Here is a 51,969-nt window from a genome sequence, read left to right on the forward strand (position 1 = left end):
GTATGTAAAATTCTAGTATTTACAACGAAATCTTAAGACGTTCTAAGTTGAAATCGATTTTTTTAAACATAAGATGTACAATCAAACGACAAAAATACAACATCAAGAAATTAATGGAAAAAAAAGACAACAAGCAAAAAAAAAAAAACAATGAAGCAAAAAAAAACAATGAAAAGTTTATTATGTTACCTCACATTAAGCTTCTTAAGAAGATCATAATCTCAACCAAAGAGAACAATGTATTCAAAAACATTTCAAAACATTTCAACAAAAGTATTGAAGGTATAAGTTAGCAATGGATACAAACCAACTTACACATAAACATAAATTAAAAAAAATAAATACAATGTTCCTTCAAATAAATACAAATTCAGAAAAGAAAGAAAAATGAATACATAATAACACAAAAAAGAAAATCATAATATTCTATTCCCATTTGATTACAACAAACATTATATGTATGCATGTAAAGATAACCCATTCATCCATTTATCCACCAAATCATCTAAACTGAAATTCATCCCCATTTCAACCTAGTTGTCCTTTAAAAAGGACAATAGGTATAATGCTTCAAATACATTGAACTAAGTTTTACATATCTATATATATATATATGATCTTGTTTTAAATTATTCATTGTATATTTAATTTTGTTTGAAATTATTCATTATAAATTTATTTTTGTTTAAATTTACATCATAAATATCTAAAATCATTTAAAAGGTTATAAAACTGTTAATTATGTTGAAAATATGCATAAATTTCTCTTATACGTGGTATATATATATTTATTTTTCTAAATTCTACTGCGGGTAAAGTTTTCCCCTTCGTCTTGAGATGACTTCTTCAACTCAATTCTTAAACGACGATGCATTTACTATTTTCTATTTTCAGACAATGACGTTTTAGAATAAGACGTCGACGATGTTGTTACTCATTCGTCTTCTCCATATTTAGATATCGTGTGTTTGTTTTGTGCTCCCAAAATCATCTCTAAGTGATAAAGAATATTGATGTTGAAGCAGAGCAATATATTCAATAGTTATATAGTTAAAATGTAAACAATATGTAAGAAATTACGAGATATAAAATATGATACCATAATACAAAATTCGTAATATGGTTGAATCGATTGGTTATACAAAGACTTACACCAAAATAGTAGATATCCCCTTAGTGAGAATGAATTTAATTTTATTTGAAGACAAAATCAGTTTATTAATCAAAAACAAATTTTAATCCAAATCTTAAAATCAAAGTCTAAAAAAATGTGGCCACAAGGGATTAAACAAATAGTCCGCAAACACACTTAACCATTTAACCAGACGTAGAACTTGCCACCTGACAAACTCAAACTCAGGACCTCACAAGAAGGCTGGGGATATTCACATATTGTTGTCACTAACTAGAAAAGGGGATTAAAAAAATGTGGTCACAAGGGGTTAAGCACATAATTCACAAACACACTTAATCATTTAATCAGACACAAAACTTTTTATCTGAAGGGCTCGAATTCAGGACCTCTCAATGTTAAACCTTATGCGGTCAATCATAAAAATACAGTCTAGTTAAACCTTATGTGGTAGAACCTTTTGTATGACTTGAAAGATTCAAATTATTTAAAACAGTGAATAATTTTAAACAAAAAGAAGGTAAAAGAAACAATTTTAAACAAAATCATGTATAAAAAATATTTAAAACTTTAATTAAATGTATATAAAATTTTATACATATCACCCTTGTTTAACTATGAAATCTAATAGAAAAAACCTGATTTGGAAAAAACCAATGAGATAGGGTTTTGGTACTGTGTTTACTTTCTTGCCAAAATAGGAAAACAAACCAGGCCCAAATGTACTGGAAGGAGTGTTTGGTTGTCCCAAATCTTAGGTACATCAAATGTTCAAGTATCATTATTAATCATGATTAGTGAGAAAAAGGCAGGCCATCTTATCTTATATATATTAGTAAACACAAAAAAAGGGTCTAAAAGAGAAAGACAAAGGTCCAGCTTTCTTTTTGTTTATGTGTTGTTTGAGACTTCATGAAATTTGTAAACAAAAATTAATCATGATTAGTTACATTAATTTCTCATCTCTTTTATTATTTAACATGTTTGAAAATTATTTTAAAGTTAATAAGTGGTTGAGCTTTGATAAAAATATTTAGATAATTATAGTTAATGGATTATTATTATTTAAATAAAGTTGAACTAGTGCTGGTAGCCATAATGGACTATGAGTTTGATATATAATAAATCAAATTTAAGTTACACATTTTTAAAAGTAACCATTTTTCAAAAAAGATTGAGTGACCACCACTAAAAACACATTATCATGGTAACTACTACTTGATTGTGAAAATATTTTTAAAATTTTGTTGATAACTATACATAAAATATGCGAACAATCAAAATATTTCATCATACACTGAAAGGTGAAATAGAGTGTCATTCGTTCAACAATTAACGAGAAACATGTCATCAAGAGAAAATCAAACTAATTGTAAAATTATATGTATAAGGAAAGAAAGTTAATGTAAGAAAATAAAATTGATGTAATAATTGTGGGATCCGAAATGTCACGTATATAAAAATAAACGATGAAATTGAAAAGTTTCCAAAAAGCGTAATATTATTACCTTAAGCAATTGTTGAAAATTCATGTACACAATTTCCCACTTTTCATAAGAGTAGATCTTTTACCTTATGCATTTGATTTTTCTACAACAATTACATAAATTTTGAGTAAAACATAATTAATCACCGAAGATGTTAAAACATTAACCTATTGTCATGATTCTCATTTAAAATGTAGATACTTTCCATAAGAATACACAAATCTCAAACCTAGTGTTGTCATAACAATTATCACTTTTTTTTTCAAAATAATTATATATTTTTCTAAGAATTTAATAAACAAATTAGACACTATTAATAATAAAAATAATAAAAATAAAAACTTATAAATATCATTAAGCAATATGAAAAACAAAATTACATCATAACATTAAATAATATATTTCGAGTCCACGTCAAATTTGCTCGACATTTAAATAAACTTTATATTCTATCATAATATACTTTTTTTTTTTTAAGTCCATGTATATTAAAAATGAAAAAAATCATTTAATAACAACGATAAATTATAACATTAAAAAAACAGTACTCAATAAGTTATCAAGCTCGTAAATTCTCGAGAAAAATTATAATTCCCCAATAGTCTACTGACTTTCTTGAACGAATCTCAGATAGTGTCATAATAATAGTATTATGAATGAATTGAACGACTACTTTCCTGAACTAGTGTCATAATAATAGTATTATGAATGATACGTATTGAACGACTACGATTATTAAAAGTTCGACGATTTCTCTCCAATCAGATAGTCCACCAACAAATAATTGGGATGGTAACCATAATATATAAGTTTGTCATATATGTCGTATCAATTTAAATTTTCCAATAACTACTCAAAGACTCGGACATCACTCAATGAATCTCAATAATAAATAATATATACATTTTTTATTATTATTATTATATCAAAACCTTATATCACCCTATAATATATTTTTGATTAGAGTTAAAATAGAAAAAACTATAGAAGGAATTATTATTATTATTATTTGAAGGGGAAAGAAAGAAGAAATGAAAAGAAAAAAAAGTGAAATTTTCCGTGTGATATATAAATTCTCACCTTCCTTAGATTTCGGTATGTCTCTCTCTCTCTCATCTGTTTGTGCGCAATGAAGACGATTTCTTGAGAAATTAATTTCACTCATATGCGCTCTCTTCTCCTCTCATCTCATCTTTCTCCGAATTAATCTCAAAGCAGCCTCGCCCTTCAATCTTCATTCATTCTCTTCATACCAACAACAACAACGACGCAAATTCTACCACTTTCACAGAACAACAAGAAGAAGAAGAAGGTATGTATTATTTCAATCTATATCTCACTGTCTTCCTTCGTCTTTCTGCTTACTTTTCATTCATTCATTCATCATCTTGACCTGTTTTAAGATTGGGTTTCCTTTTCTTTTTCATATTCTCCTCCTACTCCTCATCAATTTCGAATTTTTCATGTTTTAATTGCGCAATCTCGTTTAGACCTGTAATACCCACCTGCATATTTTTATTTATCAGGTGAAAAATGTATCAAACAATGAATCTGAGCCTGGTTAGGGCACTCTTTTTGTGCAATTCCACCTCTTTTCATCTTAAACTAGGATTTGGTCCTAATTTCTTCATCTTGAATAGGTCATCCATTAGCTAGAAAAAAAAAATGTTTCCTTTAGGTTCTGAATTGTTGTTGGTGGGCTCTATCTATCTGTTATGCACTGAAGGGGAACAAGACCAAGAAGAAGAAGGGAAGAAGCTTGTCACTGTGGTGTGAGAGAGTGAGATGACCGACATTCGGCAACAACAGTTGCAGCAACAGAAGCCTGATAGTGTCACCACTGATGCCCGCACAGAATTCGAGTGGGGATTGGAGGATTTGGTGCGAGGACACCTAGATGACTGTATGTCTTTTACATCTTGTAGCTCTCCACGTATTCCTGAGGATGCTGAGGATGATGAAGGTGATCAGCTTTTGCGAAGGAGAAGAAGGTCCGATATTGATGGTGATGATCTGGCTGAGTCTTCCGCTGCTCGAAGGCGCCATTCCAGGATCCTCAGCAGATGGGCTGCTAGACAGGCACAAGAGATGTTTACAACAATCGAGAGGAGAAACAGAGAAACCGAGTTAATGGCATTAGCGGGACTCCACACTGTTTCCATGCTCGATTCGTCCTTCTTGAGAGAGTCACAGCCCCCGGTACCTTCCTCCAGGAGGCAGGGTAGTAATGTTCAGGGGTTGAGCACCCGACCGTCGTCCATTTTGCAGATGTGGCGGGAGTTGGAAGATGAACATGTCTTGAATCACGCTCGAGAGAGAGTAAGGGAAAGATTGAGGCATCAGACGAGTGTTGGATCGCGCGCAACGAATATCTCGAGCACGACTATGTCTGAGAATCAGGAGACTGAAGAAATTCGAGGCGGTGCAGAAGATGTAAGTGGGAGCGAGGCTGATTTTATTTCTAGCCGCGAGCAGTCGCCTGATCTTGGTGATATCGAGAGGGAGAGGGTTAGGGTTAGGCAAATTGCGAGAGGATGGATGGAGAGTGGTGTCACGAATCGTTCATCAAATGTTTCCCAGAGAAGCAGTGGTCCTAGGGCAGAGTGGCTTGGTGAAACTGAACGTGAAAGGGTTAGAATTGTGAGGGAATGGGTGCAAATGACTAGTCAAGAGAGGGGATCTCGGGGTAGTAGGAGAGGGGAGCAGACTTCTAGACCAGGTTCGCAGGTTGAAAGAACTCGTGAAAGTATGGTTGTGGACCAGGATGACGGCCAGCCAGAGAATGCTCGAAGAGACAGGTTGAGATTAAGAGGAAGGCAAGCTTTAGTTGACTTGCTTGTTCGGATTGAGGGTGAAAGACAGAGGGAGCTCCAGGGCTTGTCGGAACATCGAGCTGTTTCTGAATTTGCTCATCGCAATCGCATTCAGGTAAATTCTTCACTAATTTTATGTTTCTATATTATTATTGAGTCAATTGGAGGAGCAAAAGATTATTGTATAATTTGCTGACGACGGTTGGTCATATTATCTTATTTTCACTATTTTTTTTATTTGTCCTTTTAGATTCATGTCTTTATTGTTCTTTTGTTGTATCATACATTCTTCTTGTTTGCATGTTACATCGTGCTTGGTTTGACAAAAATAGTTCTTAGTTCAATTGAAAATTCTCCTCCATTTTCTCCAGAATTTCTTCTGTAGAAAGGATTGGAAAGGTGCACACTAAGGTGAACAGTCATACTTTGTCATCATCCATGCAGAGAAAACATTTAAGCCATATACTAATATTATCAGATGCTTGTTTAAACATGGAAATCAGAAACACTTATATCCAGGATTTATTTTTCTGTTTATCAGGGTAAATGTGATCTTTACAGAATTATATTCATGAAAAGATGTCTATTCCCCAATGCCTAGGCTAGATATTGTAGATTCTGGTGTAATATTAATATAAAGATTGTCTAATTGTACTCGCATTCACAGAATCTCCAATTTTTTATCTGTCAAAGGCTGGTTATTTTAGAATTAATTTTGATGGGATATGAATAATCCCTGCAAATTATATGTGAATCACATAAAATTAGTGTGTGATTAGACACCTTACCTTTAATATAAAAAATGGTTTATTTGCATCCTTCAAAAATGATTGTTGAGAGTTTCTTTTTCTACTCCTATTGGGACATATATAGGATCTTGTTATGGTTGTGGACAGATTCTTTTATTTTCAAGTGTTTATTTTCAGATTAAAATTTTGAAACTGGAAATTCCAGATGTTAGGTCTAAAGTTCTCACAAAGTCTGTGTGAATATTTAAAATGTTACTTCTTCCTCGATTGTATGTTTGTCTTAAACTACATTGGTACTTATTTGCTTCTTTTCATAAAGGCCAAGTCCTATCAGTAGAAGAAATTGCTTCAAATGTAATTTCGTAACATTTGATATAACTGTCCCCTAGAAGGTCAACTATCTGTTGGCTTGCACCATTCTGTGAGAAGATGTAAAAGAAAACAAGGAAAAGAAGCACAAAATTTTTTCTCATCCAGAAAATTTCACCAATTTTCTTATTCATTTCCTCATTTATGCCTATTTTGAGCTTGATAACATTGCTGCTTTACAAGTCCTGAATTTCTAGGACTGATTTTGTTCTGCTTTTAATGGGTTGCTTCTCTTTCTTGCTTTACAAATTGTATTTTCTCAACAGTCACTTCTCAGAGGCCGGTTTTTACGAAATGAAATCCCTGTGGAGGGTGAGAGACAACGACACACAGTTTCCGGTTTGAGGTACATGATCTTCAGAGATAAGATCCGGTCTACCATTATTGTTGATTTAAATGCATCTGTTGTTGAATTCTTTTAGTAATATTTATTTTTCATTGGATGTGCATCACCTACATTCTATACATATATGTTTTATTTCCTCAACTGAAATACTTTATTGTTCCACTTTTTGTCTGTTATGGAAACCATAGTCTTGTCTTGCTTGTGACAAGTAGGTGAGCCCACTGCAGTTTACAGTGAAAGAAGCACACATACATATATTTCTGGTAAAATTGCATTATCCTTAAGTCGAACTTGGAACAGGATAACTAATTTTAAGCAGCAAATTTGGAGTCCACATGACGTACACGTGCTATAATTATAGATAATTCATTAGTAGATCCTCTGTTACGGAAGATGTTTCTCACTTGTAAAATTTAGGTTTCTTTCTGCTTGTGTTCTTGGGGCTGATAAATTAATTTTGGCATTTACATGATTCTTATCGGTAGAATTTGAACATGCTTTTTATCATACGTTTATTATTCACCCTTATATTTATTACATCGATAGACTCTGGGAGTACATTTGTAGATTTATCATCCATTTATAGTTTTCTGAGTATTTTGATGTACTTACATATACATGTTCTTTTGGTGACAAATCTTTCTTGTAGTAGAGAAGATTTCCGCTCAAGATTGGAAAATATTGTGAGAGGACAAGCAGCAGGAAGCCATTCTGATACTTCTGTCCCCAATGACGTCATCACTAGTTCTAGAACTGATGAGGCTCATGTGAATACAATAGAGGACAGTTACATTGGAGATAATGAGCTACCAACACAACCTGCAACTCAGGAAATTGAAACTGACATCCAACGAATATCAAATCCTTCAATAAATTCAGAGAGTAATAATTCAACTGGAGAAAATCCTAATTGGCAAGTGACTATCGATGAAAGAGAGGATCATCTTCAGGAGCATGGTACTGATGATGGGAGAAGAAACTGGATGGAGGCAACATATGATCAAATAAGTGAATGGAGAGATGAAACTGGAAATGAGGTTGTGGTTGTGGTTGAAGACCATCCAAGAGATCCACGAGAAATCAATGATGTTTGGAATGAGGAGGGTGCGAGTAGAGAACCCGTAGAAAATTGGACGAATTCTCCTTCAGATCGTCCGAGGCTCAGACGATTTGTTCCTGTTAGAAGAGTGAATAGATTCAACCCACCTGATGATGATAATGTGTATAGTATGGAACTCAGAGAACTTTTAAGCAGGTCTTTTTTTTTTCTTTTTTTCTTTTTTACTATTTTTCCCTCTTCTTTTTTGGTTTGTTATTAAAATGGATTCTTGTGTTTTGCAGGAGGAGTGTGTCGAATCTTCTTCGAAGTGGTTTCCGAGAGAGTCTGGATCATTTAATCCAATCCTACGTAGAAAGGCAAGCGCATGCACCCATTGACTGGGATTTGCATAGGAACTTGCCACCTGCTTCACCTGATCATGATGATGACCAAGATCAACAAAGGGAGGAGAATAATGAAGATCAGAATGATATTGTCCGACCTTCATTGGTGTTACCATCTCCGCCTGTACCCCCTCCACAGCCACTTTGGCATCAGGATTTGCATCACTCTACCTGGTCCCGCCACAGTATGCATCGATCCGAACTTGTAAGTTATATCATGTTAATCATCATTTAAGCAGTTTTCCTTTACTGTTTATTTTTTTGGCAATTTTGCTTGCTAGAAATTGCTGAAAATAAACCAAATTGAATACTAATTGAAATGGTACTTATATTTTTATATTTACAATTTCTGAAGCTGGATTTGGGTTCGGACAAGAAAACATCAATAATTCCTTGGAAACAATTTTTTGTGAAGTATTTCATCTAGATGTTGATTTAGATGAGATAATATTCTAGAACATAACTTAACGAGACATATATTCATAAAATTGTAGACGTTTTCTCGTTCAAACCTAGACTCAGATTTAGCTCCAAAAAGTGTTTCCAAATGGAGATGTCATATGTCACTTGCTTATTCTTTATTTATAAGACCTACAAATTTAAGTTGGATTTAAGATTAGAATATTGGTAATTTGACAACTATTTATTGCATTTTATTTTATTTTCATGTTGTTTAATAATATGGATTATTCTTGTTTACTAAATTTTAGATCTATTATTTTTAATGATTATACTACACCAACTACCATATGTCCATATGATTCTCCATCTGAATAAATTTCCAAAATTAAACCAATAACTCGCAATTGAAGATTTTTGAAATCCAATTGAGCTGTTTGGACAATTTTTTTACATAAAAAGTTGTCTTAACTGAACTATTTACACCACTAGGTCAGGCCATCCGCCGTAGCTGGTGATCTCAATCCCAATGGGAATCCTAGCTTATCTTGCTTGTTTTATAGACCTTGTCTACTTCGAGATGTAAATTGGATTTATTTTATAGAGTTGTGGAGTTTCTAGATTTCTCTAGTGGCTACTAAAAGAGAAACCGAAAAGTGAATGTGATTTCTGTATGACGTACTGAAACAGGAGTGGGATATGATTAATGATTTGAGGGCGGATATGGCAAGACTTCAACAAGGCATGAACCACATGCAACGAATGTTGGAATCCTGCATGGACATGCAACTAGAGCTCCAACGCTCGGTAAGGCAGGAAGTTTCTGCAGCTCTAAATCGCTCTTCTGGCGAACGAGGTTATTATTATTATTATTTGCATTTCCTCTATTTTGATTTTTAAATTTAGTTATATTACGGTAGTTTAGAAGAAATGAATAGTTATTAAATTCCAGGGGTAGCAGAAACATCAGAGGATGGATCGAAATGGGGACAGGTTCGAAAGGGAACTTGTTGTGTTTGTTGTGACAGCCTTATTGATTCTTTACTGTACAGGTAATGTATGAATTTGATCTCCAAATTTGTTGGCAATAGGAAAGTGATAATTGTTTTGGTCTAAGTAAGTTAGTTTTATTTATATATGCAGATGTGGGCACATGTGTACTTGCGCAAAATGTGCAAATGAGTTGATTCAGGGAGGAGGAAAGTGCCCGTTGTGCAGGGCACCTATTGTCGAGGTGATTCGAGCTTACTCAATACTATAATAATAATAAATAATAATAATAATACTATAATAATAATAATAATAACAATAATAATGATAATAGAGGAAGGAAAAGTGTTGTTGGAATGAGAAAAAGTGTATAAAAAGGAAGTAAATGGAGCTGTTTGATTCATTGCAGCCTATTAAAAAAGCACTTCAGTTGTAGTAGGATATGTTACTAGTCTTGCCACTCTTGTTGTTCTGGTTATATACGTGTCGTCGAACGAACAAACCCACGCCTCTGCTGGTGTATAATTTTGAATTGTCGAAGGGCATCTCCTTTTTTTGGTTACTGATTCATTTCATAAATAAAATTGTCGCCTCAATTTTCCTTATTTCTTTCTTTCTTTCTTATATTAGCCTCTTCATCTGGGTCTAAAAGAAAAGATCATTTGGTATAAAGGGTTGATGATTGTTAGAACATTGTTATTCTTCTTCTTCTTCCATGGAATATGACAGTTACAAACAGTTTAGTAGTCACAAAGGCAAAAAAAAGAAGAAAAAAAAAAGAAAAAGGGGATTCCTAAATAAAATAATGTATTGTTGCAACTCAAAAGCTGATTACAAATCATCTTCTCAACTGATTCCAAGTGGATAGCCCACTTTTTCCTTGTACACTTTTTTGCCTAGATTTGTTTCACTTCCTTGTTCTTTTTTAAGGAATAGTCATTTTATACATTTTATAATAATGCATTTGGATGGAACTAGGTTGGTTTTTCTTTAATTAAATTTAAATTTAGTTTTATTAAATCGGTTATATTTTATGGATACCCTAAATACTCACAGATTGTATGAATTGGATATTAGGTCAATTACATAAAAAGAGTAAAATATATTATTTGATTGTAATAATTTAATTATATATTTATATTTTATATTATATATTAATTATTTTGTATATATTAAATATATTATAATATTTAATCATCTAAATATATTAATTATTTTTTAATTTTAAATTATAATATATATATATATATATAATGATGCTTAATTTTGAAAGTGTCTCGATGCGTTGAGAGCTGTGGTTAATTTAGATATATTTGTAAGAATAAATTGATATTTGGGTCGGATTCTGGGTTGACCCGCACATAAACTTAAAACGGTTAAAAATAAAATTAAAAATTCTATAGGTATATTTCGTACTCGCAACTTAACAAAAATAAGTATATTCTTTAACCAACTAGGCTAATAACACTATTTATTTTAAATTCAATACCAAATTTGATAAACGCGGAACGTTGTAATAATATTTTTTTATCCGTATGCATCGCACGTGGATCTTCTTAGTTTTATAGAATTTATTTTAAAAATAAAATTATAATAAAAAATAAAATAAAAAAGCAACTGAATTAGTTTATTGAAATATGTAAAATTGTTTTTTAATATTACAATAATGTAAAATTATAAATTATAATTATGATAAAATTGCTTAAAAATTGAATTATCGATTCTTAATTCTTAATTTAAGACGGTTCGAACTGGTTTATAAAAATTATAATAAAAAATAAAATAAAAAAACAACCGAATTAGTTTATTGAAATATGTAAAATTGTTTTTTAATATTACAATAATGTAAAATTATAAATTATAATTATGATAAAATTGCTTAAAAATTGAATTATCGATTCTTAATTCTTAATTTAAGACGGTTCGAACTGGTTTATAAAATGACACGTTCAATTTCAATCTCATTGTCATTTGTGTTACTTTGTTTTCAAATCTTAGTAGGAGTTAATGACTTTTTTTCCTTTTCTCTTTTAGATGTCTTGGGTTCGAGATTATTGCAATAAGTTTCGCTCATCTGATTAACTGGTTGAGTGTGTTTGCTTTTTGTTCGTCCGGTTAATTTGGTAAGTATTTTTGCGGGCTATGTGATTAACTTGCGGAGATTAATCGCACTCCGAAAGAGAAACGAAACCCAACATTCTATAAAACTAAATAATAAATTTTTTTTACATATTTATAATGTTTATTGTTTAGCGTTTGGTATAAATTTTATATGGCATAAGTCGTATATAAGTATAATTAATATAAGTTGTATAGGTAATTGTTATTTTGTTTAAATTATAAATAAAAAATGTATAAGTTGTATATAATTAATAATTTTATGTTTGGTATAAATTATAAGAATATAATATAAAAAATTATAAAATTATCTTTTTAATTAATTAAAATAAAAATATGAATTTAAAATTATTTTTATATAATGAATATTTAATTATTATTATTTTTCTCTTAATTTAATTATTATTCTAGATTATTGCATTATAATTATTTAATATTAAATAATTAATATAATTTTAATTAAAATATAAAAAAAATATGATATAAACTGTAAACTATATTTATTTAATTTTAATATTATTAATAATTTTAATTAAATATTTATAATAAACAATATTATTTATAATCTAATTAAAATATAAAAAATTATAATAATAATTAATAAAACTATCATTATAAAATAAATATATATATTAATTATAATATTGGACTATTTAAAAAAATAATATAATATTAAAATTATATATAATAATATTATTATTAAATATAAATAAAATATATTTAATATATTATATAATAATAAATTGTATATAATATTAATTAAAGATATAATGAAAAATTAAAAATCAAGGTATATAAAAAAAAGTATTGAACTTAAAGTAATTACAATTTTATACTTAAATATTATATAATAGTAAAAACATAACCAACATTATATTAAAAACACTATATAATAATTTATACCAAACATTACTTATATCTCATACCAAACATTACTTAGAATATATATTAAATATTTTTTGCTTTTGCTTAAAATATAATAGAAGAAGACGGTTGGGGGTTGCTTTTGAAAATATTATTAAATTAATAATAATAATAATTTAACTTTAAAGAGATTTATTTGTTACTTTTAGAGTAGGCAACCTCACATCTTTCTTTTAACTTCACATGCCTTATGCCGTTCTATGCCTGTCTTAATCACCCTTTACACTTCAACTCTTTTCTTTCTTTAGTCAATATTATTAATATTAATAAATCCAAACTCTAAAATTTAAACAAACAAAACAATCTAATTTTGTTTTTTATTTTAATTCAACTAAAAAAATAATTAACCACCAAGGTATTACAGTGGTAAGAATCGACTTAAAAAATAAATAAAAAATACAAGTTCAATTTCAACCGAAAACTTTGAGTTAAAACGAGGTCTATAGTTGTGGAGTGTACAATAATTTTTCTGAATTAATAAAAAAAAAAGTGAATTTTGATTTTATATAATAGTCTATGTCCTAATGTTAAAACTGGGTCGATTTAAGTAAATTTTTATTTTTTTAAAGTTTATGTTAATATACAATTTCGATTTTATAAAAAAAAAAATAATTAAAAATATATAAATTATTTATTTCAAATAAATGAATTATTGTTTAGTATTAATTTATTTGTATTTAGTTGTATATAAAAAGAATATTTTGTAAAGTACATTATATCAAATTTTAGATTTTAAGAGTGAATGATTGATTAACTTAAAAAAAAAATCATCTTACAATATGTAAATATTAATGTTATTTTTTAAATGTAAGTGGTGAAATTAAGTGATAATAATCTTTCTTCTAATAAAAAAATTAATTAAACCCATATTTTCATTTTTTAATTCATTTTATGCCCATATAATTTAAATTATGATTGAATTCGAATTCCAAAGAATTGGAATCCTAATTACAGTTTTCAAAATTTTTTATTATTATTATGAATTTTTATTATTATTATGAATTTTTCCAATTTAATTTTCATTTATTTTTATGGTACTCTCTCTAATGTATTACTTATGTGAATAGAAAAGTAATATTATTATTGTTATTATTATACCGTGAAAATGAAGATAGGAATACGGACGTTGAAGCGTATAGGAAAGGTTTTCTTTTTCTTTAATTTGTTGATTCCTTTATTAGTCATCATAACATCACTTGTTTTTTTTTTTTAAATTATTCTTTAGCATAATAATTAATTTTATTAAAATCACAATACTTTAAGTGATTACCAAGTTAGTACTCATGAGAGTATATGATTATTGCAATTTGAATTTTTTAAAAGAAAACAAATTCAACTATACCATAGGTCATATTATCACTACAAATCAGTCAAATCGAACCGTTGAAGCTTGAGCTCAACTCGATTAAGTATTTATTAGCTCGATTCGAATTCGAGCTCAAACGAGCTTATAAATTTAAGTTCAATTCGACTATTTACCTATATATTCAACTCGACTCGACTCAAAAATTTGAACTAAAATGAAATTTTCAAATATTTGTAAAGAAAAAATGTTTATTTTAAAATTTTAGATTTTGATATTAAAATAAATAAAAATATATATTATTTATTATTAGACTCGAAAAAACTCGATAAGTCATAAACAAGTATTATACGAATAACCAAGTATTATACGAGTTCAAACTCGACTTGAATTTGGTTGAGTGAAACTAAAAGCCGTGTTTTTACAGCCCTAGGTCATATTGAGTTAATTTAAATATATTTTATTAGAGTAAAATTTATAGTAATGTTCTTTTTATTATTAAACTAGTCAATGCAATATGAGTTTGTTTTTGACTAATCATAATATATAGTTATTATTAATTCAGTCTTAATTCATAAGTCAAATAAGAATGTTCTTATTTAAAGTTTTTCTATTCAATACTAATAACTTGTCTCTAGTTATACCAATCTTTTTGTTGACTAATACCAAGGTTTTGAACTTTTTTTTCTCATTGATAAAATTTATTATACTTCTTTAATTAAACTTAAAATGTACAAATTAAAATAATATTACTCAACCAATGTAACCGCTATTATATTTATAACTTCTCAAGCTTCTTAAGCCCGTCTTAAATGAAAATCAAAAATAAATAAAAATCGAAAATAAAATTTATAACGATTTAGTCATAAACATAGTTAACTTAATTATCATTTTATATACAATATAAATCTTCAATGTCATAATTAATTATCAGTTATATCACCATGACTAGAGTGAGTTAGACTATTAATATTTTCATAACTTTTAATGATAAATATTATACGTCAAATTGAGATTTCTAATTGCGTTTAATTAGAATTCCGTAACTCTTTTCTCAAACCATATAATTTGAGGCTCTTTATAGTTAAAATTATATCAAATGAAATTTTATCTTATCGATTTCAAACAACGTTAACTTAGTGTTTAAGTGACATATATAAATAAATAAAAGATCCATATCACAAATTTAATTACCGAATTTTATCGAATTGAGAATTTTAACTATTCTTTACCCAACCTCGTTTTTGTATAACTTTATTAATAAAAAGCCTCAAATTATGAGATTTGAAAAAAAAATGAAATCTCAATCGACTCCATTTGAAATTCGGCTAAATATTATATATCTTGATATTTTCTTACAAAATACAAATAAAAATAAATAAATAAAATGATTTAAAGATATCCAACTTTAGGACCATACTTGTCCCATTCTATGCATATAATACCAAACAAAATTTATTTAGAAATTTAATTTATGGATAAATTTTGATCTAGAAAATTTCCAACCATGGATAAGAATGGATATTTATTTTATTTTATTATGTGACAATAGATAATAATTGGGAATAATAATATGACAAATATATTATTCAGAATAAATAAATATAATCACTTACAATTGAGATTTGTCCAGGCCGGCGGCTACTGTATGATTAATTTATTAATTTTTTGCAATTTGACAAAATAATATTTCCCTCCTCTTTCAATAAAATTCAAATTCAAACAGCCAATCTCTCTCACCTAACTGGAATTCCACCATCCATTTTATTTTTCAATCAAATACACGAAATCAATACGAGAGATCGATCGATCGATCAATCAAAACTTTAATCGATCTACAGATTAATCCAAGTTATATCACGTAATTCGATCGATCGATCGATCGGATCCTGATCAAGCAAACATATATGATTGATATCATTATATATGATCTAGCACAATCAATAACAAAAGAAGAAGAAAAAATCAATACGTATATATATATATATATGCCTATCCTTCTTCATCATCATCATCAACAGAGGAGTAAGAGGAGGAGGAGGATAGAATTATAGAAAGAGAGAGAGAGAGAGAGAACATAACTGATCGATGGATCGGCTTACGGAAATGAAGCGGCAGAGTGAGTGGAGAGAAAGAGTCAGTTGATCGATGAATAGTTAGATCGAATAATCTCATAGACAGGAACGTCTTCTTTTGACATCAGATTTGGAATTGAGCAATTGATCTGGTGCAGAGACGACAGTTTTGAAAAAGCAATCGATCTCATCACGAGCAACGGTTTCGAAGAAATCTAGCTCGCGAAGCTTACGCTTAGATGAAATTGTGACGGTATTGTGCTTCTTTGGAGCGGGAGGACAGACGAGGATTGGAGGAATTTTGTGTTGAGGTGAGGTCGGCGTTGTGCACTGGATTTCTGGAGGAATTTCTTCATGATTGAGTGTAATTGTATCAATTATTATGGCCGGAAGTCTGAGGCGCGGCTGATCTTGCCGGAATTGTAGGTCTGTCGACATATGAGATGAGATGAGATGGATCGAGAAGATAGAGAAGATGAATTAGGGAGAAAGAGACGGAATGCAGTGAAATTGGTATAATATATATCATATGATGGTATTTTTTTAGAGAGAGAAAGTAGGGACAAAGAGGAGTAAAAATGAAGTTGGAAGAGAGAGAGGCGTGCGTCCGACGGAAAGGAAGGTAAGAGAGATAAGATAAACTCACTTTGTATAATGACATTCTATTACCATTGTATTTCCTTTTTTTTGTTTTTTTTTGTAATATGTATTTCCATAAATTACATTACTTTTTTTTTTTATTATTATTGGTAATTTAGTTCCAAATTCGGTAGTTGATTAAGTGACATGAAGGTTTTATTTAAGTGTGTTTAAAATGGTTAAGACAAGGCTTATTTTGTATAACTTTAATAATAAGTACTTTAAAGGGTGAGTGGTTCGATTTGATCGATTTATTTACCGAAATGATGATCAAACTGTTGACGTCGGTTTATAAAATTTCAAACCGACGATTTGATCAGTTTATTCAATTGATAAATTTGTCAAAAATAGATTATATATATATATATATGGACTAATTATGATCTATAAGGGTTCGGATGAATTTTTTTTAAGGTAAAAATGTGAAATTACTCTTTAATTTCTTTAAAAAATTCAATATAATTCACTATTTGTTTATCTATTTATTAAAAAAAAATAGAGTAAAATTTACCTCTATTCACTTGTTTTATCCATTTTTTCCTCGTTACTTTTTTAAGCTACCTATTTTTTTTTCAAACTCACTACAACACTGAATCCTGGGTTCGTCCTTAATATAACAATCGATACATAATTAATAATATTCGTTAACATAATTTATGAATCGCCGTAATTTTTAAAACACAGATACATATAATATTAAGTTTTTTTTACTAAACATCACACTAAAATCGAACCAATAATTATGAAATTAAAATTGTCTACTACTGATATTATCTCATTATTAATAGTAATATCGGCCCGACATGAGATTATTTCGTAGATTACCGAGAGTCGGTACCGAACTATCCAAAACCGGATTGGATGATGGATACCGCTTCTCAATGCAATGATAAGTCACCTCCTATGAGGCCGAAGCGACTTTTTCTTAAGTGTCACTCTTGACGGATCCTAATATTACCTAATAGTTATAATATATTAATCATCACTATCGGTTTAAGGTTGGATTTTTTGTCCCGTCTTATTTAAATATTAGTTTTTAAATATTTGGTCGATTTGAACGGTTTGAGTGATTTTAGTGGTGTTGAACCGACAAACTGAACCGCTTGATCGGTTTGATAAAAAATAAACCGTGATGAATTCGGTTTAGTCGGTTTATTTGCAAACTTAATTAAGTAGCTTTGAGGTTCGGTAAAAGAAATTTAAAATTCTAATTAACCCTAATAAAAAGTCTCAATTCCACCATTCAACTTTTTTTTATCTAAGTGACTATGGTCTCAAATTTAAATTTAAATTTGAACTATGAATATTTTAGATTGCATTTTGTGTAGGATCACGTTGAAAAAAGAATTACAAAATAGATGCAAAATATATTTATCATGAATATTTTTTAAAATTTTGTTTCTATTTTGTTTTATAAATGCTTAATGACACAAAAATGACACATGTGAAAATAATAATAATAAATATTTGTTTTCTTTATAATCTAAAATTATTATTAGTTTATAATAATTTTGTATTTTCTCTAAAAAAAATGTTTATATTGTTGCATATATATGAGGTTATTCTATATTTGAGATTTTTTTTTTAAAATTCTAATGGGATGAAAAATATAAATTATTTGAGTTTTTAATTTGTTGAAATATTAAAAAAAAAGTCATTTAAAATTAAAATTATAAATGTAGTAAAAGATTTTCATTATAATATGAATAGAGAGATCTTTCAAGATAATCTAATACATTTTCATGTACTTAGAGACTCAATTGGATATATTTTTTTAATTGGCATCAGATTGAGACATACTTGAAATTAAGTATTGAATTTTATAAGTTATATTTGATTTCTTTGTATAAAAATAAATATATTTTTTTTAAAATTAAAATTTATTATGTGCAGTAAATTAACATGATCCTAAAATAATTTTTTTTTTATAATTAAAATAGTGTTTAGAATCATCATAAATATCTAGGACTTGTAGATATAAAAAAATCCACTTCCCTACCCGGATTGGTCAAGTATAAAAAGATACTATCATCTACTTTATAGACTAATGTCCAACATAGATAGGATATAATAATTTGCTTTATTTTTATTTGATAGGTTTGTCAAAATATTTGTCATTTTTTAAGTTAAATTTTTATAAATAAATTTATTTAAAACCATGAAAATGTATTAGATTATCTTGAAAAATCTCACTATTCATCATGTACATTCTTATATATAAGAAAAAACTGAAAAAATGAAACAAATTATAAAAAAACTAATAAAATTATTATCGATTTACTATTTTACAGTACAAAATTTTCTGATTCAGTTAAAGTTTTAAATATAAAAACCAAGAAACAATTCTAATTGATAAATTATATTTCTTTCCTTTACAAAAAAAAAAAAAGACACATATTTAGTTTTTTTATATATTTGATTGCTTTTTTAATTTTACTTTGATTTATTAATATTTTATCATTTTATTTTATAAATTTAATAAATATTTTATTTAAAAAATTAGTGATTTAAATATATGATTACTTAATTTATTATAATATTATTTATAAAAAAATTAATTAGAAAAAAATTTAAGCTATATTTTATTAATTTATATCATTATTATTATTTTTATTATTCAACGATTAAAATTGAACAACTGAATCAACCGATCTTATAACCAACCAAATAAAAATAGATATTTAATCATCAACTACCAATAGATGAACACCAACAATTGTGATGAATTTTTTGGAAAAAAAAATGACCAAACCAATTACTTACCCTAATTAAATTTAGAAGGGTAAATGCTTCTTTGTTTATTTAATAGAAATATTTGTTACTTTTTTTGTTTTTTATTTACCTCCATTTGTCAAATGTTATTTTTTTGGGTACTTTACAGAGATTTTTCTTTATTTATATATATACAAGATGGACAAAATTGATTAATGATTTAAAAATAATATAAAAATCTGATAAATCTTCTCTATTCTTAAAATAGCTTATCTTTGGAGACTAAAATAAACAAGAAAATACTCTCTCCCTCAGTGAATTTTCATAATTCTTTAAAAAATAAAAAATTATTGCAAACAAATGGATGGTTTGAATAAAATTATAAAAAATATCTTTAATATTAATATAAAAAAAATTATAAGGAATACAAGAGTATTCTGATAATAAAAAATGATTGATGATAAAAATTAATTTGTTTAGATTAAATAATAATAAAAACATTAAATTTTTTTTTGTAAGCATTTTTGTCTTTATATTTATCAAATGTTGGGTTTTATATGTATTTTTGTGACAAAATAAACACTCGTTTTTAATTATTTTTGTCTTCATGCATAACCTACTGTCATTTTATATTTTTTATATCATATGGTATGATTTAAAAAAATAACAAAAATAAATAAAATAAAATCTGAAATAAGACTTAGATCTTAATCTGATGGAGCAACATAGGATACCCAATGAAACCTTGCACAAGCCCAAATTCCTCACCTCAAATTATTATGTGATTTTAGGTCATGTTTGATTGATAAGTATGGAATCACTTTTAAGAATTAAATAAAGATAATTTATATTATTTTTATAAAAAGTAATGACTATTAATTTGATAATAATATTTCTTAAAGGAGGTTGATTATTATAAATTAATTTGGTGTTGTGGCATTTGGTTCCCAAACCAAACAGAACCTAACCACGTGAAACTGTTCTCTTCACATAATTATATTCTGTAAAGGTTAATCCAGCTTGGCTATTTAAGGACAATGAAACAACAAGGTTGTGAGAAAAGGTCAGTTTTTTCAGGATCTTTAAATCAAGCTTATGTATCACATTTCCCTAATTTATGTGAATCTTTAAAAGTTATTATAATTAATTTATAACCTTATATTAATTATCATTGTTGAATTACATTATTTATATTTCATAAATTAAATTTTGATATTTGATTAACCTGTATACCGACTTATGAATTACTCGTTAAAACTCGGTGGTTAAATGAATCTTTTATTTATTTAAAAATGTTCGGTAGATAATAAGTTAGCGGCGTTTTAAACCGATAATACAAAATCTCGTTTTGTAAAACATACCCTAGCTAAGGACTCTTATAGCCTCAATTTGTAAAGTTTAAATAAGGAGGTCTTGACCATTAAATAGATAATTTGGTTAATAAATTGAATATTGTCCCACCTATTTAAACTATTAATTAATACAAGTTTAATTAATTGACTAACATGTCTCTTTCTCATATTTAGTGTGTTCTAATAGGGAAGTACAAGCCCATTATTTTAATCTAATTGATCAATTATTTAACATGTCTATTGTATTTTGTCACAATTCTAAATTAATGACTATATCTTCTAAAATATTGTTAATTAAAATTGGGAGTGATTTGTTTGTTATAAGATAATTTGTTTAATGATGATTTATATATTATAATATGAGTTTTAGCTGTATTTTGTATAAATATATTGTTAGTTTTGAATATGATGGAGATTATTGTGTAATTTTTTGATTTATCTGATTTAAATTATTCTTTGAACCATCATTTTGTTTGTTTTTTAAATATATGATTTTTAAACAAATATAATTATTTGAATCATGAATTAATGGTGTAACAATTTGACCCAATATTAAGCAAAATTATTAACTTACTTTCTAAGAAAACTATCAATAACCTCAAATAACATTATAATCATGTTTATTTTTATCTCCTTTTATATATTATAAGGGAATTCAAAGTTAATAATAATAATAATAATTTATTATTAGCAATATAATATTATTTTTTAAAATAATCAAATTATTAACAAACTAAATGGGGACTTTATTTTTTGTCACTAAGAGCTATTGTGACATTGAGGTTGATTTTTTTATTATTAAAAATACATTTATCATATTTTTTATAACTATTTAATGATTCAATTTATTAATTAAAATATTTTTTATATAATTTAAATTTTAAATAAAAAATATTATAACAATTAAACCAACTGAAAATTTAAATAAACAAAATATAATATATATATATATATATATATAATAAGTTATAAAACATGAAATTTGACTAAATGGCCTTAAAAAGGCCCTTAAATGCGCGGGTGAAAGACCCATAAATTTATTTGTGCAAATGAGCACTTCAAAATATTCTGACGAAATTATTCCCGTCACGTAACGCGAAGAGCATAATCGTCTCGCGAAAGAAAAGCCTGTGAAAAGTCCAGAATGATCGTGCCCTTTGCGTGACGATCGTGCCCTTCGCGTTACGCGATAGGGGTAATTTCACAGGCTTTTTCTTTCGCGAGATGATCATTCCCTTCGCGTTACGCGGTGAGATAATTTCGTCAGAATATTTTAAAGTGATCATTTGCGCAATTAAATTTATACACGGGTCATTAGCGCATTTAAGATAATTATTATGGTCATTTCATCAAATTTCCCTATAAAACAAGTTAAAATGCGGTAAAAGGATGAGATACTCGAGTCTCGATTCGGCGTGGTTAAATTGATTGTCGTACTATATGCTTAATCCGTGGGGATTAGTCGTATTTTGGAAGAGAAGAAAAAAATATGGTTCTCAAATCTAAAAAAAATAATAATAATAATAATAATAATAAATGATGATGATATATTCTAATATTCTTATATAAGCTAACAGAACATTCTTAACCTCCTCATTAGGTTAACAATCACTTTATTCTTTGTAGATAATATAATATGGAGTGAGATCCTTAAGGATAAAAAAAGTAAAAGAGATTGAAGTCAAATGAAACATCTTAGATAAAAAAGAAAGAAAGAAAGAAAAAGTTAGATGCAACATTATTCATTGTTTATAATAAACTGCTTCTTAATGACACAAAGGGTTAGTTTGATTTGGCATTGCAGATTGAATATGATTAGGTTAATAAATTATTAAACTGATTTAAGTGAAAAAGTTAAATCATTGGGCTATACCAATTATTTTCTGATTTAAATGACTTATGCCATTTTTTTATGATTAAATTGATCATGTCTCAATTTAATAAATCCAATGAAAAAATGTAAGACAAGTTCGGATTTGTATTTTTTAAACAATTTGGGATAAAATACAGACAATTCAATTCGCTATAAACATAATGTTTAGATTGTCTTATCTTTGTTTTAATATTATGAATTAATAATTTAAACAATATTAATAATAAATAATTAAATATTATAATATTTCACATTAAAAATAAAACATTATACAATGAATAGGGATGAGAAATTGAAATGTTTTGGATTCCATGAATTTCATGTTATTCTGTCCATCCCTGTCTACCCACTGCAACATAAAATCCAAAATTTCAAATTTTAACAATTTTTTAATAATCTGTCATATCAAAAATATCCCTTTTCAATTAAAATATCTTCAATTTCATTTTTATTATTTTTATTAAATATTAATATTTTTAATAATATGATGGCTTTTGTTTTTTTTATTTATTTAAATTTAACTATAATCAAATATCTTTACTTTCTTGTCAATTAATTCATTAATAAAAATATAATTATTTTTAAAAAATACTATTTTATTATTATATATTATGAGTACATTTTAAATATTTGTATTATAAAAATATTCATCAAAAATCAACATTTTCCTATCCTTCACGTAGCTAACAATGCATTCCTAGAAATTTTAGGAACCAAATCGACTTATATAACACATAATAATTATTTTAAAAATGTTCTCTATATTCCAAATCTTGATTTTAATATTATAAATATTTGTCGTAATTTAAAATGTCTTATCAAACTCTATCCGAATAAATATGAATTTCAGAATACGAACACGAAAGAGATGAAAATGTTAAGTTGTGTCCGAGACTCTACGTCTTTCAACGTAACACACCTCTATAGAAAATATTTCACGTTATTCAACTATTTTTTCAAACAAACGTGCATAAATAATAATAGACTTGGACATCCTATTTTTTATATATTTTTTAGCTAAACTATCTTGAACCTATTTCAGTGAAACCACTACTTCTTTTTATTGGGACACTTGTTAATTTGTCAAACACACTCGATCATCTTACTCATGCCGTTTAAATTATTATCATTAATAGACACTTAGACAGTGACTAATGATGTTCCGTCCACACTAACACTTTAAATGGTACACGATAATTTGTGATCTTTACTCCGAACAAACTAACCTAACATGGTACTTCTTTTAGAAAAAATACAAAGTTGGTCAAATTTTAAAAAATTTCTTCATCAACATTTATTAAATAAATTCAAATTTATTTAAATAAACAAGAACAAGCTCTAAATGATTTATCTAAATAACCTAAATAAAAAAAAGTAAAAAAATCTAAACATCAATATTAAATTCTTAAAAGTGATTTTGGCTAATGGAGAAGGGAAAGTAGTAAAGAGAAGATGAAGAAGGTGAAGAAAGAAGACATGAAATCCACCGCAATCGGTTCGTTAATCGTCGGACGGATTTTCAATCCTTATTGATTAGTCTTCCATTCTATCTAGGGCTGTGAACTAAAGCTGATTTCCTTGCACAAATGCATACAGAATTCATGGAGATATGTGCATCTGCTCAAAACAGTGTGGCTGTGTAAGTTTCTGATTCTTCTTCTCAATATCTCTTCCCTTGGATTGTTGGATTCTTCCAAATTTGATTAGAAGAGCGATAGAATACTGTTCTTATTGGGATATATGAGTGACTAGTATAAATATCAACTAGTATGGAGAAGGATTTTGATGAGAAGCTCAAGCTTCAGACCAATTCTTCCGATGACGGCAACGTGCAACAGCAACCTAATAGAGTCGTGTTCAGAGCTCCACAAGAGAATTTCACCATCCATGACTTCGAATTGGGCAAGATCTATGGCGTCGGTTCTTATTCTAAGGTTGGATTTGTCACTTTTTTTTGTATATAGATTCGCCTTTTGCTCTCATTTGATTTGCTACTTGATTTTCATGATATTAGGGCTTTAAAGGATGACAAGTGATCTTAAGATGAAATCATTTAGAATTTGGATAATTGTAATTAGTTTAGATCATCATGTTTTAGATTTTGTTAGTGTAAGAGATTTAATTTAGAATTAGAATTCTAATAGATTTATACTAATTGTTAGTATGTAAGCTATTAGGATATCTTTTATAGTGGAAAGAGTATTGCCTAAGAAACCAAATGTTTCAGATTCGATTTTCACTAAGAACATCTTAAGTTGAAATGAAGGGCCATAACGGTGGGAGTCATGAGAGCTTCCTCTTGAGAATAAAGCATCTTAGCATATTTTTGTCATCCCAAATTCATCTTTGATTCCAAAGGCTCTTTCTAGTTCTTTTCCGGAGTCCTTACTTTTTTTTTTTGGTTTGAAAAAGGGTCGTCTTTATATTACAAGGATTTAATGGAATTATGAACGCGGGGTGCGATCATGTTTACAGGAATGAAAATTTATGAAAAGACATTGAGAAAGAAAAGTGTGTTATATTCTTATCAAATCAAAGTATAGTCCCATCCTGTGCAAACTCCTTTTTTTAACGTAATTGGAACAAAAAAGAAAGTCGTCGGTTGCAGACAAGTCTTCAAAGTCAAACACAAGCCATATGGTACTATTGAGAGATTGAATGCTAGAGTTGTAACAAAAGGGTTCTCACTGTCCTACAATGTTGATTATCAAGAGACTTTTGCCCCTTAAATTTCCCCCTTTTACTTTGATATTTTATGTGTGCTAAACATTTATGACTAGAAAAATCTTTGTTCTATGGAGAATTAGCTTGTATGCATCGTTTTACACTGTTCAGATCTCAGCCAATTTTATATGTATTTGCTCATGGAATTTGCGCAAATACCTAGTCACTGCACTTATTTTTGGTGTTCATATATTTACTTAGCTTGCATTAGATACGTCAGTTTTTAGTAAACTCACTGATTTTGTTTAGCCTATGTTTTAACCAGGTTGTGCGGGCTAAGAAAAAAGACACGGGAATGGTGTATGCATTAAAAGTCATGGACAAAAGGTTCATTGCTAAAGAAAAGAAAATAGCATATGTGAAGATGGAGCGAATTGTGTTAGACCAGTTGGATCATCCTGGGGTTATAAGGCTATTTTTCACTTTTCAAGATACCTTCTGCCTGTGTAAGTGGTGGATGTTTCCAAGAACAATCTCTTTGCTGCAGCTTTTTATAGATCCCTACGATCTATTTCTTCTTTTTTTAGTCTTTGCTTATGGGCCAATTCTAACTTGGACATCTTTGCATATATTGTGATTTTGTTCCATTTTCATGGTCATATATGAAGACATGGCACTCGAGTCTTGTGAAGGTGGAGAACTTTTTGATCAAATAATCAGGGTGAGCAAATATCAGTTGTCAAACAATTTCTGTACCTTCTTGTGCTTTTGTTATCTTTTTTTTTTTTTAAATAGTCATTCATCAGGACGCTATGATGCGTCAAAATGCAGCAATGACTAAAAAAAGTGCAGAAAAAGTTCAAGAAAAGCGCTGAAAGGGAAATACTCAAAGGAAAAAAAAACAAACCAATAGAATACAAATCACTGCCTAATATTTTTGTGGAGATCAAACATGTCTTCGTGGATCCTTTGTCAATGAAAGCAAGAAGGTTGATGAACGAGCTTTTCAACTGACCTCTCTCTCCCTATCATCAAACGATCTCCTATTATAAATCATTACAAATAGACAATTTGCTAATGGATGTAGCTACTAAGCTCCTAAAAACATAATAGTATTGTGCATGTTTTTTATATTGTAATACTTCACGATAAATTTTACTTAACATACAACATTCTATTAGTGAGTATAGTATGTCATGACATCTGAATCTCAGGATATGCTATTTGACTTCTCATGTTGGAAATAGTGCTCACATTTATTAACTACTAATCGTGCTGCTTATCATTTTCCAATTGCACAGAAGAGATGTTTATCAGAAGATGAAGCTCGTTTCTATGCGGCAGAAATTGTAGATGCTTTAGAATACATACATGGCATGGGATTGATACACAGAGATATTAAGGTAATCAATTCCTTGGATTTTCTTTTCACAATCTGGTATATTTGAGATGCTGACAGTTTCTTTATTGACAGCCAGAAAACCTTCTATTGACTACTGATGGGCATATTAAGATAGCCGATTTTGGTAGTGTGATGCCCATGAAAAATAGTCAAATTACTGTCCTCCCAAATGTTGCTTCCGGTAAGTGCGCTTATTCATATATATGAATATTAATCATATGCCATGGAACATGACTCCACTTGGCATGTTTATGCATTGTTTTCCAATACCAGATGACGAGGAATGCAACTTTGTTGGGACAGCTGATTATGTACCACCTGAATTCTTGGATTCTTCTCCAGCAACTTTTGGGTGAGGGAGTCTTCCCCTGGATATATCTACTTTGCTACTCTTGTATATAACCCCAAAAAAACAATGAGGATAGTTTACATATTAGATCAAATCCTTTTGCAACTCTAATGTGATTTAAGCACAATGATTCCTATCATTGTTTTAAAAATATAATTCCTTTGTATAATGGTTAAAGTGTTTTACTTATTTTTTTTTTATATTGATAACAGAAATGACCTTTGGGCACTGGGGTGCACTTTGTACCAGATGCTTTCAGGAACTTCACCCTTTAAAGCTGCAAGCGAATGGCTTATATTTCAAAGAATTACTGCAAGGGATATCAAATTCCCTGATTACTTCTCAGTTGAAGCGAGGGATCTCATAGACCAGTTGCTGGTATGATGAATTGCTACCACTTTAATTTATGTTAAAGCATTTGTAATACCAACCTCTAATCTTTCTGCTTCAACCCTATCAAGGAAGATCCCGTAACCAAATAAAATCACTTCTGGTTCTAATTAGTTTTTGTGCAGAAAAGCATTAAAACATATTAAATAAAATCAAAATAACTGCAAGAGTGGTATTTGATTTCGTTGATTAGGATTTGATTTTGTTTAGGTTTTAAGATGTTAATCTCTTCTTACATATTCATCTCCTTTTGTTGATTTTGATGACTTTTGTTGCCTTTGTTGATTTCTTGTTTTGTTGCTTTTGTTTTCCTGGTATATGTTTTTTGTCGCTATGCTCAAACGACATTGATTAACACGAAAAAGAAGTAATGATGATAGAAATGTAATCTATGATCATATTATGGTTAGTTATAGTTGTATTCCTGCTACTTCGCTATTAACTATATAACATGATGTAGCATGTGGATCCTAGTAAAAGACCAGGTGCTGGCGAAGATGGTTATGTTTCTCTCAAGAAACACCCATTCTTTTGTGGAATTGACTGGACGAACATAAGGACTCAAACCCCTCCAAATCTAGCTACAGATCAACAAGTATTCATCATTTCTTAACCTTCTTTCCATTAAACCAATCTGAATTTATGAATTTTCTTTTATGTTTTATGCCTTACATTTCCTAAGCATCTCTCTTTTTAGGCTCTTTCAAGTGACAGTGAAGATGGTCAAAGTTCTTGGAATCCATCACATGTTGGCGATGGCTTGGTCTTGCACATTGAAGAAAATGAAAGCCCTGCAGCACCTTCCGAGTACAGTAATATAACTCCCCTTGCTTCAATTGACTCATTTGATTCAAAATGGTAAGTATTTTGCCTTCCTCAGATTTTTTTATTATTTGATTGAAAGCTTCATGTTCTTCTATCACTACTTGTATCATATTTCTGTAAAATTCAGATGTTGATTGAATAGTAGTTTACATTAATTTGTTTCTTTTTGGAAAAACACCTTCTTTCTATATCACCAATTTTTGTTATAGTATCATTATTAGATTTTGTGTAATGTATCAAATACTTTCAACAGGAAAGAGATTTAGTCATTCCCCTTTGTGAACAAAATTGTACAATCATCCATTCATTTCGTGGATGGGCTATACATAAAATTGTTTTCTTAATTTATTATTTTGTTGAATTAATAGGCAACAGTTCTTGGAACCCGGGGAATCGGTTCTCATGTTCTCAACTGTGAAGAAAATTCAGAAACTAATGAACAAGAAAGTGCAACTTATCCTTACTAATAAGCCAAAGTTAGTCTATATGGATTCTTCAAATTTAGTGGCGAAAAAGGATATTCTCTGGTCTGACAATTCCAATGAGCTTAGCATACAAGTTGTGACTCCTTCACATTTCAAGATCTGCACTGTAAGTTTTTGCCTCTTTCTATCATGATAAGCACGCAAAAAGACAACTTTAACCCCGAAATTAATTAACTTGCATCATTATTATAAGAGGATACAATTTTCGATAAGTAATTTTTCGACAATAGTTTCACATTTTATCAAATAAAACTTACATATCAAGTGGTTTATCTTACAAATATTTAAAGCACTTAACTTTCAGTTTTATCAAAAACGCACTGATATACCATTCGACATACTAACTCTTAATCTATACTAAACGATTCAATTGCATTGATTTTTCTAAGAAATACACCGTTGTTGTTGTTGTATATAAACAGCCGAAGAAGATTTTTGCATTTGAGGATGCAAAACAGAGAGCTTTCGAATGGAAAAATGCAATTGAGGCTGCCCAAAATAGATGAATTCTCTATGTGTTATAGTGATCAGGTTTTATGATTATTCATTTTTTATGTAGAAGAAACCAGTCCTAAAAAAGCTGTCATAATTTATTATTTGAAAGGAAATTATTGATTCATGTTGCAATTTCTATGATACAAGATTCATGATTTTTGTTGGCATACATAAAAAAGGATTTGGAATTGCAATTTTTCATCTTCACTGTTGTTGTAATTAGAGTTACAGCTCTTGTATCTGAAACTAAATATGAATCCTAATATGTTATTTTATTTTTTTATGGTCAGTTCTCAGTTTTCACTAATTTTTCTATTTTTTTTCCTTCTGATATTCAATTTTAGCAGAATGTGAATAATATATTTCAGATGGGTCATATGCCATATTCATGAATCATTTAAATTTTTTACTATAAAAATCTTATCTCATAGGGTCATTTTTGTTAGAAGGTATTATTTGCAAGATAAATTTCAATACTTTGATCATATTACTAACAGTTGGCCAAATTGAAAATATTTTATGTACTTGACATGGAAATGTCAATACTGTATATTCAACTAAATAAGTTAGGTTGAAAATATTAGATTGGTAGCTCAAAGTGACGAGATTAGTTTTTAAGAGATTATACACTTGGAACGTATTAAATTGAAGGTCACATTTTGGTTCAATCTATAACGTTTTAAGTTTAAGTTGGGAGTGAAGATGGGTCACATTTTGATTCCATCTAGAACGTTTTAAGTGAAATTAGAAATCAACTAATTTTGTACATTAAAAAATAAAATATTGAATGAGTTATTTAATAAAATAAAATTTTTGTTTACAACTAAAATTTTAAATGAATCAATGTAATTAAGCTATAGACCAATATTTTTTTAAGTAGGGTTTTCATACAAAAGAAAATATTGAATAAAGGGAACTAAATAAAATAGAAAACTTAATAAACTTATATTTCTATATCAAATACAATTAATAAAAATATTAGCTCACAATTTTGTTTTGTTTGTTAATGTATCATAAAATATTAAAATAAATATAAAATAAGTTTAATTTTGCACTTTTTATAATTTGGTAATAAATTAAAATATTGTTAAAAAATAAATTATATCACGATAATTCTGATTAAATTAATAATTTGGTGATAAATTAAATATTATTTTTTTGAAAAGTAAAGAAATTGAGATTAAAAAAGGTATATTAAATATTTATAAAATAAAAAATTAAATTATAAGTTATTCATAAAAATAAATATATTTTTTTCAGAATTCAAAAAACAAAAAACGAGGGTTTAAGGGGGAGTTTGGGGGGAAGAAGAGGAAGAAGAAGAAGGGAAGCGGCGAGAATGGGTTCGAGTTACAGGTCGACGACAGAAGGAATCCATCATCGTATCTTTGAATTCTCAAGAACAGCTCTTATTCGGATCTTTGCTTCTCCTTATGCTACTGTAAGTAACATCTTCTTATCTGTTCAATTAGATCAATATTCGTTTGAATCTACTCCTACTCGTCGTCTTCATTGAAGGTCTGTGATTTGTTCTGCGGAACGGTGCCCGACGAGGCCAAATGGGATGCAGCTCAAATTGGACACTACATTGGCATTGGTACGTCTCTATCTCTATCTCTATATCTCTCTCTCACACGCACACACAAACACACACTTCTCATTATTACGTTCTGAATTGGCAGATGTTACTTCATCTGGAATAAGTCAAGTTCGTGAAGCATGGGAAAGTCGAAGGAAGACTTACACTTCCGAATTCCTTGAACTTGACCCTTGCATTGTAACCCATTTCTTTCTTTCTTTTCTTACTTCTTTCTATATGCTCAACTTGTTCTCTTTATTTGATCTTCCACTTCTTTTTCTACCCTGCAATACTTCCTTTTTATTGCTACACATGGGACCCTGAACTTGTTTAATTTCATTAATATGGTGTTCCTTTAATTGAATTCTATGTATTATTCTTGTCAGGAGGATATAGGACCATTGCTGCAAGGTAGGAGCAATGTTGCTGATATTGTTTGTTGCATGCAGCACTTGCAGGTACTCATCTATTCTCCACTTCTTATTATTTCTCTTAAGAAAATACACTATACCTGTTATCTTTCTTGCAGTTATGTTTTCAAACTGAAGAGAAAGGGAGAAAGCTAATGCAAAATGTAGCATCTTTGTTAAAACCAGGGGGTTATTTCATTGGCATCTGTCCTGACTCGTCCACCATATGGTATGGAATGATAAAAAGGATGTGTGTCGTTTTCATATCCACTTGATCTTGGGTTAACATTTTTGTTGCAAATTTTGGGAACATTTGATTGTTATCTTTCTAGTTTGGCTGTATTGAATGAAAAGCTATTTACATACCAAGTTTACCCACAGTGAAAATGCTCATTAGGATCTGCCTCATTTGGAAACACTTTTGTTTTAAATTCTTTCTCTCTGAATCAATTTCCTTTCCAACCATTTTTATATCTGTAAACATTTCCAGAAACAGAAACAAAACCAAAAGTGTTTCAAATGATGGTTTATCAACTTTACCATGGTATGTATGCTCATAGCATCAGTAATCTATTAATCACCCACTGTGGGTAGAAAATGTGTACAAACTCAGCTTCATCACGAGAGTTGTCATAGCTTGTTTAATGCATTATTTATCCAGTGCATAAAGAATTCTGATCCTGATTAGGTTATTAAACAATAAACACACTCTTTTTTTTTTTTTATGTTTGACTTCAGTTATTTCAGTAGGAACCTATTCTTCTGTATTGTTATTGTTTTTTCTCACACTTCTGAGAGGTGACTATCATTTTGATACTTTAGGGCAAAATACCAGAAGAACATTGAAGCTTATCATAATAGGAGTGGCAGCATGAAGCCCAACATAGTTCCTATTAGATCTGAAAATTACACAATCACATTTGAAGTGGAGGAAGAGAAGTATGTGCTTTTGAGAGTTTAATATTCCTTGTCTTTCCTGTATATGTATGAGAAACTTACATTTCCTCCTCAAAAATGTGTTACTTGTTCAGGTTCCCATTTTTCGGAAAGAAATATCAGATAAGATTTGCTAATGAAAGTGCTGCTGAGACCCATTATCTGGTTCATTTCGCAAGCTTACTCAGGTCAAATTCCTTTCTTCTTCTAGTTTAGTATTTGTAATTAGTATTTGGGATTTCACAGTTGCTTGTATAATTTTACAACTATAATTTTGACGTCTCTCAGATTAGGAAGAGAAGTTGGCTTGGACTATATTGAGATTCAAAATCTGAATGATTTCTATGATGATAATAGGTAACTGGGATTGTTATGGTAGTTTTTCATCCACCTCGATTAGTTAGTTACCTCAATTGTGTACTTTGCTCCAAAGAGCAAAATTTGCAGGTATGCTGCTTGATACTTGTCCGAGTCTTTTTGATTCCAGGGGAAAACTTATTCCAAAAACATATGATGTGTTAGGTAATGGAACTATTATATGATTGATTTCTGTTTTGTGCATCTTTCTTCTGTAACATTTCGATCTCTGACCTTTATGAGATTGTGATTTTGATTCAGGTTTATACACTACATTCATATTTCAAAAATCTGACCCAGATGTTGCTCCACCACTCATGACACCAGTGCAGCAAGATGAGATCCACACTATTGATGAGGCAAGTCATTAGAATTGAAGTCCGTATACAATGTGTTGTTCACCATGCTTAGAATTACTATTCCAAACAAATCTCTGCTAAGATGAAACATAAAATGAATTTAGAATCAGATTTGACATTGCCTTGCTTATATCATCTGAAGTGACTATTGATGTGTTTTAGCTGTTCTAGTTTTAAAGTTGATCTCTCTTGCTTGATTGATGATGCCTATGAAACATATTTGTGAAAAGTAGTTCTAATTAACTCATTGCATGATAATAGCATTTGGAAATCTTAATCTCTAATTCATATCACATTGATGATAGGCTCCCTAAAAGGGGGAAGAAAGACTATTTAAACCCTAAACCACCCCATCTCCTCTTATAGCCTAGCGGTAAAAAGAGGTGGATACCACAGGTCCCCAGTCTCTCTGAGGTCCTGAGTTTGAGATCATCAGATGATAAGTTCCGCTCGTCTAGTTAAATTGGTTGAGTAGATTTGCGAGCTATGTGCTTAACCCGCCGGTTAGTCGCACTCCAAAGGAAAATTGAAACCCAGCCTTCTCAAAAACAAAAAACTCAAACCTAATTTTAGAACTAAGACACAATCCTAATCAATACTAGTTAAGATGATTACATAAATATAACCATTGATAAGCTCCCAAAGGGGAAATTTAAGAGTTGTATTCATAAAAGAATAATGTCATCAAAGACTATGATCCTCCTTATTTATAGAATTAAGACATATCCTAATCTAACACCCTGTTTGTAGAAGTAATTAATCCTAATTTGTTTTAAATAATACTTTTAACTTACTTAAATTATTTTATAATTTATAAAATATTATTAATCACATTATATAAAAATTAATAACATTAGTTAAATTAAAATAAAATTTAAAATAAAATAAACTTATTTATACTAATAGTATAATAATGTGAATATAATTTAAAAAATAAATGTGATTTTTTCAAGATTTTATACTTTAACTATTAATTTATTTTAATATTTTATTTATAATTTATTTTCTACCTGTACTAAAAAACGTGTTAATCGGATCGAAAATGTGTTAATCGGTAAAAAAAAAAAAAATGTGTTAATTAGTTCAAAACCTATTAAAGAGGTTAACCTAAGACATTGCAAATCAAAAGTTTACTTAAAATAGTTGGTTATTTGTAAACACCTAAAATGTAGAATTGACTCCAGAGGGTAAGAGTTTACTTTTAAATAATATTAATTATATATTATTATTATTATATTTTTTGAAAAAGGTTAACTTTTTATTGAAAGTAAAACGCAAGATGCGTTTAGTGAATTACAAATGAGAGGGAGAAGAGAAACACAAACAAAAAAACAGGAGAAGAAAAAGGAAAAATGCCAATAAGTTCAAAAAATTTCCAACCCGTACAAAATCTCCTTTTACGAATAGAAGCAAACGCGTGGAGCATAAAGCCTTTGATTCTTTCAGCTCAAATTTTTTTTCTTAAAATGTTCTTCTATTTCTTTCTTTCCAAATTGTCCACCACATTATGAGGGATATAAGTTTCCAATCATCACTGATGTTATTGTTTGTTCCCCACCTTATCCATTTTTCTCAGAAGTCAGCGACGGTAAGCGGCACCTCCCATTGAAAGTTGAGAATGTTTTGCAGAAGGGCCCACATGTCTCTGGCAAGGTCGCAATGGAGGAGAATGTGATCGATAGTTTCCTCGTTCTTCTTACCGAGACAACACCTACTGGACAATTGCATCCCTTTTTTTTTAAGTTTGACGGTAGTTAAAACTCTCCCATGAATTGCCTCCTACACAAAAAATGAAATCCTAGAAAGGATTTTGGATTTTCACACTTCCTTCCAAGGGAACCGATTTGGCACCCCTTGAATGGTTGCATGGTAAATAACACTAGTCTTAAAATCTGGAGAGCCAATCAGAGTAAAACTATAATCAGACTCCGGTTGAATTGTAACTTGCATAAGGGTCTCCACTAAACTGGCAAGCATGTCATTTTCAGCGAGCGAAAGGCGGCGATGCGATGTGATTCTCCATTCAGTGAGGCCAAAAGTAAGTCTATAGAAGTCAGCCACTCTTGCTTTCTTTTTATTAGAGATCTCGTATAAGTCTCGAAATGATTCAACCAATTTCCCCCTAGGATGCCACGTGTCGTTCCAGAAATTAATTTTCTTTCCGTTTCCCATTGAGAAGGAGAGGAAAGGGTAAAGTGTCTTCCACGTCCTTGTAATGTGCCCCCATATGCTACTACTCTTGTGAGATCTCCCTGAAAGAGGCATCCATTCATTATCACGAAGACCATACTTGTCAATGATAACATTCTTCCAAAGACTGTCGTTCTCATTTTTAAACCTCCACCACCACATGCAAAGGAGATAAATGTTAAAAAGAGAGATGTCTTTGATTTCAAGACCACCTTCAGAGATGCTTGAGTTTTGTAATGTCCCACCTGACCAAATGTGTTTGGGATGTCACCAATGAAAAAAGCTTTGACTTGTCTCTATTAATCTTGAGTCCCGAACACGCCTTAAAGATGATGAGGATCTTCCTAAGAACATGACAAAGTGTATCATCTGCAAAAAGAAGATGAGTGATGAAGTTAGCCCGTCTCGATGTTCCCAAATTTATTCCTGTGAAGAGCTTGCGGTGGCTGCTCTCTCGAAAAACTTAGATAATCCTTCCATGACGATAGTAAACAAAAAGGGCGAAAAGGATCCCCTGTCTAAAACCCCTCAAGCTCTTAAAAAACCCGCAAACTTCCCCGTTAATAATGATAGAGAACTTGGGTTCAGAGATGCATCTTTTGATCCACTTTCTCCACTTTTCCCCGAAGCCCATCTTTTCGAGGATGAAAAGTAGGAAGTCCCAGTTGACTTGATCGAAAACTTTCTCGATGTCTAATTTGCTTTGGCAACCCCTTTTTTTTTTTGAATGACGGAGTCAATGCACTCGTTAGCGATGAGTGAGGCATCAGAGATTTGTCTTCCTTGAACAAAAGCCATCTGATTGTGGGAGATAAGGTTCGGCAGAAGGACTTTGAGCCTATTTGCAATGAGTTTAGCCAGAATCTTGTAGAAACTAGAAGCTAATAGGCCTGAAGTGTTTGAGTTCTCTCGCTCCATGAATCTTTCTAATAAGAACAATGAAACTAGAGTTCCAACTTTTTTCAAAAGAGGCCGTCTCGTGAAAATGCTTGAACGATCTTAAGTAATCGTCTTTAATGATCTCCCAATTTTTTTTGATGAATGCAATAGTATATTCGTCGGGGCCAGGGGTTTTATCCCCATCGCAGTCAGAAATGGCTTCCCAGATCTCATCGATCGTGAACTCCCACTCAATGAAAACCCTTTGATCATTACAAATCTGATTAAACACAATCCCCGAGATTAGGTCTCTTGCTAGCCCGTTAAATAAGGAGAACTTCGTAGAAAGAGAGAATGGAGTCTTTAATGATTGACAGATCGGAAGTCTCGACCCTGTTAGCCTTGAAAATAGAGAACTGGTTGTATTTTCTACGAGAATTTGCAAAGTTATGGAAAAATCGGCTATTTAAATCCCCCTCCTTGAGCCACAGACAACGAGATCTCTGCCTAACATTATCCTCCTCCCACTTGTAAAGAAAATCGAAGAAAATCGAGTCGCTCCATTAGTGTGAATCTATTGGATGCCTCAATGTCTGTGAGAGCACGTTCTTCCTCTAATCTGTCGAAACACTCAATTTCGTGACAAACGTCAGAAATGTTTGAATGGAGGGAACCAAATTGGTTTTCCTCCATTCTCTTATAAATGTTTTGAGATTTTTGAGTTTTTGAAAAAGGATAAAAGATGGTCTCCCCTCTACCGTAGGATGACTGGACCACCACTTCCCCATTCCTGTACAAAATTAATTATATATTATTATTATTACTCCTTATATAAACTTAATTTAAAGGAAGTAATAGTTATAATATCAATTTGATGAGTTCATTTATTTGAATAAATAATAATGTTTTGAATTTGTAAATATTTTACCTTATTTATGTAAAATTGTATACAATCATAAAATCAAATAATTTTATAAACTCGTAAAATCTTAAGATCATAAATTTAAAATCATAAGATTTTAATATGATTAAAAGTTTACTTAAATTAGACTCCTTAGTCTATTTAGAATAGTAAGATTTTAAGATTCAACTTAAGATCTCAAGATTTTAACTGCATTTAGTTAACCCTATGTCAAAATGTGTTACATGAGTAAAAAAAAAACGTATTAAACGCAGGTCAACCATGTTTGATTTTATTTTGAATTGTATCAAATTTATATTTTATAATGAATAGAGACTCTTTAAAACTTTATACTTTCATTTTAACTCAATTAGTGATTATTACACGATCCTTTATTTGGGCCCAAAACTCGATTCTTTCTAGGTTCTTTTATCTTTTAATATTTATTATATTATAAAGCCCCATCCTTGTAATTAGGTCATGTTAATCTCGATCTAATAAAATAAAACAATTTATGTATTGATTACAATTATTTTATTCTTTGTTCTCTTTCAGATTCGTGATAAAAACGTGATAAACGGATAAAACACGTGTTAGTCAACAAAAACAAAATTTAATTTAGGTTACTCAATTCATACCCGACTCAACTTATACCTGACCCATATTAATGAAACTTGAATTTAGATTAAATAAGGGTTGGAGAATGCGGATTGACCTGATCCATTTGCTAGCAAAAAGGTTTGTATTTGATTTGAGACATGTTTGTTGGTTGTGCAGACATTACAGAGAGAAATGCAAGGTGCACTCTGGATTGAAGAGAAAAATACACAAACACAGGCATCGTCATCATCAGCATCGATTGGCCTCGGAAAGATCTCTGAGCAGAAAGGTATTTTGGGCCCGGGACCTGCTCAGTTACGTTTTTCAGAACCTATGTGACACTTCTTTCTTCGTCTTCTTTTTATTTGTGTTTTTCAGAACCTATGTGACACTTCTTTCTTCGTCTTCTTTTTATTTGTGTAAATGTTGTGTTTTCCCTTTTTCTTGTCATATACCAATGCTTATGACAAAACCTTTTACAGTAGCCAACTGAAATTATATAGAAACAAAATATGTTGATTAATAAGCAGCATCGTCATATTTCTTCATTCTTTCACTATTATTCATTCATTTCATTTCATATTTGCTGCCTCATGGTTCTTACTGTCTCTATCACTCTGTGTTCCAAATAATGCATTTGAGAATTATTGAGAATTTCAAAGCATGATGGAAACCACTTAGATTTTGTACAAGGAAAGGATAGTAGAGAAATATATGTGATGTTTCTTTTTACTTGAAAATGAATGCCCTGAGCTAAACGAGTCTTCTTTTGCGACAAAACTGACGTTTTTAAGATTTATGACTGTCTGGACATGTGATTTAGCATATTCTTAGAATGTAAACTGGTTTACGAAAATAACATTAAGATGCTATAATAGTACAACAACTAGTTTTCTAATTCGATGATCTTGACGAGAGATGCGTCTCCAACTTTTTGACAAACAACAACCCTGTCATGTGATTTTATAAGTCCCAATGCCTTTCCATGATCGAGAGCAACCTTTATTATTGACTCATTTGAACTACTCTTTTTCGATTCACTTGTCTCAGCCTGCATGCAATTGCAAAGTGTGCCATACATCATTATTTATTTATGCTCAACCAAAATAAACAAAAGACTAATGACTACTTACAGCATGTCGTGGATCAGCCAGAAACGGGAAAACACCTCTCACTATCAGCGATTGCCTAGCCTGTTCATTACAAACGTATAGATGGTAATGATAAATGACACAAAAATAAAAAACAAAACAGGTCTCGTGAATAAATTATTATTACCTCGGAAGCACCAGTGAATGTCCATTGAAGTTGATTTGACTGTAGTCGAGGTATTACAACAGATAGCACAGGCATGATTGGCCTGTATTTTGCTATTAATCTGTAGAATCATACAATACCATTCTTGTCAAACTGCAATTTGTAGCATGGAATTATTCAAGGGTATTAATTATTAACCTTGCAGATCTTCCTGATGAAGTGAAACAAATTATCACAGATGCCTTAACTTTGATTGCTGCACGTACCTATATATGATGTCAATAAAAGGTAAAATAATGAACCCGAGACTTTTCGTCACAAATCCAAAGAATAAATAATACCGCTGTTGAAGCAATGGATTCTAGATGACTCATTGGCTCTCCAACATATTTGACAGTCTTCTTAAAGTAAAGATCTTGGTTGAAAACCTTCTCTGCCTGAATATTCAATTTAAACTACTCGTGACTCTTAAAAAAATCTTTGTTTTATGAGATAGAGATAATAAAGAATATCGTACCTCCCCACAAATTTTTCCAACAGTTGAAATGGTCTCTACCGGGTATAATCCTCGTACAGTCTCTGCTCCAAGTATAATTGCGTCGCAACCTGGGAATTTGGAAAGGGGGAACAAACAAGGCATACTATAGTGACTTGAATCTCACTTTGTAATTGAGGAATAATGTATACTATGAGCAAAAAAAACTATTAAGGAATTAAACAAAGGTAATATTATATCATCAAATGTGTTAAATGACCTATTTGGTTTAAGATATGGAACTTGAATACCCTTTCTTTCCAATTAGGGATGAATGGCAATTACAATCAGCCTCAATGCAGTTCTAACTGGTTTGGAGAATTTAGTTTTTGTTTTCTTACATGGGGTGGGCAAACCGGAACACTAAGATACATTAGTATCATTTTTCAATTCTTTATTCAAAATCGATTGAAAATAAAACATACACATCGCAGAATTTCTGCGATTCATAGTAAAAGGAACAGCAAAAGAACGAAGCAGGCTAAGAAAGTCAAGCCAACTTTGCTTATTGACGTCCTCTATATGCTAATCATCTTCACACAAATCCACAAGATTGAAACCTCATATGTATACAACTAGTGCCACAAGAGAAAGAAAACCACTAATCAAAACCTAGGTCAATCATTCGAGATGGAAAAGATACAAAATTTTGACACCTTACCTTTTTGCACTTTTCCTTTTACCATTACAACTACTATTACCTTCTGTTTCAACCACCACATAAACTATGTATCATTTTAACTCATATTTATGATGACTAAACATTTATCTTTTAAGTATACTTTATATAAATATTGTTGTTAAAAAAGTTTATATAAATTGAAGTTGCACAAATTTCGATTTCAAGCATACAAGTGTAAATCAAAACAGCCACATCCCACATGCTTGAAATAAAAATCAAAGCTTAACCTAAAAAACTGCTCTCTTTTTTGTTTGTTAATATAATTATATACATTTTGTAGAATAATAAATTTAACAATTTCTGACTGATATTCATCTCCAAAGCCTTGACGGATCCTCCTATGTTGTGGAAATTCAGTATGAGACTCCCAAGTTGTTGCTTCCAGTGTGTTCTAAACCTAATGACCCCTACTGTTCTATATTATCAATTCTTTCATGATTTTTTTTCTTTATGTTTGGTGTGTGCTAGTTTTTTTTTTTTTTAAGAAATGTCAACTTTTCATTAACATAGAGATTATAGTCCAATGAGATCATAGTAATCCCATCCGTTTCAATTATGTCTCCATCTTGTGTCGTCTTGTTACATGTTTATGTTCTTGTTTGTGTCTGCTATGTTGGTCTGTGTTCTTTGTGTTTTCAGATCTAGCTGTTGTTTTTCACTTTGTTTGTGTTTCTATGTTGTCTTTGTAATCCTTTCTTTCATATTTAATATAGTTCTTTGGTTTAGAAAAAAACAAAACAAAACAAATAGCAACTACTCATAAATCAGAATCTTAAAATATTCTAAATCTCAAAGAGAGATAATTACCATCCAATACAGCATTGGCGACATCAGTTGCTTCTGCTCTAGTTGGTCTTAAGTTGTCGGCCATGCTGTCCACAACACGTGTCACCACTACTGGTTTCCCAGCCATGTTACACTTGTAAACTGCCGTCTTTTGAAATAAGAAACCCTGAACATTATACATTTTTCTACAATCAGACAATAATGCAGTACAATGGTAATGCTGTTTTTCTCCAGATTAGTGGCAGTTACATAGGGGTATTCAGATTATAACAAATACAAGGACAAATGTAATTGCATAACCAACTTTATGTCAATTGCAAAAACTAAACTTATCTGATATAACCCAAAGAACATGTAATCATGAAAGCTAACCTTTTCTGGTGGAAGATCAATGCCTAGATTTCCACGAGAGAGTATAATACCATCTGCCACTTGTAGGATCTCATCAAAATGAGTCAAACCCTGAAGTAAAAGAGACTCTTAAAGCATTAAGTTGGAATTTTAAGCTGATTTCATTACATTTGCATTCATGGAATGGAGATAAGGAGGACAATAGACGTTCACATGGTCTCTAGATTTCAAATAAGGTTTGGGGGAATAAATAAACTAATAAAATTAAGCATCTGATATATATATAGAAAAGGAAAGTAAACTAGCAATTACATTAATATGCCCTTGCAGTCAAATGAAGATAGGATTTTAATTAAGGTCTATTAACCTTTTTCTCTACAAAGTGTATTAACCATATCCAAAAGAGTTTTATTTGATTAGGTAAAAACAACTCCACGTTGAGATCAAATTTCATTCAAGTTTATTGTCATCACATCAATATGTCATTGTCTTCAATTAAACTCAAGAGTTCCATTAAGGTCTATTATCCAATTGAGACATAACAATTAACAAATATAGTTTTATTTGATTTTATTTTTGTTATTTGAGCTCAAGTTTTATAAATTCCAAGCACTCTAGTCAGATTATAATTTATTCTTAACTATACATATTTTCCATTAAATTCATTACCATAAAAATACCTACAAGATTTAATTATTTTTGAAATATTGAAGTTTGTATTAATAGAGTTGTATCGAAAAACTTCTAATAATACAAACACAATTCATTGTAGCTTGATGGTTCTCTGTTATGTTTTACTAATGAATATAATCAAGCCCTTAACAACAATCAAATAGTGAATAGAAATGTTAGCTATTGTCCTATTATTCTCCACACAATAAAAGCACATTATTTTCTTAGTAATGACTACCTAGAAGCATCCTTCCAATTATCTTTATATTTTTCTTCTCTTTGTGGGAGGGAGCATTGGAAATATTGATCATATAGTGTTAGGAAATGTTTACTTTGAATCTCGCACCTCATCTATCATACCTCTGTATTCTCAATCTTTGCAAAAATTTGAGTCTGACTCAGTTCGCTAAATTGGGAAAGAAACTTTCGTGCCTGCTTGAGACACATGAAATTCAATTTATTGATTAGTAATACATTCACAATGTAGAAGTTATTAACAAAATTAGAACAGAAGGAATACAAAAGGAACATTCCTTACTTGGTGAATATCCTCAGCACGGCGAGTATAAGACAGTGACAAAAAGTCAATACGGTTTTTAACACCCCAAGTGCTGATAATCTGAATTGGCATAACAAATCAGAGGTTAATAGAATTTGCATAATAAGGACATGCCTGCTAAGATTAAATAAAAATATTTCCAGAGGTACAACAAAGTATGCATTGTTTGGTGTATATGTCTTAAAATGAGATCTTCATGTTGCATTCTATACTACAAACAAACCTCCTTATCCTTGCTAGTTAAAGTGGGAAGTTCTATGCGAATTTGGGACACGTGTAAAGTATACAGTAGACCAGACAAGGTAGCAGAATTCTTTATCAGGCAGACCACATCTTCACCATCAATTTCCGTTACCTGCATATATTATTATTTTAACATCAACTTTCTGTGATACAGAGTAGATACAAAGCTTGAAATCTTACTCTTGAGTCATTGTTTGTTTTTCTTTTTAGTTTGATCTTTTTGAAAGAAGCAAATAAGTGTCCAGCAAGGAAAAAAGATCTCGGATCTTGAAAGGATAAGAACGTACATTTCCAATTAAATGTAACTGCATTGTTCACCCTATTTCATCTTACCTCGAGCCAGACAGAAGTTGTCTCATTTCCAGTAAATAAGTATTGTCCAATAAAAATAGTATCTCCCATCTTCACAGCCTGCAAAGACCAGTTTGTGAAATATGTTTAAGGATACCAGAAAAGCTAATGTGAACTAATAATTATCAACGACATATTTATATATAGTTCAATGTGAATTAATATGCACCAGGTCAAAATGAAACAAAAACAAAAACGTAAATGAACAGTAAGGAAAACTCCAATCAATAGTTCAATACCAACTGCATGATGAACACATTCCATGACCACTGCTCCATTAAAAGATGTAGCTGACCATTTCATGTTGTTTTAACAAGTTATATAGTTCACCATATATCTGACCACATTAAGTAACAATCAGATGTTCATCATATATATACATAATGTATAGAAGTGGAAAAAACTCTATAGTGGAAGAAACTCCTTCACCTATTGAATATTCTTAAAATCATAGAAGAAAAGTCATAAACCTTTGTGAAATTAAAAGAAAAGTAACCACAATATCCTAACTACATCTTAGTTGAAATAAATGTAGTATGTTGAACAAATTAGTGGATGAAAATGAGAATATTATGTATGTGGTAAGTATTACAAAATTTTAAATTAGAGGCTTTCTGGTAAATGATTTACAAACTGAAAAAATTACCTTTGACAATCCACTGAAATTGATGGGAAGTAGATTAGAAGTGGCCACTTTCTCTTGATCAGGTGTTAGTACAACCAATGAATCTTCCTGAAGGGATATGGGCTGTTCAGTTTTGTTGACAACTTGCAACTCTGGACCCACTGTATCTAACATAACCTGAAAAGCAGAGAAATAGTTTTGACATTGTTCATGATTCATGAATACAAGGATAACCATTTATCAATGGGGCTACTTGTACCATTTTAATAAAGATTTGGATATTCCGTGCCTTTTTAAAGTTCAAGGCCTTATTTGTATCTCTGGACAAAGTTTAGGGGATGTTTTGTCCGTTTCTAACTTCTCATTACAAATTTGGGAACATACCAAAGTATACATCAAACAACACTGAATTCATTGATAAAACTGTTAGAAATGCAGAATACTATAGAATGCATTGGCATTAGAAGGAAAAAGAACATACAGCACAGAGCTTTTTTGATCGCTTGACAGCTGTCCTCAGATATTCTAATGTCTCCTGGTGAAATTCATTATCACCCCATGAAAAATCAAATCGAGCAACTGTGGACGAAGATATTAAGGAAACTTTAGGATTTAGAGAACATATAGACAAAGAAAAATCATTTAAAATGCTACTACAATCATAATTGAAAGCAAGATCATTGTTTATGCTCAGCTCCTACTTCAGAATTTTACCCATATATTAAACAACTATTCTAAAAAAGCTCTCATTAACATCAACCTAATTCTAAAATTGCTTCTAACTAAGCTAATGAGATACAAGTATACAACTCCAAAGTTGAAAGCAAAAGTAAAGACAAATTGTTGAATCAAAATTGGGAAAAGGAATACATGCCTTGCTATGATTCCTTGTGATATATAAACTCGAATATATCCAAAATTCACGCATTACCTTGTTCCACTATCTCTGCAGGTCCTTTTTTCAGAAAATTATATCTATAACTTAATTTGGAAACATTCAGATCAGTTCAAGACTGACATACTTAGAGGATCAAAAACACATAAATGTTTAGCATCAAGAACTTCATATCAGAATTCAGAATTAGCAACTGTAATTCAATTATGTAAAACAATCATGAAACAAACAAAGCAAAGTCTATGATTATACCAGACATTCCAGCCTGCAAGCAACTAGTTATGATATCAACAGATCGTGATTTATGTCCAAGAGTCCCAACTATTTTCGTCAGTGCCGGAAAGACACTCTGCATAAATTAATATCACAAAGTTCAGAATCTAAGATATAAATATCACCCCCTTCCAAATCATCCGTGAACAAACATGTCATGATAAAAAAATCCAAAAAGTGTTTTGAAGTGATTAGGAAATGTATATTAACACACAAACTAAAACACTAAACTGTGGAAACCGCAAAATTCGAATTGACGTAAGTAATGCATGCGATTACTGCTTACTGCTAACACAGAAAATTGAACGAACAAACAAACATTACAGGCTTTGGTGGCTCGAGAATTGAAGCCATCCTAATAGGTTCTTCGAGAAGTAGATGATTAGAATGCATTTCCGATTGACAGTCTCAATTGATTTTGGAGATGGAGGAGAGAATAATCAATACTTGTTCGATCGAGCTAGAAGAAAGAGCGATTTAGAGAGAGAGAGAGAGAGGAGAGAGAGAGAACGGTTGGTCGAGCTAATAAATACAGTTCGAACCATGTTCAGAGAGTATGACAGGTGGCGTGTCCATAGTTGAAGATGACAATTTCTCTTTTTACTCATCTTTCTATATTAAAGATACTTATTTTAAAACTTGTTTGTTATACATTTTTTTTATCAAAATAAGATTTTTTTTTTTTTTATAAAATTGTATGTATCATCATCTATAAATTTAATAAAAATTCATTTATTTTTTTATGTAAAAAATACTTTTCATACAATTTAAAATATGCTGCGAAGACCTAAATATTTTGGTTATCATCTCAAATATATTTTTGGCAATTATCTGGTTTGAGATAAAATCGTCGAACTTTCAATGATCGTAGTTGTTTGATGCGTATTCATAATATTACTATTATGACATTGTCTGAAATTAGTTTAGGAAAGTCTGTCGAGTAGTTAATCATTTTTTCGAGAATTTACGAGTTTGATAGTTCTCTGATTACATTTTTTGTTTAATCTATTTTTTAAAAAATTTTAATTTGGTTGTTATGTTTTGTCGTTGGTTAAAGTTTTTTTTTTTCATTTATAATATACATGATGTTTAAAAAAAAGTGTAATTATAATAATATTCCTGATAAAATATTACTTTTTAAATTGAAAAATTTTATATAAAAAAAAAACTAATATAACCCCACTAGTCATATAACCCTTCTATTCTAAGGTCAGGTATTGGGAAATTTGACGAAATGACCCCACTGATAGGCTTAATAACGGATAGTGTCAGCGCATAAATTAAATAACACTGGTGACCCTCTTTTTTTTCTGACGAAAATGCCCTTATTGCGTCACACAACCTGAGGTTGCGTGACGCGATTTTTTATTTTAAAAAAAAATTAATTATGAATTTTTTTTTGGAAGAAAACGGCCCAATTGCGTCATGCAACCCCAGTTGCGTCACGTAATCGCGTCACGCAACCCCAGTTGCGAGACGAAAAAAAATAAAAAAAAATCTCACGATTCCAGTTGCGTCACGCAACCTCCGACATGGGCAAAATCGTCCAAAAACAGTAAAAGAGGTCACCAACCCTTTTTGTTTTAATCTCTGCATTTTCCGCAATTACCCTTTTTTTAGGGTCATCTCCTCAAATTTCCCGAGGTACCTATCCTTCTTTTGATTGTGCTTAAGAAACTAAGATTATATATATATATATTGTTTGTATCTTATCAATTAAAATATATAATTGTCAAAACTGTGTTGGTATTTAAATTAGTGGTATTAATTAATTAATTATTTATAAATATTAGGTAAATAATAAGTTTATAAGGTTTAAAATTTACCATTTATGTTGTCAGTGCAAATGTATTTGATTTAGGTGTATTTTAAATAAATTGGAATTTTTTTTAATTATTTTAATTTAATATTTAAGTATAAAGTAAATATATTTTGTATTGTAATTTTGCCTTATTCATGTATTTATTTTCATCACAAAAAGATGTTTTATTAATTTCCTTCAAACTTCATATAACATGTAACCAAAGTCTATATATGTATCAAGTCCTACATAGTTATATATTAACATATACAAGTCATTTTGAATTATTTGATTATACAAATTTATTTTCAAATGATCAAATACAATTACAAGATTTTTCCAAAAAAAAAAAATACAATTACAAGATAAATACATTTTGCCTTATTCATGTATTTATTTTCATCACAAGAAGATGTTTTATTAATTTCCTTCAAACTTCATATAACATGTAAGCAAAGTCTATATATGTATCAAGTCCTACATAGTTATATATTAACATATACAAGTCATTTAAAATTATTTTACTATACAAATTTATTTTCAAATGATCAAATACAATTACAAGGTAAATAAATTAATGTTCGGTTTGATTAATGAAATGGATTGCCATCATCTTGTTCAAAGCTTGCCTAAGGGTTTGGACAATGGCTAAGACAACTAAGTAAATTTTGCCAACATTGAATTATGCCCGAGTTATGGCAACACCAACACCCATCTTTTGTGCGCTTACCCTTTACTTTTATACATTTTTTTCGAGTTATAGAAACCAACATGACTCTTCTCAAATCTTCCTTTGCTTTGGAAATTTCATTCTTGTTGTAATTTGCAGAAACACCACTTTCTATTATAATCAAATGATCATATATATAATATCAATAAACATATACAAATTATCTACAAATCTATGAACTATTATTAAACTAACCTTCTTCAAAAGCCATGATAATAAGAAGCATGGTCATGCAAATGAAAGCCAATTTTAGGGCTGCCATGAATCCTGTGAAAAGATAGAGAGAAAAATAGATGGATTTTATAGTGTGGATCATTTTGTGGGTCATGGGAGAATGATAAACAAGTATTCATGAGATAAGGATTTATTTAAACCTAATATCCAATTTATTAGTTGAAAGAAGCTGCCTTTTTTGTTTATTTACTTTACAAAAAGTCACTTTTTTCACACAAATTTTCATCTAGATGATAATTTTTTTGTTGCATTCTTTTAAACTAATTAAAATTTACTTATATGTTGTATATGGAATTATCTATTAAATAAAATCATAATAACTATATAGATAATCCTAAATTTTGATGTTCAAATGTTGGAATTAAATGGTTTAATTAATAAATTAAAGTTTAATAATTGGGATAACTACCCACTAATTAGTAATAACTACCCATTTGGAATAACTACCCACTAACTAGTAACTACCCATTAAGGTCTCTTTGATGGAAAGAGAGGGATTATAAATATAGTGTTAAGGTCCCTAAGGCCATTATCTCATCTAAGAAAAACACTATCGATAAGAGATAAATCGGTTTTAGAAGATCGAAACTTTAAAGTATCAAGAAGAATGGCTGGAGGTAAGTTTAAATTATTTTTCCGCATTAGATCTAAATAAAGGAGTTGTTAGATCATTAAGTATATAAATTCTACATTTGGTATCAGAGCCTTAAAAACTTCTGCCTTCTTTGTTAATGAAACTTATTTATAATATTTCTGCACTAATTCAAGAAAGTTTCGTTCATTTAATTATTATGGTTGATTCACGTTATTTATAATTTGAGTATATTTTATAAATGTTATTGTGAATTAAAATGTCAAATGATTCGATTGATTTAGCTAATTAAAGAATAGCCACAACATCTTTAGTTAGGCTGAAAAATAATTGTTTGGAATCATATTAACATTATTGTAATTAATTTCATTAATATAATAGATTTTATCCCACAAGAATTTCTATTATTTGTATGTGATTAATTGGGATGAAATATCATGTTATATATTTTTTTAATTACCCACAAGAGTTAAGAAAATGAATGATTTGATAGTTTTATCATAAGGTTATGAATGTATCTGACTGAATTGAATCTTTAGCCCACAGGCAAGTTTTATGTCATTAGATATATTTGAATTTAAGCATGATTTACATTGGTAAACATGATTTTTTTTATTTGCCTCAACTTATTTTAAACATGTATAATTGAATTTTACAGTTATGATACCTGGTACTGTTACTGATATCAAGTGTGAGATTCCCGAACTTGTGGGTGATAATTATAAGATCTGGAAAGAAAGAATTTTGCTTCATTTGGGATGTTTAGACATTGATGATGCTATAAGGAAAGATGAGCCAATCATTGATGATGAGAGTACTACGGATGATTTACTTCTTCATGAACGATGGGATCGATCTAATCGTCTCAGTATGATGTTCATAAAGACTAAAATATCTGAGAGTATTCGTGGCTCAATTGAAGAGCATAAAAATGTCAAAGCATTACTGAAAGGAGTTGATGAACAGTTTGCAACTTCTGATAAAGCTCTTGCCAGTACTCTTATAATCAAGTTCACAACCACGAGGCTCACTACTATGAGGGGTGTGCGTGAGCATATCATGAAGCTACGGGACATTGCGGCTCAACTAAAAAGACTTGAGGTCGATATGTCAGAGTCTTTCCTGGTGAACTACATACTAGCGACCCTTCCATCTGCGTACGGAGCCTTTAAAGTCTCCTACAACACACATAAGGAGAAATGGTCAATTAATGAACTTATGACCATGTGTGTTCAGGAAGAGAATAGGTTGTCAATGGATTTGGGTGAGAGTGCATTTACAGTTACACATGGAAAAGACCAGAAATCTCATAAGCCAAAAGGGAAAGGAAAATTATCGGCAACCGGAGGGATTAAGAAAGACCCAAAGGATATAAGGTGTTTCTTTTGTAATAAGAGAGGACACGTTAAAAAGGATTGCCTAAAGTATCCGATATGACTTGAGAAGAAAAGTAATTTAATCTCTTTTGTCTGTTATGAATCTAATATGGTTGATATTAATTATAACACATGGTGGATTGATTCTGGTTCTACAATCCATGTTTCTAATACCTTACAGGGTATGCGAAACCTAAGGAAGCCAACACCAAATGAAGAACGCATCTATTCCGGAAATGGGATGCAATCACGTGTGGAGGCTGTTGGGACATGTTATTTAATTTTAAGTAGTGGTTTTAATTTGTGTTTAGAAAAGACCTTTTATGTTCCTAACTTTACTAGGAATTTAATTTCTATTTCAAAGCTTGTACCTTTGGGATACTCTTTCAACTTTTATGGAATGTCGTTTGCTTTATTCTATAAATCTAGTAATGTTGGAAATGGTACACTGTTGAATGGTCTTTTTTCTATTAATTTACAAAATGACGCTACTTATAATACTTTACATGATCAATCTGGTGTAAAATGTTGTGTTATAAATGAAGATTCCTCTACTTTATGGCACCGTAGATTGGGACACATTTCTATTGATAGAATTAAAAGATTAGTAAAAGATGGAGTACTTAGTACTTTAGATTTTACTGATTTTAATACATGTGTGGACTGCATTAAGGGAAAGCAGACCAATAAATCCAAGAAAGGTGCTACAAGGAGTACAACCATTTTAGAAATTATCCATTCAGATATTTGTTGTCCTGATATGGATACTTCATCTCTTTCATTGATGATTACTCACGATATATGTATATCTACTTTCTTCATTCTAAAGATGAAGCTTTAGACGCCTTTAAAGTATTCAAGGCGGAAGTAGAAAAACAATGCGATAAGCAAATTAAGATTGTGAGAACAGACAGAGGTGGAGAATATTATGGTAGATACACTGAGAAGGGACAAGTGGCTGGTCCATTTGCTAAGTTTCTTCAAGAACATGGTATTGTGCCCCAATATACTATGCCTGGTTCTCCAGACCAAAATGGGGTTGCAGAAAGAAGAAACCGGACTTTGATAGATATGGTACGGAGTATGATGAGTAACTCCAATTTTCCAAAGTCATTATGGATTGATGCTCTAAAAACGGCTGTGTATATATTAAACCGAGTTCCAACTAAGGTTGTCCCAAAAACACCATTTGAATTATGGAAAGGTTGGAAACCGAGTTTGCAACATATACGCGTTTGGGGATGTCCGTGTGAAGTAAGAGTTTATAATCCGAAAGAAAAGAAACTAGACCCAAGGACTATTAGTGGATATTTTATTGGATATGCCGAAAGATCTAAGGGTTATAGATTCTATTGTCCTACTCACAGCACTAGAATTGTGGAATCGAGAAATGCAAAATTTCTTGAGAATGACTTGATTAGTGGGAGCGACCGATCCTGGAACACCGTTCCAGATAAAGATCATTATGATGTGCAACCATCATGCCCAAGTGATAGATTGATTGTTGTTAACAATAACCCTCCAGTACAATCGGTTATTGTAAGAATAATTACTGAAAATCCACAAGTTGTTGAAAATGAACCAGTAGATCAAATTTCTCAAGAGTTACCTGAGAGAGTTATGCAACCAGTTGATCAACAAGTTTTACAAAATAATGTTGATCCAACATTAAGAAGATCTACTAGAATAAAGAGATCAACAATATCTGATGATTATATTGTGTATCTACAAGAATCGGATTTTAATGTCGGAGCCGAAAATGATCCTGAAACATTTTCACAAGCTATAAGTTGTGCAGAATCAAAATTCTGGCATGACGCCATGAAGGATGAGATGGATTCTATGACTGTCAATGAAGTCTGGGATCTTGTCGCGTTGCCTGATGGTGTAAAAGCCATTGGATGTAGATGGGTCTTCAAAACAAAGAAAGACTCAATGGGCAACATTGAAAGATATAAAGCAAGACTTGTTGCTAAGGGATTCACTCAAAGGGAAGGAATTGACTACAAGGATACATTTTCTCCTGTATCAAAGAAAGATTCACTTCGCATAATCATGGCATTAGTTGCATATTTTGATTTAGAATTGCAACAAATGGATGTGAAAACGGCTTTTCTCAATGGAGAACTAGAGGAAGAGGTATACATGAAACAACCTGAAGGATTTTCCTCTAGTAATGGTGAGCATTTAGTATGCAAGCTTAAGAAATCCATATACGGATTGAAACAAGCTTCCCGTCAATGGTATTTGAAATTCCATGATGTTGTCTCTTCGTTTGGTTTTGTAAAGAATGTTATGGATCATTGTATATACCAAAAGGTCAGTGGGAGCAAGTTTTGTTTCCTTGTTCTATATGTGGATGATATTCTACTTGCTGCAAATGACAAGGGTTTGTTATATGAGGTGAAACAATTTCTCTCTAAGAACTTTGATATGAAGGATATGGGTGATGCGTCTTATGT

The 51,969-nt window shown here is 30.2% G+C and overlaps 4 protein-coding genes across 8 annotated transcripts; 3 read left to right on the forward strand and 1 right to left on the reverse strand.

The window, feature by feature from the left end:
• The first annotated feature begins 3,702 nt into the window (after positions 1-3,702).
• LOC124944552 lies at positions 3,703-10,343 on the forward strand. Of its 5 annotated transcripts, none has more exons than XM_047484838.1 (8): positions 3,703-3,931; positions 4,146-5,547; positions 6,817-6,896; positions 7,546-8,151; positions 8,238-8,544; positions 9,429-9,594; positions 9,691-9,790; positions 9,882-10,343. In XM_047484838.1, the coding sequence occupies exons 2-8, from the start codon at positions 4,405-4,407 to the stop codon at positions 9,997-9,999; spliced, it is 2,520 nt and encodes an 839-aa protein (XP_047340794.1). In that variant the 5' UTR covers positions 3,703-3,931; positions 4,146-4,404; the 3' UTR covers positions 10,000-10,343. The 5 variants fall into 5 exon arrangements, with proteins under 5 accessions (XP_047340794.1, XP_047340793.1, XP_047340795.1 ...); XM_047484837.1 differs by having other exon boundaries at positions 4,340-5,547; XM_047484839.1 differs by having other exon boundaries at positions 4,346-5,547.
• Positions 10,344-24,142: 13,799 nt separating this feature from the next.
• Positions 24,143-29,621, forward strand: LOC124946074 (3-phosphoinositide-dependent protein kinase 2-like). Its single transcript, XM_047486634.1, has 12 exons — positions 24,143-24,368; positions 24,488-24,658; positions 25,714-25,894; positions 26,057-26,109; positions 26,690-26,791; positions 26,863-26,971; positions 27,064-27,142; positions 27,352-27,517; positions 27,990-28,124; positions 28,227-28,387; positions 28,723-28,945; positions 29,262-29,621. Exons 2-12 carry the CDS (start codon positions 24,494-24,496, stop codon positions 29,343-29,345), a joined length of 1,458 nt encoding a protein of 485 aa, XP_047342590.1. The 5' UTR covers positions 24,143-24,368; positions 24,488-24,493; the 3' UTR covers positions 29,346-29,621.
• Positions 29,622-30,605: 984 nt separating this feature from the next.
• Positions 30,606-38,101, forward strand: LOC124944662 (mRNA cap guanine-N7 methyltransferase 2). Its single transcript, XM_047484975.1, has 11 exons — positions 30,606-30,775; positions 30,853-30,931; positions 31,017-31,111; positions 31,300-31,371; positions 31,443-31,552; positions 32,146-32,262; positions 32,355-32,447; positions 32,548-32,616; positions 32,693-32,781; positions 32,878-32,975; positions 37,723-38,101. Exons 1-11 carry the CDS (start codon positions 30,674-30,676, stop codon positions 37,882-37,884), a joined length of 1,086 nt encoding a protein of 361 aa, XP_047340931.1. The 5' UTR covers positions 30,606-30,673; the 3' UTR covers positions 37,885-38,101.
• Positions 38,102-38,423: 322 nt separating this feature from the next.
• On the reverse strand, positions 38,424-45,253 carry LOC124944661 (pyruvate kinase 1, cytosolic-like). Its single transcript, XM_047484974.1, has 16 exons — positions 45,099-45,253; positions 44,754-44,850; positions 44,088-44,185; positions 43,628-43,783; positions 42,964-43,041; positions 42,611-42,742; positions 42,367-42,447; positions 42,189-42,260; positions 41,178-41,267; positions 40,827-40,971; positions 39,320-39,408; positions 39,144-39,239; positions 39,001-39,068; positions 38,824-38,923; positions 38,679-38,738; positions 38,424-38,596 (listed from the first exon to the last, which is right to left on the reverse strand). Exons 1-16 carry the CDS (start codon positions 45,165-45,167, stop codon positions 38,432-38,434), a joined length of 1,596 nt encoding a protein of 531 aa, XP_047340930.1. The 5' UTR covers positions 45,168-45,253; the 3' UTR covers positions 38,424-38,431.
• Positions 45,254-51,969: the final 6,716 nt, after the last annotated feature.

This window comes from Impatiens glandulifera, chromosome 7, assembly GCF_907164915.1.
Source record: "Impatiens glandulifera chromosome 7, dImpGla2.1, whole genome shotgun sequence".
NCBI lineage: Eukaryota > Viridiplantae > Streptophyta > Magnoliopsida > Ericales > Balsaminaceae > Impatiens > Impatiens glandulifera.

Coding starts and splice junctions, on each gene's coding strand:
- LOC124944661 (XM_047484974.1), bottom strand. CDS start 45,167: ATGCATTCTAATCATCTACTTCTCGAAGAACCTATTAGGATGGCTTCA. Junction 44,851..45,098: donor TTCTCGAGCCACCAAAGCCT/GTAATGTTTGTT, acceptor TAATTTATGCAG/AGTGTCTTTCCGGCACTGAC. Junction 42,261..42,366: donor GTGCTGAGGATATTCACCAA/GTAAGGAATGTT, acceptor TGTCTCAAGCAG/GCACGAAAGTTTCTTTCCCA.
- LOC124946074 (XM_047486634.1), top strand. CDS start 24,494: ATGGAGAAGGATTTTGATGAGAAGCTCAAGCTTCAGACCAATTCTTCC. Junction 26,972..27,063: donor CCTCCCAAATGTTGCTTCCG/GTAAGTGCGCTT, acceptor TTCCAATACCAG/ATGACGAGGAATGCAACTTT. Junction 28,388..28,722: donor GACTCATTTGATTCAAAATG/GTAAGTATTTTG, acceptor TTGAATTAATAG/GCAACAGTTCTTGGAACCCG.
- LOC124944662 (XM_047484975.1), top strand. CDS start 30,674: ATGGGTTCGAGTTACAGGTCGACGACAGAAGGAATCCATCATCGTATC. Junction 31,553..32,145: donor CCTGACTCGTCCACCATATG/GTATGGAATGAT, acceptor TTGATACTTTAG/GGCAAAATACCAGAAGAACA. Junction 32,782..32,877: donor AAAAACATATGATGTGTTAG/GTAATGGAACTA, acceptor ATTTTGATTCAG/GTTTATACACTACATTCATA.
- LOC124944552 (XM_047484838.1), top strand. CDS start 4,405: ATGACCGACATTCGGCAACAACAGTTGCAGCAACAGAAGCCTGATAGT. Junction 8,152..8,237: donor CTCAGAGAACTTTTAAGCAG/GTCTTTTTTTTT, acceptor TGTGTTTTGCAG/GAGGAGTGTGTCGAATCTTC. Junction 9,595..9,690: donor TCGCTCTTCTGGCGAACGAG/GTTATTATTATT, acceptor ATTAAATTCCAG/GGGTAGCAGAAACATCAGAG.